The sequence below is a fragment of the Lactuca saligna genome, chromosome 8, assembly GCF_052625555.1.
Source record: "Lactuca saligna cultivar CGN05327 chromosome 8, ASM5262555v1, whole genome shotgun sequence".
Taxonomy (NCBI): domain Eukaryota; kingdom Viridiplantae; phylum Streptophyta; class Magnoliopsida; order Asterales; family Asteraceae; genus Lactuca; species Lactuca saligna.
In genome coordinates, this window is record NC_136424.1 from 105283024 (window position 1) to 105355112 (window position 72089).

The 72089-nt window shown below is 40.5% G+C and overlaps 3 protein-coding genes, 1 long non-coding RNA gene and 1 pseudogene across 4 annotated transcripts; 3 read left to right on the forward strand and 2 right to left on the reverse strand.

The window, feature by feature from the left end:
* Nucleotides 1–807: 807 nt before the first annotated feature.
* On the forward strand, nucleotides 808–1570 carry LOC145008532 (uncharacterized). Its single transcript, XR_013663521.1, has 3 exons — nucleotides 808–893; nucleotides 1069–1215; nucleotides 1327–1570. It is a non-coding gene; the product is annotated as an uncharacterized LOC145008532 (long non-coding RNA).
* A 3419-nt stretch (nucleotides 1571–4989) lies between these two features.
* LOC145009977 (secreted RxLR effector protein 161 pseudogene) lies at nucleotides 4990–5580 on the forward strand (annotated as a pseudogene).
* Nucleotides 5581–46410: 40830 nt separating this feature from the next.
* LOC145009978 (RING-H2 finger protein ATL56-like) lies at nucleotides 46411–46851 on the reverse strand. Its single transcript, XM_078968583.1, has one exon. It carries the CDS (start codon nucleotides 46849–46851, stop codon nucleotides 46411–46413), a length of 441 nt encoding a protein of 146 aa, XP_078824709.1.
* A 3088-nt stretch (nucleotides 46852–49939) lies between these two features.
* LOC145012801 (uncharacterized) lies at nucleotides 49940–50547 on the forward strand. Its single transcript, XM_078971603.1, has 2 exons — nucleotides 49940–50115; nucleotides 50201–50547. The coding sequence occupies exons 1-2, from the start codon at nucleotides 49960–49962 to the stop codon at nucleotides 50435–50437; spliced, it is 393 nt and encodes a 130-aa protein (XP_078827729.1). The 5' UTR covers nucleotides 49940–49959; the 3' UTR covers nucleotides 50438–50547.
* Nucleotides 50548–50884: 337 nt separating this feature from the next.
* LOC145009979 (uncharacterized) lies at nucleotides 50885–52298 on the reverse strand. The gene is made up of 3 exons (XM_078968584.1): nucleotides 51994–52298; nucleotides 51439–51914; nucleotides 50885–51373 (listed from the first exon to the last, which is right to left on the reverse strand). The coding sequence occupies exons 1-3, from the start codon at nucleotides 52296–52298 to the stop codon at nucleotides 51120–51122; spliced, it is 1035 nt and encodes a 344-aa protein (XP_078824710.1). The 3' UTR covers nucleotides 50885–51119.
* Between the last annotated feature and the right edge of the window lie 19791 nt (nucleotides 52299–72089).

Below are 72089 nucleotides of genomic sequence, written 5' to 3' on the forward strand. Positions count from 1 at the left end.
TTGCTTATTTTTCAAACTTAATGAGTTAATTTATTTTTCAAGCTTTTTTAAATTGTTATGTTTAGCATGTCAAAGATAGATTGTAAGCTAGGTTTTTAAAAAGTTGCTTGGCCTAGTTTTTCAGAAGCTCTTATTTTTTCCGAATATACCCTTAACTAATTATGAAAAACATATTTTTAAAAATGTCATTTTATGTTATTTTTTATCTTCCAGTTAGGTTTTACCAAATATCATTTTTTATCAGCTAACAACTATTTTTTCAGTTATCGGCTAGCAACTAGCTTTTCATTTAATACACCAAACATAGCCAAAGTAGTTGAACTCCAATCGATCGGTATCATAAATCTTTCATAATTACAAACTTTATAAGACGACGGTTTGTCCAAAGAAATGATTCTCTTTTCTCTACCACATGTATGAGCTTATCCTAGCCATTGTAACTTGTGAATAATGGATAAGGTTCTCGAATGCTAATGAAGCCTAAATTCTTCAATGTTCACAAACTTTACAAGACAATGCTTGGTTTCTCTATGAAGAGCCTTCCTTTTTTCAGCTTGTAGGACCATATCGAGATTGAAAAGGATGGAGAGTATAAATCTTTCACGCACGAGATTCACAAGAGCATCATCTCATGCCTTAGTGTCCTTCCATCCCTCAAGTTTCTTGATCTTACAAGTTCTTTTTTATGGAGAAGCTCGTTTCATATCCAAGGCATGTTTATCTTAAAAAAATCACCAATAAAGAAATTAAATACAAATATTATTTATTAATTTCTATTTTTGCTAATCAGTTTTATGAAAATGATTTATTTAATTCAGTATTCTTTAATTTGTCTAGTTTGGAAGTCCCCCTATTGAGCAATACTGGTTTCAGTGGAACACTACCAATGGAAGGTAACCTTCTTTCGTCATTACTTAATATTATAAGAACGTGTTATTATTCTCTAAATTAAGAACTCATCGACACCCTATCTAGCTTCAACCATCAATAAATAAATACATGACTTGTAACAAATTCTTTTTTCAGGGTTTTTGTTTAGTAAACCTCTTTTAATTTGTTGTCATCCAGCTTTTGCCTCTTTTCACAATCTGGATGTCTTAGATTTGAGCAACAACCATTTTACTGGGAGTGTCCCTTTAGCAATACATGCATTATCTTCCCGAAAATCTCTCTCATTCGCGAACAATGAGCTCAATGGCTCAATACTTGATCACGGTATTGTTGTGATTATTTTCTAACATTACCTTTCCTTGATGAGTTTTTGGGTAATCTTTTTGAAGCCAAATGCAAGTCATATTAATCTTTTGTAACTTACCTTTCTGATAGGGTTGCGTGAGTTGAAGAACCTCCATGAGTTGGATCTTAGTAACAACATGCTCCATGGAAGTCTGCCTCAGTGTTTGAAAAATCTATCATCTCTTTAGTTGTTAGATATTTCTTCAAATCGATTCACAAGGATAATTGTGTTGAAGACTAATTTAAAGTCAATGAAATGAAGTGAAATAAGTGCTCTCGTGTCTATCTTCATAACAATTAAAGTCTTTCATATTTCCTACTTTTACTTAAGTCTTTTCATGTTTCCAGCATTTACTTTTTCAGTTGTAAGTTCTACTATATATTGCAGCCTTCTGTTCTTTGTTTAACATAGAAAAATACATGAGAGCTTTTCTGCATTTTGCATTGTTCATTTGTTTTGAACCAACATTGTGGTATCATATCTTAGGTTGCATTCCTAAGTCTCTTTGGTTTGTTTTGATGGCATAAATCCTCAACAATATTAGCATGTCTCACCCTCAAATTCCAATCTTTAAGGGAGACTCCTACGATTTTTCGAGTACCAAAATGAAGACTTTGTTCAAGTCACAAGATTTGTGGGATCTTGTTGAAAATGGGTATGCGGAAGCAAGCACGGATGAGACACATCAAAGAGAAAATCAAAAGAAAGATGCAAAAGCCTTGTTTTTCATCCAACAAGCTATTGATGAAACAATCTTTCCCAGAATCGCTACAGCAGTCACATCACGAGATGCCTAGAACATTCTCAAAACTAAATATCAAGGATCAGCAAATGTGATCACAGTTAAACTCCAGTCCCTAAGAAGAAAGTTTGAGACCTTAATATGAAACCAAGTGAAACTGTTCAAGAGTACCTAGCAAAAGCATCTTCGATTGTGATTCAGATGCATGCTTATGGAGATAATAAAATCTCTGATAAAGTTGTTGTTGCAAAATTACTGAGGAGGCTACCTTCTAAATTCGACCATGTTGTGGTGGCTATTGAGTCAAAGGATCTTGCAACATTTTCCTTTGATGAACTAATGGGCTCATTACAAGAACATGAAGCTATAATCAAAAGATCTCAGACTCAAGATGAAGAACATGAATTTCAAATCCAATGAGAACAAGGTAGATATTCCTTTGGTCGAGGAAGAGGCAGAGCATCATCTTGTGGTCGTGGTCAAGGGAGATCACAAGGGTCACTAGTTCAATGTGATCATTGTAAGAAGTTTGGTCATAAAGAAGAAGATTGTTGGACAAATCAAAACCAAGCAAAGTACACTGAAGAGGAATTTGAAGAGAATGAAGATTACTTATTCATGACCCACATTCATTTGGTTGATGTCACAAAGGAGATATGGTATATAGATAGTTCATGCTCTAATCATATAACCAGTGTACGTGACAAGTTCAAATCCTAAACAAGATAGGAAAATCATGTGTTCGTCTCAACAATGATTAACCAATTGCGATAAAAGGAATAGGAGTTGTGACGGTTTGCATCGAAGGAAAGGATAAACTCATCAATGATGTTCATTTTACACCAGGTCTGCCCACAATCTGATAAGTGTAGGCCAGTTAATTGAAAATGGATTGAAGGTAGAATTTGAAAATGATGGTTTTGTAGTAAAGAAACAAAATGGTGAATTTCTATTATACTCAAAAATGATGGAAATAGGATGTTTCCAGTAGATTTTTCACGAAGAGAAGGATATATGAAGATGTGTATCAAGGATGATGAGTCAAGATTATGGCACTATCGATATGGTCATTTGTATGTAAAAGGTCTACAACTATTAACAAGAAAATAGATGGTAAACGCGCTGCCAACCATAAGAGATTCCACGCATGTGTGTGAAGGGTGTGTCTTAGGTAAGCAAACACGAAGATCCTTTCCGAAGCGGTAAGCAAGACGAGCAACACTAGAGCTAGTATGTGCAGATATTTGTGGTCCAATAAGGACATAATCACACTTAGGGAGTAAGTACTTCTTGCTTTTTATTGATGATTTCACTCGTATGTGCTGGGTCTACTTCACCAAAGCGAAATTTGAAGCCTTCGAGCACTTCAAAAAATTCAAATACCTTGTCAAAAACAAGGAAATGTTGTAATCAAGATTTTAAGAAATGACAGAGGCGGTGAATTCATCTCAAAGGAAGTCACCACATTATGTGAAGAAGAAGGAATAAGAAGAGAATTGACAGCTCCTTACACACCTAAGCAAAACGGAATCACAGAGAGTAAAAATAGGACTATTGTGGAGATGGCTCGATCAATGCTAAAAAAAATTAAGTTGTCTGACTCCTTTTGGGCAGAAGATGTAGCCACAGTTGTGTATCTCCTTAATCTATCTCCCAACAAAGCAGTATGGAATAAAACACCTTTCGAGTTCAAGCACACTGTTGATCATTTGTGCATTTTTGGTTGTTTATGCTATGCATTGGTCACCACAAATTGGCACAAGCTAGAAGAGAAGTACAAGAAATACATCTTTGTGGGGTATTGTACAATGTCAAAGGCCTACAGGTTATTTGATCTATAAATAAGTATATTATTATCAATCATGATGTGATTTTTGAAGAATATTCAAGTTATGTGGATACATCTGCTCACACAAACTTAATGCCATAGCCAAATTCATTTGAAAATGTAAAAGATGAAGTGCATGATCATCTGATCAATACACCCATGTCTCCTCTATCAAGTCTGACACCAAGCTCTACTCATGATGAATCATCTTCTGCTACGCCCTCGAGGACCACATTTGGCTCTTCTGATGTGTTGTCTCTAGAAACTCCACCACTCATATATAGGAACTTGAATGGAATTTATGATAGCACTATTGCCCTATTCATTGGTGATCCAGTCTCAACAGATGTGGCACTTCAAGATGATAACTAGAAGAAAGAAATTGAGGAAGAAATTATGGAGATCGAAAAGAATGAGACATGGGATCTGGTGAAACCTGAAACTGGAAAGCATTCAATTCCTTTAAAATGGGTTTTTAAAACAAAGTTCAATGCCGATGGTAGTCTCCAAAAGCATAAAGAAAGATTAGTTGCTCGTTGTTTTAGACATGAACAAGGTGTAGATTTCAATGAAACATTCTCATCGGTGGCAAGAATTGAGACAATAAGGTTAATTTTTGCATTAGCTGCACAACAACAATGGGAAGTTTACCAGTTTGATGTTAAGTTAGCATTCTTAAATGGGGACCTCAAAGATGAAGTTTTTGTTCAACAACCCGAAGGATTTATTGTTCCCGGGCAAGAAGGGAAGACATATAGGTTGAAGAAGGCATTATATGGTCTTAAACAAGCTCCGCGTGCATGGTACAACAAGATTGACAACTTATTTCGCTTCAACGGTTTTCAGAAATGTCCAAGTGAACCTACCATGTATTATAAGAAGCAAGGTGATGCAGGGATCATGTTAGTCAGTCTCTATGTTGATGACATGATCTATATAGGGTCGTCTAAAGAGCTTATTTATCAATTTAAAATGGAGATGATGAAGACGTTTGAAATGACAGACCTTAGAAACCTACATTATTTTCTTGGGATTGAAATAAAGCAAACAAACACTGGTATTTTTATTGCTTAAGAACAATATGTATCAGACATGCTAAAGGGTCTCAACATGGAGAATATTGAATAAGTCACAACTCCTATGAAAACTAATGAAAAGCTAACATGTGAAGATAGCACAGTAATGACAGATCCTCAAAATTACAGGAGCATAGTTAGGAGGTTAATCTACCTCACTTGCAGAAGACTAGACATAAGTTTTTCATTGGGAGTAGTTTCAAGATTCATGCACAAACCCACAAAACAACACTATGGAGCTGTCAAAAGAATTATTCATTACTTAGCTGGTACCAAGCATTATGGTATCTGGTATGTGAACTTTAAAAGGTTTGTGCTAAAAGGATACAGTGACAATGATTGGGGAGGATCACAAGAAGACAGGAAAAGTAAAATAGAGAATTGCTTCAGTACTGGGTCTGGAATAATTTCATGGCAGCCAAAGAAGCAAGCAATGGTACCTTTATCATCAACTAAGGCGGAATATGTGTCAGTCATAATTACCGCGTGTCAAGCTGTGTGGTTACGAACACTTATGGGTGATCTTATGCAGGAACAAAGGGAACCAACTGTGATTTATTGTGACAGTCAATCAATAGTTGGCATGACAAGAAACCCAGTTGTGCATGGGCATACCAAGCATATCGAAATTAAGCATCACTACATTCGCGACTTGGTGGCAGCAAGTGTAAGATCGGTGGAGTTTTGTCCTACTTGAGAACAGTTGGCCGATATGTTCACTAAGGCTCTTCCCCCTACACTTTTTCAGCGTCTTCGAGCTTGTATTGGCATTGGAAGCTTTGAATCAAAGGGGGTGTTGAAGATTGGTTCAAAGTCAATGAAATAAAGTAAAATAAGTGCACTCGTGTCTGTCTTCATAACAGTTGAACTCTTTCATATTTCCTGCTTTTACTTAAGTCTTTTCATGTTTCCAGCATTTACTTTTTTAGTTGTAAGTTCTACTATATATTGCCGCCTTCTGTTCTTTGTTTAACATAGAATATTACACGAGAGCTTTTTTGCATTTTGCATTGTTCATTTGTTTTGAACCAACAAATTGTGCAATCAATCATTGCTAATCTTACATCTCTAGAGTACATCGATTTTAGTAATAACATGTTTGAAGGTTCATTACCTTTCAGCTCGTTCTCCAGTCATATAAAGCTTGAGGTGGTTCGATTCAGAAGCGACAATGATATATTTAAGGTAGAAATAGAAGAACCTTTAGGCTGGATTCCAAAGTTCTAGTTGGAAAGTCTTGAGCTATCTAACTGTAATGTGAAAATACCTAAAGGATGTGTTATTAATATTCTCAGGTTTTTAATTCACCAACACAACTTACGGGATATAGACTTGTCTCACAATTCCTTGGAAATTCTTTTAAAAAAATAACTTCAGTAGCTCTATTCCTAAGCAGTTGTGTCAATTAGGTAATGTGGTTTAATAGACTTATCAGGTAACTCGTTTTTCTAGTTCATTACCTAGATGCCTTCAAAATATTAGTGGCCCAACTGACCTTGCTTTCGAAAAAAGTATCATACTTTGGTCCCCATATACCCTTCGTCCAGCTTTGCATTATGGGAGGATTCTATGGGTGGAGCAATATATCCACTCCGCCATTGATGTATTCGAAACACAAGACCAAGTTCAGTTTACAACAAAAAGGATCGCTTTCATCTACAAGGGTGGTATCGTTGATTACATGACGGGATTGGATTTTTCCTGTAACAAGCTAACAGGTGAAATTCCATAAGAACTGGGATTCTTAACCCAACTTAGTGCTTTAAACCTATCTCATAATCACCTCACTGGACCCATTCTAGTGAGCTTCTCAAATCTTGCAAATATAAAGAACATGGACCTTTCTTCAAATGGTTTGACTGGCAAAGTTCCATCTGAATTGACTGAGCTTACCTCTCTATCTACTTTCAATGTTTCTCATAACAATCTATCAGGCAGACTCCAAGAAATGAATGCATAGTTTGGCACCTTCACAGAGGAGAGCTATGAAGGGAATCCACTTCTTTGTAGACCACCACTAGAGAAGAAATGCATGAATAATTCACATCTGACCAATTCATCGGTTGAAGAAGACAATGATCAGAAATGGTATGATATTGATATGACATGATTTTATGGAAGTTCTTATTCGACATGTGTTGTGTTCTTATTGGGATTTGTTGCAATTCTTTGCACCAATCCTCGGTGGCGTACTTTGGCTAGACTCGATTGAATTTTATATGTTTACGTTTTATTATTTCCTTGATGATTCTTTAAGGAATCTTTCCATGATCATCCATAAATAGAACCTCCTCCGCTTCACTTTCAGTACATGTTTTTCGTGTTATGTTTATGCTTTATTCTTGGTTATGTGTCGGGTTGTGCATATGGATTTTGTGTTATGTTTCTGCTTCATTTTCCGTCTCATATAATCTGCCAAATTGCAGTAACTTACATAACATATTTTCCAACATTTTGCCTGATACACCCTCCCTTAAGATATAATTGCATGAGCACCAGGTTTCTCTTATTTTTTATTGAATTTACCATCTTTGAATGAATTGGTTAATGTCACTACTTGTCTATTATTCTAAAATAGGCTAATAACATTAGTTATATTTTATTTCAATAAGTCGAACAATTCAAGAGGAGCAGTTGTAGAGATGGTAGAATCACGAAATGGAAGTTTGTGACTTTTATTAATGTTGCATGGATTATAGGAAAATTTATAAATACTTGGAATTTGTCATGGAAAACTACAATATAATGTTTTCAGTATAGAGATAGATGGATGTCCCAAGCGATGGTTCCATTCATGTGTCGAGGCTTTGATCGCAGCGTAAATAGAAGCTTTAATGATCGAGTGAAAAGTAGGAGAAGATGGTTGCCATTCATAGACGCCATGTTTAGTTGGACCTCAGAGTAGACATTTTCCCTGTGAAAGGCTCTTTTACATGAAAAAATAGGCCAAATTTTAATTAGTACTTTAATGTTTCTCATAAAAATCTGTCATGCAAACTCCCAGAAATGAAAGCATAGTTTGGCACATTCGCAGAGGCAAACTATGACGGGAATCCACATCTTTGTAGATCACCACTCGAGAAGAAATGCACAAATAACTCACATATTTCCATTCATCAATTGAAGAATACAATGATCATAAATGGTATGATATGGATATGACATGCTTCTATGGAAGTTCTTATTCGACAATCCATGTGTTGTGTTCTTATTCGGATTTGTTGAAATTCTTTGCACCAATCCTCGGTGGTGTACAAGGTGGCTAGAATTGGTTGAAGATTGTATGTTTACATGTTATTACTTCCTTTCAAGCAACTCTTCCCACCATCTTAGTATGCATCTCATGGACTCTTGTAAGACCCTAAGTTCCAAGTTTTATGGTTTGTTGTGTATAAATCTAGGTTTCTATGCCTTAATCATCATGTCCTTAATTATTGGTGGTGAGATCTCATAAAGTTTGCAACTTTATGAATCTCTAGGTCATTTTGGGCCTTTGATGCTTTGGATCTGGAGTAATATTCAGTTTTAGCATCATGCATGGAACATTTGGTCAAAAAAACTCATTTTGACCTAATAGATTCCAAGACATGCATTGGTCATGATGTGACAATCGTCAATCTTGAGTCAAGTCAAGTCATCAGGTCAAGCCGGTCAACTCGATTAAACCTTATGTATTAGGGTTTGTGTTATGTTCTTACTGTATAACTTGCTATATTAATGGGAAAACATCACTTGAGAAAAGTCTCGTGTTAAAAATTTCCTAAGCCCTAGTGCTAATCAATGAACTAAACTGATAAAAACCATGTTGCATACTCATTGGGAGTGTGTGGGATCCTTAACCATGACTTAACGGGGCTCAAGAGACTTGCATTGCGGAGCCAAACACTCACAAATGCCACACTTGAAATCTCTCTCAAATATCTCTCTGTATGAGAAATCTCTCCAAGAATGTCAAATCTCTCCCAAATCTCTCCAAGTATGCGAAATCTCTCTCAAATATCTCTTTGTATGAGAAATCTCTCCAAGAATGTCAAATCTCTCCCAAATCTCTCCAAGTATGAGAAATCTCTCCCAAATCTCCCTCAAATAGTTCCCGTAACTTTTTAGAATCATTCGGGTCATTCCGGCCCTTAACCGGGTCAAAAACGGCTTAAAACGGGGCGAAAACGAGAAAAATAGGCTTTAGGAACCGAAACCAAGAAGAGAGGCTTCTTAGGCAAGGACCGAGCCTCTGTTGGCTGTGGCATGCGAGGACCGAGCCTCTGTTGGCTAAAGAATGCGAGGACCGAGCCTCTGTTGGCTGTGGCATGCGAGGACCGAGCCTCTGTTGGCTAAAGAATGCGAGGACCGAGCCTCTGTTGGCTAAATGCACGCGAGGACCGAGCCTCGGTTCTCTGTCGCCTCATCTGCTCCCTTCTTCTCGCTCTGTCTCTACCCGCCTCTCTGTCTCTTCCCTACTCTCGATCTCTACTCCGCCCCTCTGTCTCTTCGCACCCTCTGTTCTCTCCTCCCCCCTCTCGGTTCCTTCCCTCTCTCTTCTCCCCTCTCGGTTCCTTCCCTCTCTCTTCTCCCCTCTCGGTTTCTACCCTCCCTCCTCTCGGTTTCAGCATCAGAAGGCCGAACCTCGGCCAGACTTCGGGAATTTGTCACTTTTAGCCCATTTTTGATATTTTTAACATTTTAAGCCCGTTTTTCGTGATTTTAAAGCGGGATTTTCTCCAGAAATTATATTTTAACATAATAAACCCTAAATATTCATAATTTAAACATATTTTTATGAAAATCATTATCTAAATAATAAAGATCTAATGGGGGATTTATTTAAGGTGGAGTGTTGACTTTGCCTTAACTTATGACACAAGCAACCACCCCACACCCACTCTATGACCAGCCATACCTCCCCACCTTACCTATGTCACTTCAATGTCCCCTTACACTCAAATTTCACTCACTCCCACGTTTTTTTTGAGCTGGAACAAACAACCACACTCCTCATTTTCTCTCATTTCTCTCATTCCACTAAGTAACAAACACCACTTTTCTCTCAAACTTTTTCTACACAAATTTTCGAGATTCAAGGCTGATTTCAAGTGTTCTTCCACTCTTAGTAAGTAAAAATTCATCCTCCCTATTATTATTTCACTTCCTTCTACTCAAATCTTTGATTGCTTACACAAACTCCATAACCATAATGTTAGATTCTCGAAAACCTTCAAGGCATCTCCAAGTGTTCTTGAATTAAACACTTCCATTCTTCAACAATCATCTACTGAAATCACTTAAGGTGAGTTCATACCCCTACATTTTCATGTTTTCTCAAGTTTTTAGGGGGGAATACAAGTTAAAACACCAAGAACATAACTAAAATTTTCTAACAGCCTTCATCAGAAAAGTTCAACTCCATTCACGGACTGTTTTGGGCATCTTGAACATTTTTGTTTTCAAAACTGTACAAGGTTCAAATAGTTCATGTTTTTAGCTTTAAAATGACTACTTGCACATATCCATACGATTTTTCTACAATTTATGGTGATTTTTACAAAACTGCCTATCATTTCAAACAACAATCCGGACCAGTCTGTGATTATGGACTTTTTCACACAAGTTGAAGGTCATTAAAAATCGTGATAAAAATTATGAGTAAACTAGACACATTTTGTGAACTCTCAGAGTTTACGGATCTAGTTTTCGACTTCGTATGATTTTTCTATGATTTTTCCAAAACAGGGCAGAATGGCTAAAGTTAGCCAACAACATGTAAATATCATAACACTTTGTATTATGTTGAGCAAAGTGTATAATCATAAGCTCTAATATTTGAATGTGTTTCCTTGTTAGTTTATCATTATGAACTGAAACTAAGTCATTCATACTAAATATTATTCATTCATTTTGGAACACGTATTATTTAACTATAAAAAGTATAGTTTGATAAATTCACAACACTAATACATTTCCATAAAAGAATTCATACATATTACACACATTTTAGATAAACTATAATAGGTATAGTTTATGATACATCACTCAACACACTCGTACAAAAAGGGTACATTCATACAAGAAAGATTTATATTCACACACATTTCACGTAAACTTGTTAACCTATGTTGTGAGACTCTCTCTCTCCCCGTACGTCCGAGTGTGGGATATAATTCCTGGTAGTTATAATCAGAATCTCCTTGAGGGAGAACGTGATACTTGTATATAGATCTATATTGGGTTTGACACCCCACACCTTGCTGCTAGCTATAGTGGGACCTGCAGGTCTACGGGTGACAAATGTCATTTCATTTTCGCGACGCCTGAGAAACGTTGTGGCAGGTTCACATAGTCACAGTATGATTATAGCGACTCACCTAGGGAGTTAACAATTCATAAAGTTTACGGGATTTCATAAAACCGAAGTTGGTTTTAGGTTGATTAAAAATTTACTTTCCATATCATTTTAAACTCACGACATTTCTACTAAGTAATGATGATTTCTTATACATTTTGGTCTTTGGTTATAAGGCAACATTTTACGGATTTCAAGGAAAATATCGGATTTTTCTGAAACAAACGCGACATTTACATGTGAAAGACTTCTACTAAGATTATTAATAAAAGCTTATGAACTCACCAACCTTTGTGTTGACACTTTTCAAACAACTTGTATTCTCAGGAAAACACTAAACAGGTAATCAAGTGCTTTTGAGGATGGGACGTTAAGGCGTCAAACTTTTCATATTTTGACAACATATTGTAATTGATTTTGAAACATGTAATTCATACAAGTGATGTAACTTTTTCAATTATATATATGTTGGTTGTGTTTGCTTAAATTACTATTGAAATTGTGGTTATGATACTATACATGAAGTCCTCCACCCCCAGACGTTTACGCCATCCTTGGTTTGGGGGTGTGATAGATTGGTATCAGAGCACGGTTTATAGTGAATTAAGTATGTCAATCCACATAAGATATACAAACTATAAACACATTTGGGACTAAAAGTCTCTGATTCTTAAAATGCTTTAACGAGTTGTACTTTTAGAAAACAAATAATTTCTTGTTTTAAAGTATACTTACATGCATTCTATACCAGCATGGTGTCATAACTTAGGAGAACATAAATTGAAAGAGGAGGAGTCGAACATTATTAATACGCCTTAGCATGTGTAATCAGTTCTGGGAGGGATATAGCCTGATCAACTATATCCGTCCAAGAAGTAAATTACGCACACTAAGGAATAGTCGTAATGAGCGACAAATCTGATAACCTAATTACACTCCATAAAGAACACGCTAAGAACCAAATATAAACATTTAAAAATACTATAGGATTATTTGTACGTTTCTATAGCGCCAGATTATTATTTTCCGATATGTGCTTCTTAACCCCGTTTCTCGTGCAGACGACATGGCAGGATTTCATATACCCGGGGACCCCTATTTTCCCAATCAGGGAAACGCGGGAGGGATCCCGAAGAGGATCCCGAGGAGGATCCCAAAGAGGATCCCGAGGAGGAAGACGAACAAGAAGAAGAAGAGGAAGACGACCAAGAAGAAGAGGAAGACGAAGAGGAAGAAGAGGAAGGTGATGAGATAGTCATGTTTGGGAACGAAGCGGAGGAACCACCAGAAGTATTCAACCCCCCCTACATCGCGAGGGTACCCGCGCACCGTTTTGGATACAACGGACCTGAACCCCCTTAGGTAACAACGATCGAAAGATGGAGCCGACAACAACGCCAGCGGTCACCATATGGCTACCAACGAGGTTACTATGATCTCACTCATGGTGGACTGGCTGATAGAGCTCTCCCCGTCATGATACAAAGAATAGCAAGTATGGATGATCGTGGTAGGACGACGACCGATTAAGTCTGGGAGTTAAGTGCCATCGTACAGTCTACTACTGATCACACCAGAGACCTGGAACGAGACTCCCACCACAGAGACCAACTCATTCAAGACCTTCTCGCAGCCCAAGCAGAAACAAGAGAGTATCGGGAAAGATACATGGCACTCGAAGAGAGAATGGTTGCAGCCGAACGCAGATTGGCGGAACTACAGGGCGCATCGACATCATCGCAGCCTCCGTCAAATAAGGGTCGCAGTGATTAGAACTCGTTACTATTCCCACGTCTTAGCAGTAAAATTTTATGAGTACGCGTTGGTGCTACTCTTTGTATGTAGGTTGACCCTGCGACTATGTGATTACACTATTCAAAGGGCTTTTGTAATACCAAAACTACCTTTTGTAACGATGTAATGTAGACCCTTATGAAGTCAAACTTTTCCCTCTAAACGTTATGTACTAAAAGTTATCAATGAAATTTGGCATGTGTTTTATTTATTGAATGTTTGGCACTATACATCATAACCTGATCACACAAACAGTTTACGAATAATAAAGTTATGATAAAATACAAGAGGGATGAAACCAGTAACACTCGACTCATTATCACTATTGAAGTCTTACCGACTAGTCATTTTTTTTATGATAGAACCATGCCACCAAGGAAAAGACCAAGGCCTTACAACAACACAGTGCCACCTCCACCACCACCTCCGCAGTTTGATCCTGCAATGTTCCAGGCTGCAGTAACGGCAGCCGTGGCGGCAGCAATGTCGCAAATGGGAACCAATGGTTCTGGCGGTTCTGGATCCGGAGCTACCAATTCCATTCATGGGGACAGCACGGGGCGTACGAGGGAGTGCTCTTACAAAGACTTCACGAATGGCAAACCCGACCCTTTCAATGGAAGCGGGGGCGTTATCACACTGGTGCAATGGTTCGAAAGGACCGAGGCAGTTTTTGAAATCTGCGCTTGTCCTGAAGCGAGCAAGGTCAAGTATGCGGCATTCACTTTCACTGGAAAAGCACTTACTTGGTGGAATGGCCGAGTTAAATCACTTACTCCTGTAGTAGCTAACGCAATCAGCTGGGAGGATTTGAAAGCCCTAATGTTAAAGGAATACTGCCCGAGGGGCGAAATACAAAAACTTGAAGAACTTTGGAACCTCAGAATGACAGGCACTGATCTTGAAACTTATACTGCCCGTTTCAACGACCTAGCACTCCTCTGTCCAACAATGGTCACTCCAGAAGAGAAGAAGGTGGAACGATATCTCTGGGGGCTGTCATCCCAGATTCAAGATAGTGTATTGGCCTCGAAACCCACTACCTTTGAGAGTGCCAAGGAATTGGCACAACAACTCATAGATCACAGGGCTAGCCGTGGTACCATGATAACCACCACCGACCGAACAAAAGGAGGGAACAACAAGAGGAAGTTCTGGGGCAATAGAAAGAAACAACCAATTCAGGACCCCGCCAAAAAGCAACAGATTGTTGCTGTTCGTGCCGCCACTACTGTTGCCGCTCCAGCGCCACCGAAACAGTATACAGGAACTCTTCCAAAGTGCAACAAGTGTAACTACCACCATAACGGTGCTTGTCGAGAGTTACACTGCAATAACTGTAACAAAAAAGGGCACACTGCACGATTCTGTAGAGCGACTACCCAACCCGCCGCACAAGTCGCTACGACCGCCAACACCGGAGCAAGCCAAACCTGCTATGGATGTGGTGAAACGGGACACTTCAGGAGGAACTGCCCCAAGGCACGAACCCCTAATGTTGGGGGTGTAGGGAGAGTCCTAACTTTAGGGCAGGGAGAAGCAGTCAAGGATCCCTCTGTGGTTACTGGTACGTTCCTCCTCAATAACTCTTATGCATGCGTACTTTTCGATAGTGGGGCAGAAAGAAGTTTCATAAGTCACCAATTCAAACATATACTTAAGCAAAATTCTCAACCACTAGAAGATTCTTACATCGTAGAAATGGCAAATGGAAAGGTTGAGCGCGCTAATGATATTTACATAGGGTGTACTCTCACTCTAGACAACCATTTGTTCAAAATTGACCTTATGCCGGTCACCATAAAAAGCTTCGATATAATCATTGGTATGGATTGGTTAAGCCTTCATCGTGCCGACATTCTATGTTACGAAAGGGCCGTCTGCCTCAATCTGCCGAATGGCAACGTTCTCACCGTTTATGGCAATAAACCTAGTGCGAACCTACAAATCATCTCTTGTGTTAAAACCCAAAAGTACCTCCGAAAGCAATACCATGCTTTCTTAGCCCACATCGTAGACAAGAAACAGGAGGTGAAGGACATCAAAGAAATTCCAGAAGTATGCAACTTCCCTGATGTTTTCCCAGACGATCTGCCAGGTGTACCACTCGCACGACAAGTCGAATTTCGGATCGACTTAATCCCAGGAGCTACCCCCGTCGCCAAGGCTCCATATCGCTTAGCACCGGTAGAAATGCAAGAACTATCCAGCCAGTTGAATGAACTATTGAGCAAATGGTTCATCAGGCCAAGCTTCTCGCCCTGGGGAGCACCAGTCTTATTTGTAAAGAAGAAGGATGGGTCTTTTCGCATGTGCATAGATTATCGAGAACTAAACAAACTCACTATCAAGAACCGTTATCCCCTACCCCGAATCGATGACCTCTTCGACCAGCTCCAAGGAGCCAGCTACTTTTCAAAAATTGACCTGAGGTCAGGCTATCATCAACTACGAGTTCAGGAAGAGTATATCCCCAAGACGGCATTCAGAACTCGTTATGGGCACTATGAGTTTGTAGTGATGCCATTCAGGTTAACTAACGCGCCTGCGGTGTTCATGGATTTGATGAATCGAGTGTGTCGACCCTTCTTGGATAAATTCGTCATCGTATTCATCGACGATATCTTGGTCTATTCGAGGAGCGAAGAAGAGCACAGACAACACCTACGACTAGTTCTGGAGATTTTAAGAACCGAGAAGCTTTACGCCAAATTCTCAATGTGTGAATTTTGGCTCCGTGAAGTAGGATTCCTTGGCCACGTAGTAAGCAAGGAAGGAATACATGTAGACCCCTCAAAGATCAAAGCAATCAAAGATTGGTCAACACCTACAACGCCAACAGAAATCCGATAGTTTTTGGGACTCGCAGGCTACTATCGAAGATTCATACAAAACTTCTCCAAGATCGCTAAGCCTCTTACCACCTTGACTCAGAAAGGTGTAGTGTTCGAATGGGAAGATAAACAAGAAGCCGCCTTCCAGACACTAAAGCAAGCCCTATGCAGCGCACCTGTCTTGTCTCTTCCAGAAGGAACCGATGATTTTGTGGTGTATTGCGATGCTTCGAATCAAGGCCTCGGCTGTGTGCTCATGCAAAGGGGAAAAGTCATCGCTTATGCATCAAGGCAACTGAAGACACATGAAGTTAACTATACAACCTACGACCTTGAACTGGGAGCGGTGGTGTTCGCCCTGAATATCTGGAGGCACTACCTCTACGGCACCAAGTGCACCATCTTCACTGATCACAAAAGTCTTCAGCACATTCTCAATCAGAAAGAACTTAACATGCGCCAAAGAAGATGGGTGGAATTACTGAATGACTACGAATGTGAAATTCGCTACCACCCGGGCAAGGCCAATATAGTAGCCGATGCCTTAAGAAGGAAAGAATACACGGGTCGCCGAGTAAAATCCCTAGCCATGACCATCCACTCCCAACTGGCCACCCAGATCAAGGATGCCCAATTTGAAGCCTTGAAACCAGAAAACGTGGCAAGCGAAGCACTAAGGGGGATGGATAAGAACTTGGAAGTCAAAGGGGATGGAACTCGTTATCTCATGAATCGAATCTGGACACCGAAGTTCGGTGGGTACCGAGACGTTGTAATGAACGAGGCCCACAAGACTCGATACTCCATTCACCCTGGGTCAGATAAGATGTATCTCGACCTCAAAAGGTTATACTGGTGGCCAAACATGAAGGCTGAAATTGCTACTTATGTGAGCAAGTGCCTCACTTGCGCCAAGGTCAAGGTGGAATATCAGAAGCCATCAGGACTACTTCAACAACCGGATATACCCGAGTGGAAGTGGGAGCAAATAACCATGGACTTCATAACCAAACTGCCTAAGACATCAGGTGGGATGGATACCATATGGGTGGTTGTGGACAGATTGACCAAGTCCGCGCACTTCCTGCCAATAAAGGAAACAGACAAGATGAAGAAGTTAACCAGGTCGTACATTAAAGAGATCTTGCAACTACATGGTGTACCAACATCCATTATCTCTGATCGAGATAGTAGATTCATCTCGCGTTTCTGGCAGTCCCTACAGAAGTCTCTGGGAACCAGGCTAGACATGAGTACGGCCTACCATCCACAAACTGACGGACAAAGCGAGAGAACCATCCAGACATTGGAAGACATGCTGAGAGCCTGTGTGATAGATTTTGGTAAGGCATGGGATACCCATCTACCGCTTATCGAATTCTCTTATAATAACAGCTATCACACTAGCATTGGAGTCGCTCCATTCGAAGCTCTCTACGGTCGCAAGTGTAGATCACCACTGTGTTGGACCGAAGTAGGAGATACTCAGCTAGCCAGAGGGCACGTCCCTGATAGCACCCTTACTGGGCCTGAAATCATAAGGGAAACCACAGAAAAGATCATTCAAATTCGGGAAAGACTAAAAGCGTCTCGTGATCGACAAAAGATTTACGCGGATAAGCGACGCAAACCTTTAGAATTCCAGGTCGGAGACCGGGTACTACTAAAAGTTTCCCCCTGGAAGGGGATGATACGTTTCGGTAAACGGGGGAAACTAAACCCAAGGTACATCGGTCCGTTCGAAATCCTTGCTAGGATTGGTCCTGTGGCGTACAAACTCCGACTACCACAAGAACTTAGTAATGTACACCCTACCTTCCACGTATCCAACTTAAAGAAGTGTCTGTCTGATGAGACACTCGTAATACCACTCGAAGAAATCGAAGTTAATGAAAATCTCCACTTTGTGGAGGGACCCGTCGAAATCATGGATCGAGAGATCAAGAGAACAAAACAAAGTCGCATTCCCATAGTGAAGGTTCGTTGGAACGCGAAACGAGGGCCTGAGTTTACCTGGGAACGTGAAGATCAAATGAAGCAAAAGTATCCACCTCTTTTCCCAAACCTTTGAAGTTCCCAGCCGAATTTAAATTTCGGGACAAAATTCCCTCTAACGGGGGGATGATGTGACAATCGTCAATCTTGAGTCAAGTCAAGTCATCAGGTCAAGCCGGTCAACTCGATTAAATCTTGTGTATTAGGGTTTGTGTTATGTTCGTACTGTATAACTTGCTATATTAATGGGAAAACATCACTTGAGAAAAGTCTCGTGTTAAAAATTTCCTAAGCCCTAGTGCTAATCAATGAACTAAACTGATAAAAACCATGTTGCATACTCATTGGGAGTGTGTGGGATCCTTAACCATGACTTAACGGGGCTCAAGAGACTTGCATTGCGGAGCCAAACACTCACAAATGCCACACTTGAAATCTCTCTCAAATATCTCTCTGTATGAGAAATCTCTCCAAGAATGTCAAATCTCTCCCAAATCTCTCCAAGTATGTGAAATCTCTCTCAAATATCTCTTTGTACGAGAAATCTCTCAAAGAATGTCAAATCTCTCCCAAATCTCTCCAAGTATGCGAAATCTCTCTCAAATATCTCTTTGTATGAGAAATCTCTCCAAGAATGTCAAATCTCTCCCAAATCTCTCCAAGTATGAGAAATCTCTCCCAAATCTCCCTCAAATAGTTACCGTAACTTTTTAGAATCATTCGGGTCATTCCGGCCCTTAACCGGGTCAAAAACGGCTTAAAACGGGGCGAAAACGAGAAAAATAGGCTTTAGGAACCGAAACCAAGAAGAGAGGCTTCTTAGGCGAGGACCGAGCCTCTGTTGGCTGTGGCATGCGAGGACCGAGCCTCTGTTGGCTAAAGAATGCGAGGACCGAGCCTCTGTTGGCTGTGGCATGCGAGGACCGAGCCTCTGTTGGCTAAAGAATGCGAGGACCGAGCCTCTGTTGGCTAAATGCACGCGAGGACCGAGCCTCGGTTCTCTGTCGCCTCATCTGCTCCCTTCTTCTCGCTCTGTCTCTACCCGCCTCTCTGTCTCTTCCCTACTCTCGATCTCTACTCCGCCCCTCTGTCTATTCGCACCCTCTGTTCTCTCCTCCCCCCTCTCGGTTCCTTCCCTCTCTCTTCTCCCCTCTCGGTTCCTTCCCTCTCTCTTCTCCCCTCTCGGTTTATACCCTCCCTCCTCTCGGTTTCAGCATCAGAAGGCCGAACCTCGGCCAGACTTCGGGAATTTGTCACTTTTAGCCCATTTTTGATATTTTTAACATTTTAAGCCCGTTTTTCGTGATTTTAAAGCGGGATTTTCTCCAGAAATTATATTTTAACATAATAAACCCTAAATATTCATAATTTAAACATATTTTTATGAAAATCATTATCTAAATAATAAAGATCTAATGGGGGATTTATTTAAGGTGGAGTGTTGACTTTGCCTTAACTTATGACACAAGCAACCACCCCACACCCACTCTATGACCAGCCATACCTCCCCACCTTACCTATGTCACTTCAATGTCCCCTTACACTCAAATTTCACTCACTCCCACGTTTTTTTTGAGCTGGAACAAACAACCACACTCCTCATTTTCTCTCATTTCTCTCATTCCACTAAGTAACAAACACCACTTTTCTCTCAAACTTTTTCTACACAAATTTTCGAGATTCAAGGCTGATTTCAAGTGTTCTTCCACTCTTAGTAAGTAAAAATTCATCCTCCCTATTATTATTTCACTTCCTTCTACTCAAATCTTTGATTGCTTACACAAACTCCATAACCATAATGTTAGATTCTCGAAAACCTTCAAGGCATCTCCAAGTGTTCTTGAATTAAAAACTTCCATTCTTCAACAATCATCTACTGAAATCACTTAAGGTGAGTTCATACCCCTACATTTTCATGTTTTCTCAAGTTTTCAGGGGGGAATACAAGTTAAAACACCAAGAACATAACTAAATTTTTCTAACAGCCTTCATCAGAAAAGTTCAACTCCATTCACGGACTGTTTTGGGCATCTTGAACATTTTTGTTTTCAAAACTGTACAAGGTTCAAATAGTTCATGTTTTTATCTTTAAAATGACTACTTGCACATATCCATACGATTTTTCTACAATTTATGGTGATTTTTACAAAACTGCCTATCATTTCAAACAACAATCCGGACCAGTCTGTGATTATGGACTTTTTCACACAAGTTGAAGGTCATTAAAAATCGTGATAAAAATTATGAGTAAACTAGACACATTTTGTGAACTCTCAGAGTTTACGGATCTAGTTTTCGACTTCGTATGATTTTTCTATGATTTTTCCAAAACAGGGCAGAATGGCTAAAGTTAGCCAACAGCATGTAAATATCATAACACTTTGTATTATGTTGAGCAAAGTGTATAATCATAAGCTCTAATATTTGAATGTGTTTCCTTGTTAGTTTATCATTATGAACTGAAACTAAGTCATTCATACTAAATATTATTCATTCATTTTGGAACACGTATTATTTAACTATAAAAAGTATAGTTTGATAAATTCACAACACTAATACATTTCCATAAAAGAATTCATACATATTACACACATTTTAGATAAACTATAATAGGTATAGTTTATGATACATCACTCAACACACTCGTACAAAAAGGGTACATTCATACAAGAAAGATTTATATTCACACACATTTCACGTAAACTTGTTAACCTATGTTGTGAGACTCTCTCTCTCCCCGTACGTCCGAGTGTGGGATATAATTCCTGGTAGTTATAATCAGAATCTCCTTGAGGGAGAACGTGATACTTGTATATAGATCTATATTGGGTTTGACACCCCACACCTTGCTGCTAGCTATAGTGGGACCTGCAGGTCTACGGGTGACAAATGTCATTTCATTTTCGCGACGCCTGAGAAACGTTGTGGCAGGTTCACATAGTCACAGTATGATTATAGCGACTCACCTAGGGAGTTAACAATTCATAAAGTTTACGGGATTTCATAAAACCGAAGTTGGTTTTAGGTTGATTAAAAATTTACTTTCCATATCATTTTAAACTCACGACATTTCTACTAAGTAATGATGATTTCTTATACATTTTGGTCTTTGGTTATAAGGCAACATTTTACGGATTTCAAGGAAAATATCGGATTTTTCTGAAACAAACGCGACATTTACATGTGAAAGACTTCTACTAAGATTATTAATAAAAGCTTATGAACTCACCAACCTTTGTGTTGACACTTTTCAAACAACTTGTATTCTCAGGAAAACACTAAACAGGTAATCAAGTGCTTTTGAGGATGGGACGTTAAGGCGTCAAACTTTTCATATTTTGACAACATATTGTAATTGATTTTGAAACATGTAATTCATACAAGTGATGTAACTTTTTCAATTATATATATGTTGGTTGTGTTTGCTTAAATTACTATTGAAATTGTGGTTATGATACTATACATGAAGTCCTCCACCCCCAGACGTTTCCGCCATCCTTGGTTTGGGGGTGTGACACATGCATGTCTTGAAAGTAATGATTGATGTTGTTATTTGATGCTAGAAACATTCTGGATATAAGGATCTAGTAATCTTCAAGAGAAAGTGCTTAATGGGCTAAGCCAAGTTATGTTTTTGCCCTATTTAGATTTAGAAATGGGATCTTTATCCCTTAGAGTGTCTAAAGGGATAAATTTGGAAACTTTATCCACTTGGATCTTAGAATGGACCAGATATGGGCTTTGGACCTGTAAGATCAAGGAAATTGACTTAATCCACTAAGTTGTTGGGAGCCTAATGCCCACGGCATGGCCTAGGTCTCTATGGTGTGGCGGTTAGGCTGAGACTCGCCTTTTTTGTCATTTAGTGGCCATGGCGTCGCCAAGGATGGCCACGATATGGTAACCTACTGTAGTTCACTTTAACCTTGATCATTAACTTTGATAAAGTTTGACCCAAGGGTATTTTGGGTATTTTGAGTTGTAGTTGAGATTGGTTACTATTTGATGAATAAGTGATAGGTAGAGATGAAATCCGAAGCAAAGACCTATTTAACTATTTTTTTAGAATGAGATGTGAGTTTTTCTCACTATAATTGTGGGTCGAAGGCACCAATGTCGGCCAACTAGGCTATGTATCCTAGTATATAGGATGATGTTATGCTATTTATATGATAGATTAGTAAATCTGTATGATTACCTATATTTTTTGGATATGTGTTTATGTTTATCTGTTATATATATGTCGACGTATTATGAATGGGTAGAGGCGGTCCCACTTTGTGTTGAATGCCAAGATACCCTGGGCGGTACAGATAGGTTGTAGCCCTACGAGGTGGTCTAGTCAAGTCGAAGGCCCGAAGAGCAGTCCAGATAGGATGTAGGCCTTGTGAGACGGTCCGATCAGGCTGAAGGCTCATATTTGCATGTTATTGTTTGTTGTGTTGTGTTATGGTACTTTGGTGGAACTCACTAAGCTTTGGCTTACAGTTTCGGTTTATTGTTTCAGGTACTTACGAGGATCATGGGAAAGTGAAGGCATGATCATGCACATCTTCCTGTTTTTATGATATTGGATCTTGGTTCGTTAATGGGTTGTTTTTGAAACATTTAAATTTCTATAATTTTTCAGATGTTACAATTAGTGATTTGGAAGATATGATTGTACCTCTTATTAGTTAGGTTTGAAACCCATATATATATATATATATATATATATATATATATATATATATATATATATATATATATATATATATATATATATATATATATATATATATATATATATATATATATATATATATATTGTATAAATACTTTGAGGGTCTTACAACTAACAAGATATTTCTAAATTATTCACCCGTTCAAAATAAATCATAAAAAAGATCTTCCATAAAGAGGAGCTTACATCATTTATTCAAGCGTCTGAAAAAATCATTCCTCACCATAAAAGATATGTTTTCGCGATACATAATGAGAGCAAGATACACATGTACATGTGTTGCAAAATTGTGTATTAAGTTTGTCTGATCTTTATGTTGTAAAGAAGGGGGAGGGGGATATGGTTATTTTGATGGATATGTAGGAATGCATTGCTTTCAAAAGTTAAAAACTTGTTAAATTCGATTGTAGGATGTGATTTGCATCTCATAATTAAAGGAAAATTGACTGATCAATGTAATTACCTTTTCGTTTCTTCACATCTAGCTAACTTTTTTTTGTACACGTCTATGTAACAAACGTCTGAAGTGTTCACATATGACCATTATGATCGGATGTAGCAAGTTACAGCTGGTCATAATGGTCATATATGAACACTTTCAACAAGTTCATTACCCATATGTGTTTAAAAAAAATTACCGGATGTGATCAAAACATAAAAGTAATTACATTGATAAGGCATTTTCTCTTCTTATTAACACAGTCGATCAATATATTTGCAATATTAATATATTCAATTAAATTTCCTTAAAATGATATTAATGTTATTGGTCTTCATCTGTAGTATTTTTAGTCTATAGTAAATTTTAAATTTTATATTTAATATCTTAAACAATAAAATTCTATAAAATGGTGATGTATTTTTTCGCTGTCAAATCTGGAGTTTTTTTTTTTTTTTACGATAGTAGTATATTTTAAAAAGATATTTACCAAAATGGCGTAATTTTAAACATATTTACTATTTAAGTTAAATGTTTTACCAAATCAATTAAATGGTAAAATAAAAAAGAAGGGGAATTGAATTATCATGATAATTACATTTTCATTTTGTTTACATTTGGGTAGCTTTATCATGTTTAAGTAATGAACTTGTTGGAAATGTTTATATATGACCATTGTAACCGGCTATAACTTGTTACAGTTGATCATAATGGTCATATGTGAACACTTCCAACATGTTCGTTACCTAGATACGTACAAAAAATACCCAGATGTGAAAAAATTAACGAAAATAAGTCAATTTTTTTACTATTATTAAATTCATTTTACTTTGTGATATCGATTCCCTAACATATGAGAAAGGGATAAATACAAATTTTCCCTTAATTACCTAAGAGAGGTATATACAAATCTTTATTTCATAATACCTACGATTACACCTGGATATTCCATCGCCTAGTACACCTCTTCCCCTTCGGGGTTGTTATTCCATCGGCGCTTCTCGTCATTCGATTCTTCTTCAGCTAACACCATTGGTACAAAAAGAGTAGCCATAAGTTGACGATGTCTATGGCTTGCAGCAGATTCTTTCAACGAGTTTGACACCCTCATTGATTGGAATCTTTAAGGCTGTTGGATGTGGTATGATCCTTTAGATCAGTTGTTGTATATAGATTGCTATGTGATTATTTGTTATATATATGTGCGCATATTTGTTTGGCGGTTGAGGCTTATCTGCTTTGTGCGAAAACCAATAGACCTAGGCATTCCATCCCGTTGGTTGTGGGTCGTGAGTATTCCATCCCGAGGATGATTGGACTCATAGTATGTGGGCATTCCAACCTGTTGGTTGCGGGCCTGTGGTATTCCATCCCGAGGATGATTGGACCCATAAGTATGTTGGCATTCCAACCTGTTGGTTATGGGCCTGGGGTATTCCAACCTGATGGTTGACTGGACATGTAATATATTTTTTATCATTATATGTGTAATGTTGTGGGTATGGGTATTTTGGGGGAACTCACTAAGCTTTTGGGCTTACAGTTTCAGTTTATTGTTTGAGGTACACCAGGGGATCGCGGCAAGGCAAAGGCGTGATTGTACAGCTCCTCACATTTTTTTATGGATCCTGGAAAAACTCTGATATAAACTATTTTGGAAACAAAGTTGTAATAACTATTATTTAAAGTGTTTTTGAAAAGTTTAAATTTGGCTTGAATTTTATGGGTGTTACAATTTGGTATCAGAGCCTTGATTTAAGTGAATTTTGAGGAACACTCATGTGAATCCAGTCTCAAATCAAGGAGGGATTTTCAAACTAATTTCTAAATGGTTTTCAAAATAAGTAAAGGAGGATGCAGAGTGTACAATCAGCTGGAGCCAATAAGTAAGCCCGAAAATACCATACAGTTAATTGATTATATAATATGTTAAGACAGCATGCTAGTACTAGGCAAGGGATCTTCAAGAATTGCATGATAGAATTGTCTGATTACATGATGCCTGCTAACCTAGGGTTTTCCTTATATGACATTGACAGCATTACTATAGTTACTTGTCTATGCACACAGTTGTAAGGTCCAGCATGATGTATGGCCATCATATATTAATGCTACAGGGTTGGTGGAAATTTCATGGATGGGCGGGTTGTGTGGGGCTAGTAGGTCAGTTATGAGATGTTTAACCTCCCTCTAGGAGTGAAGATCGGGCACTAGCTATGTTTATGTATATTGTAGGGTGTTTTTGTGATACTTGAGACAAATATGGGTAGGTGTGGAAGGTAGTATGAGCCCATATTACTGAAAGCACAGGACTCATACGCGTAGCAAGGAAGTCATGACCCCTAGGGTTTAGGTCGGGAGTTAGTTCCCATTTATTTGTGTGGATTATCTGATATCTTTCGGTTACATTTTCAGTATGGTGGTTACGAGGCGTGTTGTGTCGAGATCCAGATCGGGATCAGGAGGCTCCTGTAGCCCCTGGGGTTATCAGCCAGGATGAGACAGTATTGGCAGAGGATGCGTTAGGGAGACCATCCGCGATGAGGTGGTTGAGATTGTTCGGAGTCAGATTCTGGAGTTGTTTGGGACTATTAAGTCCGCCATGATGGAGTACTTTGATGACAGATACGCAACCCTTGCGGAGACGGCGGCCGCTGCGGCTACATCAGCTGTAACAGTGGTAGGAGGTGGAGTGGGAGCCGATCGGGGCTTCCAGTACAGGGACTTCGACAACACGAAGCCACCTACTTTTGATGGGACCCAGGACCCCATCAAGGCTATGCGGTGGGTTTCCGATGTGGAGGGATGCTTCTTTACATGTTTATATCCTTCTGACCAGAAGATCAGATGTACCCTGAACCTGCTCAGGCTCGGGGCCAAGGACTGGTGGAGGCTGACGACTGGGTCGTACTCTAATGAGCAGAGAGTTGTTGTTACTTGGGAGCAGTTTCGGGATATGTTTTGCGCCCGATACATTCCGCGGGTTGAGCGGGAATGATTGGCTCAGGATTTTTTGAGTTTGAGACAGGATGGGAGTCGGTGACGGAGATCACCCATATGTTCACTGAGAGAGAGATGTTTTGCCTAGAGTTTGCTTCTGAGCAGGCTCAGATAACTCGTTATCTGAGCATGCTCAAGACTGATATCCGACAGTTTGTGTCTACCCAGTGATGTGATACTCTTTTGGAGTTACAGGAGGCCGCAAGGCGGCGTGAGTTGGAGATTGAGCTGCAGTTGAGGGAGCAGCGGCAGGCCCCGACACAGTCGCAGTCGATGCAGAAGCGGTCCAAGACCACCGATACCAGGGTTGGGGGACAGCCAGGATGGACTTGTGGAAAGTACGGAAAGGCTCATTCAGGGACGTGCCAATCAGGGAATGGGTGCCACCGGTGTGGCAAGAAGGGCCATTTGGCCAGGGATTACAGGCAGCAGACTCCGACTTTCGGAGTCAGACTTTGTTATCACTATGAGCAGGTGGGCCATATGAAGGCCCAATGTCCTCTTCTAGCCACTAAGTCGGCGCAGGCTTCAGCGCCAGCTACTCTGAGGATTACAGATGGAAAGCCAATTAAGGAATAGCCTCGGAAGGCTTAGTGTCGTGCCTTCCATCTTACGGTCGAGGAGGCCAGGGCAGCACCGGATGTGGTTGTTGGTATGTTTCTATCCTTTACCTCATTTATTATATATGTATTATGCTTATCCGTTGTACTTATGTTTATGTGCGTTTTTAGTAAACTCATTTCCCGCTTTGGTCCTATTTGACTCGGGGGCGAGTCAGTCCTTCGTATCTCAGGCATTTGGTACGGAGTTCAGTGCGCCAGTAGGTGAGCTAGAGTTTCTGTTGCGAGTCTCTATCGCCAACGAACATGGAGTTTCTGCTTCTTAGGATTACCGAGGATGTGAGTTGGAAATCTTCGGTGTGTCCTTTTCGATTGACTTGATTCCGATTCCCATGGGGGAAGTATGCGTGATTGTGGGGATGGACTGGCTTAGTCGATTTAGTGCCATGATAGATTGCGAGAGCCGGCGAGTGGTAATTCGAACCCCAAGTGGGGGAGAACTGATTGTTTATGGCGAAGACACCAGAATGGGATCAGGGTTCTGTTCAGCGGCCATGGCTCGGCAGTATATTCAGCACGGGTGTGCAGGTTTTATGGCGTATGTAGTGGATACGCGAGCCAGGGGTTAGATTTCAATTTCCAAGGTTCCTGTGGTCAGTGAGTTTGCAGACGTGTTTCCGGAGGAGTTTCCAAGGATACCTCCGGAGAGGTAGGTCGAGTTTCAGATCGACCTGGTGGCTAGTGCGGTCCCTATCACCAAGGTGAGGTACCGATTGGCATTGCCAGAGATGCAGGAGTTGTCATTACAGCTACAGGGACTATTGGATCGCAGTTCATTCGACCTAGCAGTTCTCCATGGGGAGCACCGATCTTCTTCGTCAGGAAGAAGGACGGATCGCACCGTATGTGCATTGACTATAGGGAGTTGAACAAGTTTACAGTGAAGAACCGTTATCCACTCCTGATGATAGATGATCTCTTTGATCGGTTACAGTGTGCGTCTTGGTTCTCCAAGATTGATTTGAGGTCGGGGTATCATCAGGTCTGGGTTAAAGAGGAGGACGTGGAGAAGACTGTGTTTCAGACCCATTATGCACACTATGAGTTCGTGGTGATGCTGTTCGGGCTCACCAACGTGCTGACAGTATTCATGGACCTGATGAATCGGGTCTGCAGACTGATGCTTGATCGCTCGGTCACTGTGTTCATAGATGATATCTTGGTGTATTCCATGACTCGAGAGCAGCACGAGGAACACCTCAAGGAATTGTTAGGAGTTCTGAGATGAGAATGGTTGTATGTCAAGTTCTTGAAGTGCGAGTTTTGGTTACGAGAGGTCCAGTTCCTCGTATATATTGTTAACTAGGAGGGGATTTTGGTCGACCCGGCCAAGATCAAGGTAGTCATGCAGTGGGAGGTGCTAAGATCTTCCTCAGACATCATGAGTTTTCTGGGATTGGTAGGGTACTATCGGAGATTCATTCAAGATATCTCCAAAATTGCAGTACCCCTCACTCGTCTGACGAGGAAGGGGGTGGACTTCCGATGGGGCCCTGAGCAACAAAGGGCGTTCGAGACCCTCCGTTAGCGGTTGTGTGAGGCCCCAGTTTTGACACTCCCAGAGGGATTGGAGGATTTTTTTGTGTTTTGTGATGCATCCATCATGGGTTTGGGGCAGTCCTCATGCAGAGGGGATGGGTGATAGCCTACGTGTAGCGGCAATTAAAGCCGCATGAGATGAGATATCCAACTCGTGATTTAGAGCTAGGAGCGGTGGTGTTCTCTCTCAAGATATGGAGACATTACCTGTATAGGGTCCGTTGTACCATTTATATGGACCACAAGAGCTTGAGGCATATCATGGATCAGCCAAACCTGAATATGAGGCAGCGCAGGTAGCTGGATGTAGTCAAGGACTACGATTGCGGATGCCTTGAGCCGGAAGTCAGCTAGGTCTTCCACCCCCAGCAACATGTATGAGGATAACGGTGGATTCTCCGCTTGTGAGTTTGATCAAAGATGTCCAGGTTGAGGGCATGCGACCGGAGATCTAGAAGATGGAGAGGATCAAGGGCGAGAACTCCCGATTTGTGCAGGATAGTCAGGGATTATTGACCTAATGTGGTCGTGTTTAGGTTCCGATGTCTGGTGGGGTCAGACAGGCAGTCATGGAGGAGGCTCATAAGTCTCAATTATTTATTCACCTTGGGGCCACCAAGATGTACATGGATTTGAGTTTCAGTTACTGGTGGCTGACCTGTAGGATGGTCAAGGCCGAGCGTCAGAGGCTGCATGGTATGTTATAGCCCCTGGAGATTCCCATGTGGAAATGGGAGTAGATCACAATGGATTTCATTACCAAACTATTAAGGACGACGAAGGGGCTTGATGTCATATGGTTCATCGTTGATCGATTGACCAAGGGTGCTTATTTCTTGGCTATACGGGAGAGCTCTTCGGCCGAGAAGCTGGCCGACATGTACGTTCGCGAGGTCGTTGCTCGCCATGGGGTTCCAGTATCCATTGTATCTAATCGAGATGCTAGATTTACCTCCCATTTCTGGCAAAAGTTCCACGAGGAACTGGGCACATGGTTACATTTCAGTATAGCATTTCATCCGCAGACTGATGGTTAGAGTGGGCGAACCATCCAGACCCTCGAGGATATGTTGAAGGTGTGCGTCATTGACTTCGGTCAGAGTTGGGATTCCGACCTACCTTTTGCGGAGTTCGCCTACAACAACAGTTATCATTCTAGCATTGGCGCCCCGCCTTTCGAGTTGTTGTATGGGCGGAGATATCGCACCCCATTTTTTTGGGGTGAGGTCGGAGACAGGGTGATGGGACAAACAGAGGTAGTTCTGCAGACTACCGAGAAGATTCAGCAAATTAGGCAGCTATTGCAGACAGCTCAGAGTCGGCAGAAGAGTTACGCCGACAGACGCCGATCTGATTTAGAATTTTAGGTGGGTGATATGGTACTCCTGAAGGTCTCACCCTATAAGGGTGTGATCCACTTCAGGAAGATAGTGAAATTGGGTCCTCGTTTCATCGGTACATTCAGGATCATTTCCAGAGTCGGCAAGGTGGCATATAGGCTAGAGCTACCGGAGGAGCTTAGCCGAATTCACAACACTTTCCATGTTTCGTAGTTGCGAAGGTGCATTATGGATCGGGAGGCGGTAGTGTCATTGGATGATATTCAAGTCGATGAGTGCCAGAATTACGTGGAGAGGCCTGTGGCCATTCTAGAAAGGAAGATGAAAATTTTGCAGAACAAGGAAATACCTTTGGTAAAGGTGCAGTGGGAGCATCGGAGGGGATCCGAGTGGACATGGGAGCCGGAGGCAGAGATACGAGAGTACTACCTGACGTTCTTCACCTAAGTGGACTTCGAGAACAAAGTCTAGTTCAAGTGGGGGAGAATTGTAACGCCCCGATTCATAGGTATTAATAATATAAGAATTCCTCTTGATTTCAAGGCCTACTCGACGAGTTGGTTTCCCTAACTCGTCGAGTAGTAGCGGGTTGGTCCGCGTGTTTAAGTAACCTACTCGTCGAGTCCAAGAAAGGACTCGAAGAGTAGGAGCTGGAGGATGAAACCCTAATTTTCGGGATTTTGCACCCTATTTAAGGACCAATTATCCCCCTTAGCCTCTCTTACTGCCTCCCTTGAGTTCAGAAACCCTAATTAGTGTTTGCTCTCTATACTTGTGTGCTTCTTAGCTTGGAAAAGGGATTTTTGGAGTAAAAAGCTTGAAGTTCAAGAAGTTTGGAACATGGGCTATTGTAGATCCGGATTCTCCTCTATCTTGGCATCATTTTGGAGGTAACAAGTTGTTACCTTGGCTCTCTTTTAGTTAGATCTCTTCATTTATAGGTTTGGGGCCCTTTTTAGGGTCTTGTGTGGTGGTTCTCTGTCACAACTGGAAATTTTGTGTTATGTAATCTATACACTCAAGTTAATGTGAATCCAAAAATTAAGAACATGATTGACACCTACTATTATGACATCAAAAACTCCAATCAAAGGCATCATACAAGTACTACAAATAGTCATCAAACAATTGGAGACCCTAGAAGTCCTTGTTTAAGTCCATTTTGGACTAGGACTTCCTTATTGAATCCAAATGGACCAATAAGCTTCCAATTAGACTATCATGGGTTAGAACCCTAATTGGGCTCTAATTGGACCCACACTAATTTATTTCAACATTTTGGGCCATGTTGGGCCTAGAATGAAATGAATTAAAAGCCTTGATACATGAATAACCTAAACTAGTCCAATAAAAATATAAAAATCCTACCACATTCTTTTAGACTTAAAACATACCCAAATTAACTCTAACATTGGGCTTAGAAGTAAGGGCCCAAAATTTTCCTTTTCCCTTCTAAATTCTCGGCCCAAGGCCCAAGCCCAAGAAGAAATGAAGAGAGTTGACTTGTAATTGACACCTCATTATTGTCTTTTGGATCTCCATGCAACCCATTCCATGTATCCATGCATATCACTTCATGTCTATTTCTCCCTCACTCTTCTTGTTTCAGCCGTGAGCAACACACACACACACAAATCACTCACAAACTCTCTCTAGATCACTCAAGACTTCTCTCTTCCTCTCCATCTAAAATCTTGAAATTGGCTTGTGTTTCAAGAGGATTCTTCAAGATTATCATCATCCTTTGGTAAGTTTTTCCATGTCTAAGCTTCAAAACTTCCCCCTCACATGAGATCTCTTATTCTAAACAAGTTTCTTTGGTGATCATACTCCTAGAAAACTCCATAAACCCGAGATCTTCATCAAGGGGTGCTAGGGCCGAAAAATCACTTCATTTCTTCCATCCTTTCTTCAAAAACCGAATCAACACCCAAGGTGAGCTTCATACCCCCTATTTTCTGTTTTTATGAGTTTTTTTTTTTTTTTTGGGGTGGGGGGGGGGGGGGGGGGGGAGGGAATACAAGTGAAAGTGTAGATCTATATGTGTTTTGTATGCTTTGTATGATTTCCATGTTTATATGTGTGCTTTTGTGAGTTATAATGTTGGATTTAGCCATAAAACCCCTCAAAACCGAGATATACCTTATGTTAAATGATTTTAGCCTCTACTATATTTCTACATACTAAGTGTTTCTAGAAAAATAGCTAAGTGGTTTAGTAATAATTTCTTTGGGCTAAAAACACAATTTTTGGACCTAAAATGTGAAAAATACAAAATTAAGGGACCAAATTGACATATCACGAATTCTGATGGATAAGGTGTGTCAAAACAGTTTCAATAAAACCATTTCTGGAAATATACTCATTTAGAGAATTAAAAACATAAATTTCAAGCTTAATGGGCTAAAAATGACATTTTCGGCCCAATGAGGCCCATTATGCGAAATTTTCTGTTTTGGAGGGCCAAAACTGTGTTTTTCTGTAAAAAAGTGGACTATAAGTGTTCCAAGTCCTTTTCAAAGGTTTAAAATGCTTTTTAAATTTAAAAAGGACCAAAGTTGCAAAATTTTACAATTTGGGCCAAAATTGTCAAAATTGCGAAAAAGAAGGGTTATAACCGAGAAAACTGAAATTTCAGGGACTTAAGCTGTTTTCTATGAAAAATATGCTGAAAAATATTAATTTCAATAATTTTTGGTGTTAAAATGTCAAGAAAATTGATTTAAGGACCAAACCGGAAAGTATTTAAATAAAGGGTTGAAAAAGTAAATTTTACAAACAATGAGGGGCTGAAAACAGAAAACTTTCAAGGCTAATTCAATACATGCAATTTGACCAAATGATGGCACCGCGACTATCGATGAAATACAATACATTACAACACCAAAAGTCGTTGTTAAACGAATTGGTTCGGTCTCGAACCAATAAAAATCCGAAACTACTAACACGACGACACTATGACACTACGACACTACGATTCATACTAATAACGTTTGGGAATTCAATATACATGCGAGTGTGCACAGACGTCTACGCACCATCTTTGGGCCCCAAAAGTGTAAAATCTTGTTTGTTGAGCCTAGCTAGCCCAATGACCTGATCTTAAGGCCCGAAGACCTCTATCTTACGAAGTGTTGGGTTTTACCGATCCGACACAACGTAAAAGGACTTTCAATGGCTTGTATACTACTGGTCCCCAAGGGTCCTTTGGTATTGCTAGTAGAGTCTACCTTGTTATGCGAGGCGGGTCTAGGACCCCTCGTACCTTTTTATCCCCAACCGGCTAATGGAGTCATCGAGGCCTTCGTGTCCTCTTTCTCTTCGGATGTGGGACTACACGTAGTCAGAGCGGTTGGATAACGTGATTAGTACGGATGACGCCTACGGGATCGTTAGTATTGCTATAGACTAGTCGTTTGTGTAACGCGTGTTTGTAGCAAATAATCATGCTCAAAAATAATCCAACGTCGCCTGGTATTGATAACTTCACGCGTTGCAATGGTTTCAATATAAATTCATGTAATTCAAAGAATTAGGAAAACATCGAGTTTTCCTAGGGTTTTTCAATACATACGGATTCGGAATGCATACAATTTTAATGAACAATTTTTACAAGTATAGAAACAAACAAGCATACCTATGGATCTTCACACCTTTTTTACTATACTATTTTCAGAAAATATCGGATTTTCTGGTGGTTTTCAAACAATACAAAACATTGTATTTCAAACACTACTTATGAACTCACCAACATTTCATATGTTGACGTTTTTCAAAATACTTGTATTCTCAGGGAACCAGTGAATCAAAGGAAATCATATTCAATGATGGCTTGCAGTTTATTTATGTACGAAACGAACAATTTATTTTTGGGAATGTAATGTTTAAACAATGTACTTCATGTAAACTTTACTGGTTGTACTATATTAATGCATGGTGACGAATGTTGTTATGTTTCATGTATATTCATTGTGATGGTATTCAATTGAGTCACAACAGCCCCCGGACGTTTCCGCCGTCTGGTTCAGGGGTGTGACAGGTTGGTATCAGAGCTTTGTTTATAGTGAACTAGCATATCTAGCCACACATTGATATGCAACTATAAACCAAAAAGAGGGACTAACATAACTCTGAACAAAACACGTAAATAAAACACCCTTGCTTGCATTAGGAATAGGAACATAACGTCGAACCAAACAAAAATAATACTAGTGTCTCGGTTAAATTCAGGGTTGTTCTTAGTGGTACCAAGGAGTGGATGTAGCCTGATCAACTACACTCTCTCCAAAGTATAACTAACACACGTCCTGATGAGATCAGGATAGCTAGGGAACCTAAAACTATACCCCTACTACCGAAAAGAGAACGTCTGTTTAGCTTGTGCCATAGCGGTAGAGTCATAGGAAAGTGATAGCTTATTCGTATACTTTCTCCCAGTCTTCATGGAGGGAGAACATCAGGGCGTTCAGTTTCACCAAGCCCTAGGGGCACACGAGGTACTCGAAGACGAACCAGAGGGGAATCAAGAGGGAGTCCACGACGTTGAACCTGACGAATACATGGACACCGACTACGAGTTCGAGGAGACCGACGATGACATGGAGGAGGATCAGGCCCCGGACATGGGTCACGTCGCATCTCCTGTTGGCGAAGTGCAACAGGATCCCCACGTCCCACCAGTGAATCCCGCGAGGGAGAATCGCTCCCCAGAAGCCGAGATTGCCGACTTGCGGCAACAACTGTTCGCCATGGAAGCACGTGTCGTGCAATCAGAGCATGAGAGGGATGAGGTCATTGTAGACATGACTGAGATGGCTCAGCTGTTGGCTCAGCACTTCGGCATATGATTTCACCGTTATAGTAGGTCGCAGCTCATCGCGGTTAGGGATAGACTTATCTTATTAGGTCGTTAGGAAATATGCTATGTACTCCGACTCTATGTTTAAGTGACTACGCTACTCATAGAGTCGTTATGCTGTCGAACTAGTATCACTCATGTATGCCCTTACGAGCAAAATTTTCATGTATCAAATGCGGATAATATTAATAAATTTTTACGTGTTTTGTTGCGATATTACAAATTGCGAGGTGTTGAGAAATTATGATTGATTGGTCAATGGTAGTAGTGTTTAAGTTCGTACCATGCACCTAGTCAGTAGGATCACGACCTCACAGAAACAACATACCCTCAACATCTTTCCGTTTTGTGACAGAAAGATGCCTCCCCGACCTACTCGCGGAAACCCAGGACCAACCCCACCTGAAGTTGACTCAGCCGCATTCCAGGCAGCTGTATCCACAGCAGTCACTGCAGCGATTGCGCAAATTCATCAAGGGAACAATGGAGGAGTCAACGGGCAAGGAGCCGGAAGTTCGAACAACGGAATGAATCAAGGACCCACCAAGACATGTACCTACAAGGACTTCACAAACGCCAAACCACGAACTTTTAATGGCACTGGAGGGGTGAACACTCTGAAGCGATGGATCGAAAAGGTGGAGTCGGTATTCGAGATATGCGACTGCCCTGAGCACATGAAGGTGAAGTTCGCGGCCTGCACTTTTGTGGATCAAGCGCTCACCTGGTGGAACGGACATGTAGAATCCATGACGCTCCCTGTAGCCAACTCTATGCCGTGGACAGAGATGAAAGAAATATTAATGGCTGAGTACTGCCCACGAGGCAAAATACAGAAGATGGAGCAAGAGCTATGGAACCTCACTGTGCAGAACGCGAATATCGATGCCTACATATCGAGATTTAGCGAACTATCTCTGCTGTGCCCAGGTATGATCACCTCGGAAGGAAAGAAGATTGAGCGATTCATCTGGGGACTCACATCACCAATTCAAGGGAATGTGATAGCTGCAAACCCCGAAACATTTGACAGTGCGAAAAGATTAGCAAAAAGGTTGTATGACCATAACAACAAGAAGGGAGAGAAGCCAGTGGAGGCTGAGAAGAAAAAGGAGGGTGATGGCAGGAGAGGGAAGAACCACAAGAGGAAGGGGCATCAGGGCCCCGAGACCTCTAAAAAGCAGCAAACAGTGGCAGTTAACGCTATCACTGCATCGGTTCCAGCCACACCACATGCTCCAGCCTCAGCTGCTTCAAATGTTTCAAGACCCTACTCCGGTAATCTTCCCAAATGCAATAAGTGCGGCCTCCACCATCACGGCGAATACAGGGAACTCCATTGCACCAGTTGCAACCGAAGGGGACACACTGCAAGGTTCTGCAGGACATACCCTCCTTAGAACCAGAGTCAGGGAAACAACCAGAACAATAACAACAATAACAACAACAACTACCGCAATAACAACAACACCAATGCCGGCGGCAATAATGCAGGGCCTAGCCACACCTGCTTCGGGTGTGGAAGGACGGGGCATTTCCGCCGAGATTGCCCTAACAACAACTCAGGAAACAGAGGAGCAGGAAGAATGCTGACTATGGGTCAGAGTGATGCAGTTCAGGACCCCACAGTTGTGACCGGTACGTTCCTCTTAAACCACACTTATGCATGCATCTTATTTGACACCGGAGCGGAGCGAAGTTTCGTAAGCAATAAGTTTAAGCCTTTATTAAAACAACTGCCCTAAAAGCTAAATGAAACCTATACGGTGGAAATGGCCAATGGGAAAACTGAATCCACTGGGGAAATCTACACCGGATGTACCCTAACTCTTAATCAACACGTCTTTCGAATAGATATAATGCTAGTGTCAATTAGGAGTTTCGATGTGATCATCGGCATGGACTGGTTAAGCCCCCACCATGCCGAAATTATGTGCCATGAGAAGGCCGTTCGTCTTCGTCTTCCAAATCACGAAACCCTAGTAATTTACGGAGACAAATCTAGCATGAACCTTCACCTCGTTTCGTGCATCAAGGCACAAAAATATCTACGAAGGAACAATCTGGCGTTCCTGGCTCACGTGGTGGATAAAACCAAGGAGGAGATTAACGTTCGAGACATTCCCGTAGCGTGTGAATTTCCGGACGTGTTTCCTGAAGATCTTCCGGGAGTACCCCCAGAGAGACAGGTTGAGTTTCGAATCGACCTCATTCCAGGAGCAACTCCTCTCGCTAAATCACCCTACCGGCTAGCTCCTGCCGAGATGCAGGAATTATCCAGCCAACTCAGCGAACTTTTGGACAAGGGATTTATTCGACCTAGTTACTCGCCATGGGGAGCTCCGGTGCTCTTTGTCAAAAAGAAGGACGGATCTTTTAGAATGTGCATCGATTACAGAGAGTTAAATAAACTCACAATCAAGAACCGCTACCCACTCCCACGAATCGATGACCTATTTGACCAGCTCCAAGGAGCTAGTTATTTTTCTAAAATAGATCTACGGTCCGGATACCACCAACTCAAAGTCCGGGAAGAGGATATTCCAAAAACCTCTTTCCGAACTCGTTACGGACATTATGAATTTGTCGTAATGCCCTTCGGTCTAACGAATGCCCCTGCCTCATTTATGGACCTAATGAATCGAATCTGCCGACCGCTCCTTGACAACTTTGTCATTGTTTTTATCGATGACATCCTCGTCTATTCTCGAAGCAAGGAAGAGCATGGCCAACATCTTCGACAAGTCTTAGAAACTCTGCAATCAGAAAAACTTTATGCCAAACTCTCTAAGTGTGAGTTCTGGCTGCGAAGTGTGAACTTCCTAGGTCATGTAGTCAGCCAAGATGGAATCCATGTGGATCCCTCTAAGGTCAAAGCTGTGGAAGGATGGGCAACTCCGACTACGCCCACAGAAATTTGTCAGTTCTTAGGCCTAGCAGGCTACTATAGGAGATTCATCCAAAACTTCTCTAAGATCGCCAAGCCGCTTACCTTGCTTACGCAAAAGGGCGTGCCATTCAAGTGGACAGACCTACAAGAGATCGCGTTTCGAACCTTGAAGCAAGCTCTCTGTAGCGCTCCTGTACTATCTCTACCTGAAGGAACGGAAGATTTTATAGTCTACTGTGACGCGTCGAATCAGGGCTTAGGTTGCGTTCTCATGCAACGTGGAAGAGTGATAGCATATGCGTCCCGCCAACTAAAGACGCACGAAGTAAATTACACGACCCATGACCTAGAACTGGGAGCCGTGGTCTTTGCTCTACAAATTTGGAGGCACTACCTGTACGGTACAAAGTGCACCATCTTCACGGACCACAAGAGCCTCCAGCACATCTTGAATCAGAAGGAGCTGAACATGAGACAACGAAGATGGGTGGAATTGCTAAACAACTACGAATGCGAGATCAAGTACCATCCAGGTAAGGCCAACGTGGTAGCTGATGCATTAAGTCGGAAGGAGTACACTAATCGCCATACGAAAACGCACTCGATAACCATTCAATCTCATCTGGCCACTCAAATCGCATCAGTCCAGTCGGAGGCTATGAAAACGGAAAATAGAATTAGCGAGGCATTGCGCGGGATGGAAAAGAACCTAGAAGCAAGAGAGAATGGGGTATACTACTTCATGAACCGTATTTGGGTCCCAAAAATCGGAGGATTTAGGGAGACCGTTATGAAGGAAGCCCACAAGACACGATACTCCATTCATCCCGGTTCGGACAAGATGTATTTGGACATTAAACAACACTATTGGTGGCCTAACATGAAGGCGGAAATCGCGACCTATGTGGGTAAGTGCCTTACGTGCGCCAAAGTAAAGGTGGAGTACCAGAAACCTTCAGGATTGTTACAGCAACCGACAATCCCTGAGTGGAAATGGGAGGGGATTTCTATGGATTTCGTGACCAAGCTGCCCAAGACGTCGGACGGACTGGACACCATATGGGTAATAATCGACCGACTGACGAAATCTGCCCATTTCCTACCAATCAAAGAATCCTACAAGATGGAGAGACTGACGCGTTTGTACCTACGAGAAATTGTAAGACTCCATGGAGTGCCAAAATCTATCATCTCGGATAGGGACAGTAGGTTCACATCGCGCTTTTGGCAATCACTCCACAAGGCAATGGGAACTCATCTCGATATGAGCACCGCATATCACCCACAAACAGACGGTCAAAGTGAACGAACCATTCAAACGCTTGAAGACATGCTTCGTGCATGTGTGATAGACTTTGGAAAGTCTTGGGATACCCACCTACCGTTGATCGAGTTTTCATATAACAATAGTTACCATTCGAGCATCAAGGTGGCTCCTTTCAAAGCACTGTACGGGCGTAAATGTAGATCACCGTTATGTTGGGCTGAAGTAGGTGACACCCAGCTAGCAAAAACGCATACGTCGGACAGGGCACTAACAGGACCGGAGATCATTCGTGAAACCACAGAAAAGATCGTTCAGATCAGAGCTCGATTACAAGCATCGCGTGACCGACAAAAGAGCTACGCCGATAGACGGCGAAAGCCCTTAGAATTCCAGGTCGGTGATCGAGTATTGTTGAAAGTCTCACCCTGGAAAGGGGTTATACGTTTCGGAAAACAGGGAAAGCTGAACCCGCGATATATTGGACCTTTCGAAATCGTCGCCCAAATAGGTCCGGTAGCCTACAGACTACAACTACCCGCAGAGTTAAACGGTGTACACCCCGTGTTTCATGTCTCTAACCTAAAGAAGTGCTTATCAGAAGAAACCCTTGTCATTCCTCTTGACGAAATCGAAATCAATGAGAATCTCCTCTTCGTTGAGGAACCAATTGAAATCATGGACAGGGAGGTGAAGCGTACTAAGCAAAGTCGCATCCCGATCGTGAAAGTACGGTGGAACGCAAAGCGTGGGCCAGAATTCACGTGGGAACGCGAAGACCAAATGAAGCAAAAGTACCCTCACCTATTCTAGCATTCTCAAATCTAGCTTTCAAACAGAATTTCGGGACGAAATTCCCTCTAACGGGGGGATGATGTCACAACTAGAAATTTTGTGTTATGTAATCTATACACTCAAGTTAATGTGAATCCAAAACTTAAGAACATGATTGACACCTACTATTATGACATCAAAAACTCCAATCAAAGGCATCATACAAGTACTACAAATAGTCATCAAACAATTGGAGACCCTAGAAGTCCTTGTTTAAGTCCATTTTGGACTAGGACTTCCTTATTGAATCCAAATGGACCAATAAGCTTCCAATTAGACTATCATGGGCTTAGAACCCTAATTGGGCTCTAATTGGACCCACACTAATTTATTTCAACATTTTGGGCCATGTTGGGCCTAGAATGAAATGAATTAAAAGCCTTGATACATGAATAACCTAAACTAGTCCAATAAAAATATAAAAATCCTACCACATTCTTTTAGACTTAAAACATACCCAAATTAACTCTAACATTGGGCTTAGAAGCAAGGGCCCAAAATTTTCCTTTTCCCTTCCAAATTCTCGGCCCAAGGCCCAAGCCCAAGAAGAAATGAAGAGAGTTGACTTGTAATTGACACCTCATTATTGTCTTTTGGATCTCCATGCAACCCATTCCATGTATCCATGCATATCACTTCATGTCTATTTCTCCCTCTCTCTTCTTGTTTCGGCCGTGAGCAACACACACACACACACAAATCTCTCACAAACTCTCTCTAGATCACTCAAGACTTCTCTCTTCCTCTCCATCTAAAATCTCGAAATTGGCTTGTGTTTCAAGAGGATTCTTCAAGATTATCATCATCCTTTGGTAAGTTTTTCCATGTCTAAGCTTCAAAACTTCCCCCTCACATGAGATCTCTTATTCTAAACAAGTTTCTTTGGTGATCATACTCCTAGAAAACTCCATAAACCCGAGATCTTCATCAAGGGGTGCTAGGGCCGAAAAATCACTTCATTTCTTCCATCCTTTCTTCAAAAACCGAATCAACACCCAAGGTGAGCTTCATACCCCCTATTTTCTGTTTTTATGAGTTTTTTTTTGGGGGGGGGGGGGGGGAATACAAGTGAAAGTGTAGATCTATATGTGTTTTGTATGCTTTGTATGATTTCCATGCTTATATGTGTGCTTTTGTGAGTTATAATGTTGGATTTAGCCATGAAACCCCTCAAAACCGAGGTATACCTTATGTTAAATGATTTTAGCCTCTACTATATTTCTACATACTAAGTGTTTCTAGAAAAATAGCTAAGTGGTTTAGTAATAATTTCTTTGGGCTAAAAACACAATTTTTGGACCTAAAATGTGAAAAATACAAAATTAAGGGCCCAAATTGACATATCACGAATTCTGATGGATAAGGTGTGTCAAAACAGTTTCAATAAAACCATTTCTGGAAATATACTCATTTAGAGAATTAAAAACATAAATTTCAAGCTTAATGGGCTAAAAATGACATTTTCGGCCCAATGAGGCCCATTATGCGAAATTTTCTGTTTTGGAGGGCCAAAACTGTGTTTTTCTGTAAAAAAGTGGACTATAAGTGTTCCAAGTCCTTTTCAAAGGTTTAAAATGCTTTTTAAATTTAAAAAGGACCAAAGTTGCAAAATTTTACAATTTGGGCCAAAATTGTCAAAATTGCGAAAAAGAAGGGTTATAACCGAGAAAACTGAAATTTTAGGGACTTAAGCTGTTTTCTATGAAAAATATGCTGAAAAATATTAATTTCAATAATTTTTGGTGTTAAAATGTCAAGAAAATTGATTTAAGGACCAAACCGGAAAGTATTTAAATAAAGGGTTGAAAAAGTAAATTTTACAAACAATGAGGGGCTGAAAACAGAAAACTTTCAAGGCTAATTCAATACATGCAATTTGACCAAATGATGGCACCGCGACTATCGATGAAATACAATACATTACAACACCAAAAGTCGTTGTTAAACGAATTGGTTCGGTCTCGAACCAATAAAAATCCGAAACTACTAACACGACGACACTATGACACTACGACACTACGATTCATACTAATAACGTTTGGGAATTCAATATACATGCGAGTGTGCACAGACGTCTACGCACCATCTTTGGGCCCCAAAAGTGTAAAATCTTGTTTGTTGAGCCTAGCTAGCCCAATGACCTGATCTTAAGGCCCGAAGACCTCTATCTTACGAAGTGTTGGGTTTTACCGATCCGACACAACGTAAAAGGACTTTCAATGGCTTGTATACTACTGGTTCCCAAGGGTCCTTTGGTATTGCTAGTAGAGTCTACCTTTTTATGCGAGGCGGGTCTAGGACCCCTCGTACCTTTTTATCCCCAACCGGCTAATGGAGTCATCGAGGCCTTCGTGTCCTCTTTCTCTTCGGATGTGGGACTACACGTAGTCAGGGCGGTTGGATAACGTGATTAGTATGGACGACACCTACAGGATCGTTAGTATTGCTATAGACTAGTCGTTTGTGTAACGCGCGTTTGTATCAAATAATCATGCTCAAAAATAATCCAACGTCGCCTGGTATTGATAACTTCACGCGTTGCAATGGTTTCAATGTAAATTCATGTAATTCAAAGAATTAGGAAAACATCGGGTTTTCCTAGGGTTTTTCAATACATACGGATTCGGAATGCATACAATTTTAATGAACAATTTTTACAAGTATAGAAACAAACAAGCATACCTATGGATCTTCACACCTTTTTGACTATACTATTTTCAGAAAATATCGGATTTTCTGGTGGTTTTCAAACAATACAAAACATTGGATTTCAAACACTACTTATGAACTCACCAACATTTCATATGTTGACGTTTTTCAAAATACTTGTATTCTCAGGGAACCAGTGAATCAAAGGAAATCATATTCAGTGATGGCTTGCAGTTTATTTATGTACGAAACGAACAATTTATTTTTGGGAATGTAATGTTTAAACAATGTACTTCATGTAAACTTTACTGGTTGTACTATATTAATGCATGGTGACGAATGTTGTTATGTTTCATGTATATTCATTGTGATGGTATTCAATTGAGTCACAACAGCCCCCGGACGTTTCCGCCGTCTGGTTTGGGGGTGTGACATTCTCTGATTTGGGTCAAGATCTGAGGTTGCAACCTCAGATCTGGACTCCTTTAGCCCCTCTTTGTCATAAAGTTTCAGTCTTTGTCAAGCTATGATCTTTCCCTTACCTTGAGCCACTTCTTTAGCTTGTTTTTGGCCATTATCATCTTGTATGCACTTAAAGTTTGCGACTTTATGTGATAAACATGCCCTAGGAGCTTATATCTGCAGTATTGAGCCTTTGCATGGCTTAAAAAGCATCTGTAGGCATGAAGGATTGAAGGGAGTCGACGAGTCGCATGGTCGACTCGGCTAGTCATATGAAGATGGTCCTAAACTCGACGAATTGGATGAATAAGTTGGGGAGTCCGATGAAGATTGTCGTAGACTCGGCGAGTCAGTAGAGTGACTCGGCAAGTCAGTTAGGGTTTTTCCAAACCGTTGGATGCGTGTAAACTTGTCGGGTTGCAAGTGGAAAAACTCGATGAGAGTGGCCAAAGAGCTTCGACCGCGAGCTTTAGGAACTCGACGAATCACTCTGGTGACTCGGCAAGTGGGCGAGTTATGCAAGGAACTCGGCGATTGGCTGGTCTCACTCGACGAGTTCAGGTCAACATGGACTGTTACCCTGACAGTTGACTTTGATTTTGACCTAGGGTTGACCTGTGGACTTCTTGGGGTATCTGGGATTTATGGACCTTGTGATACGTTGGATATAGGTGGTGGAGTTCGTGGCGGTGATTCGAGAGTTGAGCCTTCTATTTCCTGTCAGCAGTTGCAAGGTGAGTTATCCTCACTATACTTAAGGGTCTAAGGTACCAAGGTCGGCCTTTGGATTGTTACCTGGTTATGTTATGCTTGTATGATTTGTTAGATCGGTATCCTAGAGGGTTGGATAATATTAAGTAGTATGTGGTATAATGTGTTAGTTCGGTATCCTGTTAGATAGGATGGTATTATGTGTTATGTGGTATGATCCGTTAGATCAGTTGTTGTCTATAGACTGTTATGTGATTATCTGTTTTATATATATATATATATATATATATATATATATATATATATATATATATATATATATGTGTGTGTGTGTGTGTGCATATATTTGTTTGGCGGTTAAGGCTTATCTGCTTTGTGCGAAAGCTAATAGACCTAGGCATTCCAACCGGTTGGTTGTGGGCCATGAGTATTCCATCCCGAGGATGATTGAACTCATAGTATGTAGGCATTCCAACCTGCTGGTTGTGGGCTTGGGGTATTCCATTCCGATGATGATTGGACCCATAGTATGTTGGTATTCCAACCTGTTGGTTGTGGGCCTGGGGTATTCCAACCCGGTGGTTGACTGGACCCATAATATGTTGTTTGTGTATTTTGGGGGAACTCACTAAGCTTTCAGGCTTATAGTTTCAATTTATTGTTTCAGGTACATCGGGGGATCACGACAAGGCAAATGCGTGATCGTACAGCTCCTCACATTTTTGTTATGGTTTTTGGGAAAACTCTGATATATATACTATTTTGGAAACAAAGTTATAATAACTATTCATTTAGTGTTTATTTAAATTTTAAATTTGGCTTGAATTTTATGGGTGTTACAAAACATATCATTAAAAAAATTACAACAAATGTCAAAAACATTTAAAAACCTAAAAAACAATAAAAGATGAGAAAAAATACAATTTTTTCCTAAATTATTCATCTTCAGTACCATCATAGATATGATATGTCAAGTCTTCTCAAAGTTGCTTGTGTTTTCGTTGGTCTTGAATATCAACGACTTTACGTAAGTATTCCGTTGTCCCTAGTTAAAATTGAATGTGTTTAGGTTCCGTAGGCGAATACTCCGCAATATTTCGTCATTTATTTTCAATCACCATGTTATGCATTATGATACATGCATACATAATATCTCGTAAAGTGTCCAAGTGATATGGTCGCGTTGCATGTTCAACTATGTGTCATTTTGATTTCAGAACTTTGAAAGCATGTTCCACGTCCTTACGTGCTCCTTCTTGTCGTCTGTTGAAAATTTTATCTTTTGGTTTTAAAGGGTGTCGAAACACATTCACAAACGTGGAATATGGTGGATATATTCCATCGGTGAGGTAATACCCAAACTTATATTCATTTCCATTCACTATGAAATGGGTATCTGATGCCTTTCCTTTCAAAAGATCCTCAAATATTGGTGACTGATCAAGAACGTTCACATCATTGTTGGAACCCGCAACTCCAGAAAAAACATGTTAAATCCATAAGTCTTGTGAAGCAATAGCCTCTAATACCAACGTATGTGATCCAAGATGACCACTTGTGTATTGTCCTTTCCACACTGCAGGTTAATTTCTCCATATCCACTTTGTGCGATCAATGCTTCCAAGCGTACCCAGAAAACCATATCGTTGTTCATACGTCGTATATAGTTGTTGCATATCATTCAATGAATGTTTGCTCCAGTATTTGTTATCGAAGGTTTCAACACCACCTCTCGCCAATCTATATAAACTTTCTCGTGCAGTTCGCTCCAACATTCTCATATAGTCGTCAATAGAATCGGACGACTCCCCCATAACTATAAACTTGATTGCAGCAATAAACTTCTGCAACCCTATGAAACCTCGCTTACCTCTCAAATCATATATCATTTGGAAAATTCATACCTAAATATTTATTTAATTGATAAAAAAATGATTATCTAAAAACTGTATAAAAACGCATATATTTAAGTGTATTTATTCTATCTAAAAACGATTATCTAAAAACTCTATTTACGATACCTGTTTTCCATTGCATTGACTATCCATTGAACGTATATTTTCGCATACGAAGTCTTCTTTTAAAATCGCAAGGTTGGTAGACACAGTTATCGGCAAAATAATCATTGACTAGATGTCTATGTCATTCTTTACGATCTCTGTTTAACGCAACACGTCTCATGAGTAGTAGAGTTGGTTTTGGTTGTAGCAGTACGTCCATAGAATATTGGTACATCGTACTCACAAATATACGTTATCGTTGAATTGACGGAACGGATCAAAATAATCCGTTTTTTGTTTTGAGAGAGAAATATATGTATATATAGTATATAAAAATGGGAAATTCTTTTTTTTTTTTGGTTTGTGACCATTTAAGAACAGTCGAAAATATAATTGTTTTCATCGAAAAAACCAACCCAAACCCCGTTGCTTCCCAATGCCACACTAACACGTTTTAACATGACACCTAATAAAGCTTGACTAGGGCGGTGTTCAAGGCGTTATGGCACCGTTATTAGCGTGCCAACTCTAATTAACATGCATGTATTAACATTGCCCATACCGGATGGTCTAATTAACAGAGCCATGGTGCATGGGTGGTGGTGGATCTTTGTTTTTCAGCAGTGAAGACACAATCTCACAAGAACCACGATTGGTTGCTTGGCTATTAGTCCATGATGTGAATACAAAGATGTTTCCAAAGATAATTATGATCATTGCATATGGAGCGTTGTAAGGACCTGGTGTGCAATTTTTTGAAACGAAAATGTGGTTGCTACCTTTTAGGTAGGGGCATATTTGTCAATCTATATGTTTAAGTAGGGGCATATTTGTCAATCTATACTTTGAATCTCTCATTATCGCAAATTTGGTCGTAGCCAATTTGCTCAATAAATGAGAACAGATGAATTAACAAGTCAAATTTATGAACTCCGATGTTCCTCAGGTGAAACCCATCTGGCAATTGATTTGAAGAATATAAATCTTAAATTAAACTAGATTCATTGAATATATCAAAAACTATCTATCTATTGAATCTGTAACAGATTTTATCACACCTAATTACATGAAAATTACAACACAATTATTAAAACAACTAGATTTAATTTCATTGAGATGCACCAAGAAACTTGAATCCTTGAGATCTAACAACACAGAGTTAAAATGGAGGAAACCCCAAAAAACAAGTGCACAACGATTTGATTTGACCTTACCAATTCGAACTACTGCCTCCATTTCTACCTAGCTACGCCGATTGCCCATAAAAATTTAGTTTCATCTTCACTGATCATGGAATCGGAGGGCCCAACGCCGTCTAATCGGACCCGGGTCCTGCAAATCGGGCAATTGGGTACTTTCGTTAACCATTTATCGACACATCTCGCATGGAAGACATGATCACACACCGGAAGTACACGGCAGATCTCTCCTTCGTTGAAATACTCCAAGCAAATCGAGCAATCGTCGGAGGCCGCGGTTGTGGATTTGTCCGCGGAAGGGTATTGGAAGGGTGGGAGGTGGTTCTGTATGTCGTGGAGAGAGAAGGAGGAGGAGGTGCGAGGTGGGGGTGAGCGGAGGCGGAGGCGTTGGCGACGGCGGTGGAGAAATGAGCCGGCAAGGAGGAGAAGGATGGCGGCAAGACCAAGGAAGAGGAGGAATAGGGATAGAATAAGGAACATGACAATGACTTTAAGGAATATAGAAAGGAGTTTAGGGCTGGGTTTGGGTGGTGATGGTGATGGGGTGTTGCTGTTGGCATGGTCATGGCGGTGGTGGGTTTCAAGATTGTGGTGGCGATTGGGGTTTGGCATGTCAATTGTGGATTACAGGAGGCGGAGATCGATCTAGGGGTGGAGTTTTTTAGAGGAAAAGAAAAGGATAAGGGTGGGTTGTTTGTATATTTAGAGAGAGAAAGTGGTGATGGTTTGAGGAGAGAGAGCGGCGGAGTAGGGGGCGGAGGTGGGGCATTATTGAGGAGGGCTTGAATTCCGGGGGCATATTCGTGTTGGTTTTTATGTGTGTAATTTGTGAAGGGGAATAATGCTCCGTAAAACAATTTTTTTTTGCCTTTGCAATAAAATTACTATACTAATGAATGTAATAATTAATAAATTGAGAGATTTGCAAATTTAACTAAAAATATTAGATATTTTGTGTAAAATAACAAAAAAAAAAAAATCAAAATTGTATTTTTAGCTATCAATTTCGAAGATAGATTGTCTATGTCTGCAAATAGACTATTACATTTGTAAACGTACAAGCCGCTAAAGCATAGCCTGTACTTTAGCGATTTGTATGTTTGTAGATGGACTAGTCTATCTGCAAACATATCAGTCCATCTGTAAAAATAAACCTAACCTACTATAAAAACTTAATTATTTTTGGTTCATTTTTCACTTTTTTTTGTTGGAAAACTCTTTCTAGGAAGCGATTTTCTTACCCCATTTACGATTATGCATGATTTCATGAACAACCCTAATAATATGGTAACAACTAAATTGATAGTTTTTTGGAGGGCTTTTAAACAAATTTTCCAAAGAAATAACAAATAAATTGATAACTTTTTGCAAAAATTTATATATAATAAGGTTGTTTCGTAGTCAAACCCTATCAATTTCGTAGTAAAAAAAAATTAAAAAAAAAATTAAAAAAAAATAATAAAAAACACACACACACAAAATCGCAGTTGAAAAGGAGAGGAAATCGCAGATGACCTTAGTTCATCTGCAATTTTAAGGGGGAAATGAAGTTTTTATACAGCGTGAAAAAAAAACATCTGCAAACGTACAAGTGGTTAAAACACGTCTGCGTTTTAGCTACTTGTATGTTCGCAGATGACTTGCCAAAATTGCAGATGAACTTAATCCATCTACGATTTTGGTGGCTAAAAATGCAATTTTTGTTTTTTTTTTGCTATTTTTTGCAAAGTAATTAATATTTTTGGCTAAATTTACAATTTTCTATTAATAAAAGAGGGGATAATCAAAATAAATATTAGTGTAAACTGAACACAGGGTTTGTAAAAAATTGTGAATTCAGTCTAACATAATTTCAGTTTGTATTGCTAGTACAAGTCAATATATATTATGTTAAATAAACGAGGAATTAGGGTTTATGTTGGAGATTTGGATACCCGTTGGATCGTGTGAACACTTTCCGAACTTATATTTCTACCATATGCCTTGTTTGCAAGAAATTCAGTTTAGGATAATCCAAAATGACACTTACAAATCTAGGCACAGAAATCATAAGACAATTTGCTAGAAGGATTCTATGTTCATCTGAAGAAAAGAGAGTTAATGATTGCTTATATCTTCTCAAATAGAAGAGTCTTTCATATATTAAACGACATTTAGGTTTTACCGTCATGGGTAGCTTTGCCCCATGAACCCCGCTAGGGGGGGGGGGGGGTTGCCCTAGACTCCGCTAAAGGGGAGTTGCCCCTTTGGAAACCCCGGACCTAAGGGCGCTTCCCCCGGACCCCCGACTTATTGTCGAACCGACTTCTAATTCGATCTTATACATGCGTGCACTCTGCACATACCGTATATATATTAGAGTATAAATTATGAAGCCCTTAGCTCACATGTTAGTTCTAATTACATAAAATGACATAGTGACTCTAAAATCACCAACAATCATCTCTCCTATTTTAGTGTAACCTTTGAACAAACATAACCTTATCAAAACAAAACCAAACTAGTACATAATGAAAATATCGAAACAATTAAATTTCCACTTAGTATCATGCACTTGCAAATACTCGAGAATCAAGGTGTCTAACGCCCGTGTTTCTAGGCTACAAGCATTAATAATGTTGTAATAGTCTAGGGGGCTGTTTGATGAACCTTCTGACTGGGTTCAATTCTTGGACTCGGTCAGAAATCTTCAGTCCGTGCGTTTGTTTTTCTACTGCAGTCTTGGACTCGGTCCAAAATGCTAATTCGGTCCTTGTTTTTTTGCTGATTCAGTCCAAATGAAAAACATGGCTGACTGGGGCATATTGATGAAAAAGACGCACTTTACCCTCTACCGGTGTTGCTCTTTCAACCCCCACCTTGTTCCTTCCAGTTTCCCACATCGCTCCTCCTCCAGAAGTGGTATGATTTTTCCCGTTTTGACCTAATCGTCAGGTTAGCAATTCTTGTCTCTTTGTAAAATTGATTATTTGAAATCAATTTTTTTCATATGCTTGAAATCGATACATCAATTCTCTGAAATCGATTTTCCAATGTACTGAAACTAGAAACTAAAGGCCCAACTTTTGTTTTTCTTTATGAATCAAGATTTGATGATGTGAATTGGCGATGAACAAAAACAAAAAGAAAAATAGAGATGCAGTTCTTTAAGTAATTTGAAGCACAACATCAATGGTGATTTCGAGTAGAATCAATGATTTGGGGATAAGGAAACAATAAGGATAAAGGTAGATATTTGGGTTTTTGGTCTCCTAAATCAAAGAGATGGTTTTGCTGTGTGTGTCAAGTCTTTGAGCTGTTGCTTTTTTAGCACTTTAATTATTATATAGGGATAATGACTTCAGAGGGTAACATACTTTTGATTTTGATCACATTTGGTCACTGAACTTTTTTTCGTGCTCTATTAACCCTTTAACTTGTTGCTTTGTGCAAATTTTCCCCTTCCGACTGGTTTTTGCCGGTTTCAATGAATTTATTGATCCTACGTGTCAGTTTTGATCCTAACTGGCATCTAGGGTTCTTGTTATTAAAGGAGGGGCATTTGTTGTTCATTTATTGTGCTCTAATACCCCGTTGCCCTAATACCCGATGGCTTCCTCCTACAGCATCTCATCCTCCCTCAATCGATCAAGCAAGAAATCCACAGTGAATGATCCAAAAACTTGTGATTGTGGGTTCCCTGCACGTATTCTAACATCAACAACACCAAAGAATCCAGGGAGGCATTTCATGGTGTGCAATGAGGTAAGCAATTTCACTTAAATTTCCCCTCTTTTCTGATTCATTTATTCCAGATTTGAAATCTCACTTTGAAATTTTATTGTGGAAGGGTAAATGCAAATATTGGAAATGGTTGGATGTAGAACTTGTACAGATGCCTCTGATGGAAGTGGTGGAGGGAATGAAAGCTGAATTAGTAGCATTGAAGACCGAAGTAGAGAAGGTGAAGGAAGACATGGAACAGATGAAGAAGGAAAAGTACTCTGATGCCATTGCAATGAAGGAGAAAATATATAAGTTTACCATTGGATTTCTTTTTCTGATCATCGTGTATATGATGAAATGAAGTCACATGATGTATTGAAAGATGTTGTTTGAATAGAATAGAGTTGTTATCTTAACTTCTTGTTGGAATGGAATGAAGTAACATTGATTGTAATGGAAAATTTAATTATAAAGAAGCATACATATTAACTGCATACATATTAACTTTGATTGGAATGGAATCACAAAGAATGGAATGAAGTAACTTTGACTGGAATGGAATCACCAAGAAATTTTTTTGACTGGAATGGAATCATAAGGAAGCATACATATAACAATGAATACATATTTGATTTTGACTGGAATAGAATCACAAAGTAGCATGCATATAAAGAATTAGTTTTGACTGGAATGGAATCACAAAGTAGCATGCATATGAAGAATTAGTTTTGACTGGAATGGAATCACAAAGTAGCATACATATAACAAATACATATAATAAAAAAAGTAAGTGAATGTGGTGGTTGGATTCATTGTAATACGCCATTAATATTCTACAGTTATATAAGTTTTTGTCTGCATACACAAAAGTAGTTTCTAGGTAACACAAAAGATTCCTGCATAGACAAAAGAAGGGCCACCATGTGCCCATACACCTACTTGATAGTACCATAGAAAAGCATAATAAAAAGACTACTACTTTGTCTTTACATCACAACTGCCTTACAAAAGATATTCCTACCCACCCACTATTATCCCCTAAATTAATCAATAACTGAAGGGTTATCTGCATTGCTCCCAACCCCAGGTATCTGCCTCCTTAATGCTTGTTTGATAATCCGTTCAGAATATTTCCTCCTTCCACTTCTACTAACTGGGACCCTTCTTCTTGGCATGGGGGCTGCAGGTGGTGGTGGAGGAGGTTGTTGGGCTGCAGGTGGTGGTGGAGGAGGTGGTGGTCCTTCATTGCCCCTAGATAAACTTGGGTCTGCTCCACTGCCCCTGGATGAACTTGGTACTGCAAACAAAAATTAAAATGTCAATTCTTTGTTCAAATGATGTAATTTTTTAAAAAATATTCACCTGATGTATTGCTTTGTTGGTTAGATGGACACTTTTTCTTGTTGTGACCTGGTTCCTTACAAATACCACACTTTATTATGCTACCCCTTCTTGAGACAGTTTGTCTACTTGATCCACTCAACTCTCGTTCAATTGCATCCCTCTTCCTTTTCACAGATGGCCTACCAGGTAATCTTCTTCTTTTGGGAGGCAAAGGCTTATGGTATGGAACATCTGGCCACATTTCACTACTATTGAGAGGATTAATGCTATATTTGTAGCATTTTAGGTAAGCCTCAGTAGTGTATGATTGGGACACATATGCCTCAGCATCATGATTTAAGTAAGATATTGCTGCCACTCCATGTAAGCATGGTATCCCTGTAAGTTGCCATATTCTACAGGCACACTTCTTTGCAATTAGATCCACTCCATATGCAACATCAGTGAATCTAACCTCATACTTTTGATAACCACAAGGAGTAACTCCCCACAATCTGTTTAAGCATATTAACATCAGTGAATCAATAACACATCCTCATAATTAACATAAGCATATTAAAGTAAAATAATTACCTCTGTTTAACCTTTAGATGTTCTATACGCTTCCTAATAGTTGGACATATAAGCAAATCCCATTCCATTCCTTCAACTCTTTGAGTGTATATCCTTTCCATCACAAATAACCTAATCTCCTCCAGCATAGTGATTATAGGTCTCCTTCTAGCATGCCTAATAGCAGAATTGAAACTCTCACTGACCCCATTCTCCACTGCATCACAGTCTCTTCCTTCTTGAAAGAATGCCTTAGACCAGGTAGTAGGATCTCTGTCTATAAGGTAATCATAAGCATGAGTATCAATAGATTTGATGTTCTCCATTACACCTCTGAAATTCTCCACAGTACTAGCCCTTACAGCCCTCCAAAATAACTTTATGTATTGTTGACCAGTCAACCTTTTATTAAAATTGGCCAGAATGTGTCTAGCACATTGTCTATGTTCAGCTTCTGGACATCATTCCTTAACTGCTTGTAATAACCCCTACAAATCACAACATCATTATGAGTGAAAAAGCATAAAAATGAAGCATAAAAATGACCTAGTACTAACCTTGTGTCCATCAGAAAGAAGGGTAATGCCTGCACCAAGACCACCATTAATGTCATCCATAAGCAAATCTATGAACCACTTCCATGTTTCTTTATTCTCAACACATACCACAGCCCATGCTAAAGGGTAGATGTGGTTGTTTGCATCTCTCCCAACAGCTGAAATAACTTCTCCTCTAACTATACCCTTTAAAAAGCAACCATCAAGCCCAATTACTGGCCTGCACCCTTCTAACCAACCATCCCTTACAGCTTTGAAACACACATAAAACTTAGAAAACAAAGTTGTGGAATCTGGCATGATGTCTACATCCAATCTCACAGTAGACCCAAGATTTGACCTGATAATTTCCTCACCATATGACCACAATCTCCCATAATGTTCAATTAAACTTCCTTCAATCTCTTGTAATGCAAATTTCTTTGCATTTCTGCATTGCCCCACACTCACATTTATGTTGAATGTTGTTGACACTTTAGCTTTCATCTTCCTTGCACTCATTTTGGGGTTCTCTATAATTTGACTCATAAAATGTTTCCCTATCCATCTATAAGTTACAATTGACCCAAACTTAAACACCCTACAACAATTATGTTCATTCACTAGAGATTTGATCTGAAAAGTCTTTTCTTTACCCATCCAGGAGGCCCATAGTCTGAAAGGGCAAGATGGTGACTTATTCTTTTTGCAACATTTCACTAACAATCTATCAGAGTCATTTTTTTCAAACCATAGATCATACCCATTAGCAACTGCATAATTGCTTAACATATGTTTAAGCTCAGTAGGGTTAGAAAATCGCATACCTATAATTGGTTTCATCTGATCCCATGGCTGTCTCTCATCATACACAGGGTACTGGGGTGGCACGTATTCATCATCTTGATCTTCACTCTCTATAGGTTCACAAAGGATGTTTAAAAATCTATCACGTGCAGTTTTGTTTGCTGGAAATGGATAGGTAGCATCATCTTCTTCATGATCAACAGAATATGAATCTTGAATAACTGAATCCCCATCTTCATCTAAGTCTTCGTTTTCACTTTCACTTTCCTCAGCCTCAATCCAGTCGAAGATAGGTTCATTATGGTGATCCACATATACATTCATTCTCTTGTCATTAGCATACGCCAAATCCAAAAATTCCTTGTAATCACCGTTGTTCACCAGTGTATGAATTCCAAGACCTAAAGACTCTTGTGGAAGGCAGAAATAGATGTCTTTGCTTCTCGAGTTGGTGAGCTTGTGAAGGAATTCCATGAATTGCTCATACCCAAACCCATTAAAGTCAACATCTCGCACTGATGCTCTGTTGGGATCAAAGTAAACTAAGGGATTGGGTGCAAACTGACCATTGTAGTGGAAATCCACTACAATGAAGTTCTGATCAGTAGGATTTGGAGATGATGCCATAGAACGGTTGAAGGAGATGAATGATCGATGGAGAATTTCGTGACCTAGTCGAGTTTAAGGACCAAATGAGACTTCGGGGTGTGGTTTAATGAGACGGAGATGAAAAATCGGGCCCTACATGCCACCTCTTTCGCCACGTAAGATAAAAAAATACACGTAGGATCAATAAACCGTTTGAAACCGGCTAAACCCGGTCGGAAGGGGAAAATTTGCACAAATCAACAAGTTAAAGGGTTAATAGAGCACGAAAAAAAGTTCAGTGACCAAATGTGATCAAAATCAAAAGTATGTTACCCTCTGAAGTCATTATCCCTTATTATATACCTTTTAGATTTTAGACTATTAATATGGAATTTACGTTAGGTTTAATTGGTTGCTGTCAAATTATTTAATAGTTATATTTCTTAATAACACGTCATCTAATAAAATGATATTTGTAATTTATTTTAATATATTTGATCTTTTACTAACAAATGGATTACTATAAAAAATATTGTTTGGAGGTAATATAGTCATTTTACATAGTCAGTTGGATTAAAAATCAAACAACAAGTTTCAGTCAGAAGATAACGAGTTAGAGCTTCTAACCCAGTCAACTTTTAACTCAGTCAGCTCTAACCGAGTTAGCGACTATCAAACGATCCCTAGGTCAACCTTTGTAACTCATTTTGAAATAATAAAGAAGAATTATGTGAATATCATATGAATTATATGCTTATTTACTTAATTATTATGATTTAATTAATTAATAATGAAAATAAGCATTGAAAATAAATATTTGAAAAAGCCGATATCTTTTAAGAAAGTTGTAGTGGTCAAAACAAGGATTCCGGAGATATAAAGAACTCTGAAATCCGAGTTATAACGAAGAAGTTATGACATGTCGAAGTTTCGCGATGGAACCGACACGGCACCGGGAAACGTAAAAAGTGAATTTACGATAAATTGCTTTTTAGCCTTAACAATCTAAACAAAAGTCATAGTATTCGTTAAGCCGGGAATTTTGATAAAAAAAAACGTCCAAATCTGACTTCGTATGAGGAAGTTATGATTTTTCTAAGTTTTAGCAGAGCAGTAAACAGCTAAATACTCGAATTTAAGATCGAGCGATATTTAGCCGACACAACCTAAACGAGAATCGAAGGTCTCGTCAACAGTAGTACAACAGTAAAAAGACTGACGAAAACGGACGTCGGATGAAGAAGTTATGAATTTTTAACGGATTTTCTTGTCTCGACCTGTTAAAAATAATAATTTTAAAATTAAAGCCAAAATTAGCCGACGAAGTCTAAACGAAAGTTGTAGAATATATTCCCGCCTACACGTGCATATAAATAACGTCAAAAACGGAGCCCGTATGCGAAAGTTATAAATTTTAAAAGTTTTGGGTGCAATTTTCGAAAAATTCGCATGGATGAAAAGCAGCCACGTCACCCTCGCCTCACGTACCGGAGCTGCTGCGTTACCGAGTCGTGGCCAAATCCGAGACCGACACATGCCTTCTTCGTGTCAGCTTCTGATAGGCCCGAAGCTGAGGTCCAATAGAAGAGTGACGCACCTCGCATCGGTGGTCCTTCCCAGCCTCGCTGGCCTTCGCTGCATCTGACGCGTGTTCGCTTCTCAACCTCTCACGTAGCTCGCCTCCGTGTCTCGCCCTCGCTGCTGCCACACGCTTCGCCCCTTCGCAGCCACGTCTTCCCTTCGTGTCCAAGCCTCACAGCCACTACGTGGAGCCTTCTCAGCCGATCAGCCCTCGGTCTCGCATGCCATAAATAAGGGGGTTGCGAGATCTCCCAGGTACTTTTGGAAAATTGACATTTTTCACCCCTAAACTTATATTTTGACTATTTTGACTTCCCCCGTAGCCCCGGTATCATTTTTAAAGCCCGGAATATGTCCCGAAGTGCCCGAAGACCCGGAAAATTTTATCTTTTCAATTTTGAAACTCCAACCCTCGCAGAGCCCGGTTTCTCAATAAAACTCCCGGTTTTATCATAGACGATCATTTTAAGGAACGAATTGCTGTCCGATTATCATGAAATCAAGTGAGTGTATAGTCACTTTCATCTTACACATAGATATGAAGTATTTTCTATAAAATACGTGTTATGTGTAATTATATTGATTGTTTATTTGAGATGACTGTTGAATAAATGTTTTATACAAGTTATAAACTGTATATGTATTTTTATCTACAAATATGTTGGGTAAAACATGGGTAGACGAAATAGTTGATGTGTGTTAAAATGATGAGAGGCCTCGATGTTGTTATTGTTCCAGTCATCTAGCAGAGTATGGATGACGACCACGGACTCTTCTAGACAGTCTAGTGGAACGCTAGCAGGCTCGCAACCTGTAGGTGTTTGTGGGCTTGATGTTCACCGGTGTACTCCATCCCCCTCATGGTTGCCTTACGGACACATATGGTTGAGGAATCCCCTTAGCAGTAAAGTCCATCCCAATGATAAAATCCTTAGACTAGGTCCCTTGTATAGGTGTTTAGGGACATAAAGTGAGGATAACGAGAATGGGTAATCAGGGTTATTGTTGGTTTGATAAAATTAATAAATTTATTGTTGATCGATGAAATTAATAAATTTATTATTATTTGTGGGTTGAAAACCCTATATATTCACCAGGCTCCCAAGCCTGACCCACTCAGCTTTCTGTTTTACAAGTAGTGGACCCAGAGCATAATTTGGATGATGATGAGGGATTTTTGGATTATAGGCCAGTAGTTGTAAATAACTATTGTAAGGCTTATAATGTACTATTTATGTTTTTGATCTGTATCAAATATGACATCCCGAGTCTTTTTAATGAAATACATTTCTACGGAAATGCTTTGATAAATCTTTATCATATTTTGATTTTGGGAACAAATTCCGCAACACTTTTATGTAAAATATTACTCTGATTTTCAAACAAGCATAAACAAAATCGGTCTTTTCTGGCCGTGAAATTGGGGATGTCACAAGGTGTTCTAAGAATTAAACCAATTAACCCATTTGAATACCATAAAGTAAAATACATAGCATATGCTTGGTGTACATGCCTGATCCACAAACCCTAATTTTTAGGGTTTACACCCTATATAAACATCATTAACTCTCTAATGCTCACTCCCTCACCAGCCTCCAACCCTTATTTCGTCCCATTGCAACCCTTATCTCTTGTGTGTGTTCCTTTGAGCTTGAAAGTGTGTGTTTGTGGTGCCTTTGAAGTAAGGAGAAGATAGAAGCACCAACTTAAAAGATCAAGACCTCATAGATCCAGGAACACCTCACCTCCAAGCTTCATTTTGAGGTATAAAGTTTTGAACTTGATGATCATATCACTAGATCTTGTTTATGTAGAAGTTTAAGCGTACTATCCCCATATTCTTGGTTCTTTTAGGTATGAGCTACCCTGGACCCAATGATTTGTCCTCCTGGAAGTTTTAGGGTAGTTTGACTGATAAAAATATGATCATGGCTCTTAGTTCTTCCCCATGTGTGAGTTTGGTTGTCTTAATTGCTTAAGATATTTGGTGGTTTTTAGTATTAAGCACTTAATGGCCATGTAAGGCCATAAAGTTGGAAACTTTATGGTCAAGGACAACATTTAGGACTTGGATCCGTAATTTGGACGTAAGGGTTAATGAGTTGGGAAAGCATCCAACTGCGTACGTTGGGTGTACCAAGTGGTACGTCGCGCGTACACGCTCAAATCTTAGATTTTGGTCGATGATTGAGTATGATCCACGTACGAGGCTAGGTTGACTTGGCTGGTTTGTTGAGTTTGAATAATTTTAACCAAAGGTTATTTTGGATAATTTGATATTAATTTTAAGTTGGGCAATAATTTGAATAATAGGTGTCCAATAGAGTCGGTTTTCGGAGTAGAGATTTATTTATATTTTGTTCGGACTGAGAGGTGAGTTTTCCTCACTATACCCATGGGTGATAGGCACCAATGTCGACCCATTATATTATGTATTTTTGTTATAGGATAGTATTATACTAATACATGACAGATTAGATCTGTATGATTCTTTATATTTACTGGTTCTATGTTTATGTTCAGCTGTTATATATTTCAACATATTATGGTTGAGTTGAGGCGGTCCTGCTTTGTGTTGAATGCCAAGACACCTAGGGATGTTCGAATAGGATGTAAGCCCTACGAGGCGGGCCAGTCAGGTAGAAGGCCCGTAGAGCAGTCCAGATATGTTGTAGGCCCTGCAAGGCTGTCTAGTCAGGTTGAAGGCTCATATTTGCATGCTTTGATTGTTATGTTATGTGATGATACATTAGGGAAACTCACTAAGCTCACTAAGTTTTGGCTTACAGTTTTAGTTTATTGTTTCAGGTACTTTAGAGGAACGTGGGAAAGCAAATGCTTGATCGTACACATCCTCCTATTTTCATGATATTCACTTTTAGGACACTTTGACATGATTTTACTTTTGAAATAATGATTCTTTTGTAAACAATGATGGTTAATGGTTGCTTTTGAAAAGTTTTAAATTTTTATGATTTTAGGATATTACATATCTAAATTTTAGAAAACCAAATTACCATTTATGAAGTGGTCTTTTTTATAAGGATGGTCATAAAACATGGGTCATAGTCTTCAAATTTTGACTTAAATTTTTTATTTTTGTCAACATCTTGACCCAAATCCATCCAACTTTCTTTTTACAATTTTGACTTAAATTTTAATTTTTTTTTACGAATTTAGTCTAGTTAAATTATTTAATAAGTTTTTCCTATTTATTTTCACGATTTTTTTTATATGTTTTAACTAGATGTTTTTTTGTACAAATCTACTTTTTATATTTTTTACAAATTTTTGACAATTACAATAAAATTCCCTTTCCAACAACTTTTTCTACTATGTTTTTAGAAAAATTTCTCTTTTTCACAAATCCACTTTTTTACGGTAATTTTATGATTTTAACAATAAAACCCCTTTCTAAAAATGCAATAAATTTTGAAAAACTATTTTTATATTTGGAAATTTGATTTATTAAGGTAACTAAGTATTTCGTTTGTTCACATATGGATAATATTGTTTTTTTACTCATTACCCAACTAATTTGTTACAGCCATTCACAAATAACCAAACTGTCTATTACCTGTATTAGGTGATGTGGCATCTACATCGCTTTTACATTGTAATACTCCTCGCCTACGTGACATTGAGAAGTGTTTACATTATGAGAATGGTGAGATACGATTGCTTATTAATTAAAATCCAAGATCGATCGATGGCATTTTCTTCCTCATATTTTTCTTCCAAACGACAAGACGAATTGCAACCGAATCACCCATGTGATTGTGACTTGCCATCTCGTGTGAAGACATCAAGAACCTCAGACAATCGTGGAAGGAAATTCAGAGTTTGTCAAAACTCACTAGTAAATCATTTTTTTTTACTTCTTCTTCTTCATCCTTCAATTTAACATGTTTTTTATAAAAAAAATTTAAGAATGGAAAAGGGCCAAGCTGTAAATTTTGAAAATGGTTGGATGTGGATGAAGAGAGGAAAGGTGGAAGAAGGCATTACAAGGTGAAACCAAAAGAAAGTTGCAATCTTACCTTGAAATTTTGTACCTTGGAGAATGAAATCAACATTTGCAGGATGAAGATTGAACAAGAGAAGAACAACCATAAACAAGAAGTGGACAAAGTTAATTGGAAATTGTTTACTCATAGACTTGCATTGATTGTGTGTTTCTCTTGTATGTCAAAATGTTGTTTTAAATTATGTAGTTTATTATGATGTAGTATGACTAAGTTATGTATGCTGTTGTGATGTTTTGAATGAAAAAGGTTACATTGGATCATCGGAATGGAATTGTACATTATAATGGAATTGTTATTACACTTGGTATTATAGAAGATGGTAATAAACATTGTAATATTGGAATGGAATTGTACATTGTAATGGAATTGTTATTACACTTGGTATTATAGAAGATGGTAATAATCATTGTAATGGAATTGAATCATTGGAATGGAAATGTACAAACATTGTAATGGAATTGTGACTTATTGGAATGGAATTGTACAAACAATGTAATGGAATTGTGAATCGTTGTAATGGAATTGTGAAACATTGTAATAGAATTGTGATTACACTTGGTATTCTAAAAGATGGTAATAAATTATAAACAATACAAAGTATAAACATTCTATGGAATTAGAAAGATGTGCAAAAGATAATAATAAATTATAAACATTCCAGGGAACAATGATTTCAAAAGATGTGTCAAAAGTTTTACATAATATTGTTAAACATTCATTACACCCAAAAGATGTGCAATAAGTTAAACACTACACACTTAAACATACATTTAAGCTATTCCAACTAGATTTCAAAAGATGTGCCAAAAGATTCCAAAGTTAAAAGATGTCAGTCAAAGATGCCAAAACATTAATAACAGTCCAAGAAGCTAAAAGTTATTCCAACTCATACAGATTGTCATCACCGCTTCCCTGTTTTCCCTCCCACTTCTTTCTTATCTTAAGTTTTGTAATTCTTTCTGAAGTTTTCCTTGTCCTCAGAAGGTTTTCATGCACACAAGGGTAACATGTTAATTGCCAAGTTCTGCAGGAACATGTCCTGCTACCAATATCCACAAAATATGCATCACACCCAAGTCTGACTTCATACTGTTGATAACCAGATGGTATAACTTTCCAAAACCTATCCACATACACATAATGAAGGACAAATATATATATATATATATATATATATATATATATATATATATATATATATATATATATATGAGTAAATTACTAAAATCATCCCTATGGTTTGGTAAAAATTGCATGCATGGTCCCTAACATTATTTTTGCACTCGGATCGTCTTTGTGGTTTGATTTTATTGTGTTTTTCGTCCCTTACATACATAAAGGTAGGGACCAAAAGTGCAATTTTGATCAAACCATGGGGATGAAAAACGCAACAAAATCGAACCACATGGACGATCCGAGTGCAAAAAAAAGATTAGGGACCAAACGTGTAATTTTGATCAAACCATAGGGACGGTTTCAGTAATTTACTCTATATATATATATATATATATATATATATATATATATATATATATATATATATATATATATATATAAGGACAAACATGTTAAAATATAAACATATATAAGGATAAACATTTTTAAGCACTTAACTTTGAAGATCCTTAAGCTTGGATAACTTTAGTCTAATGGAAGGACATATACTTAAATCCCAACATTGCCCCTTAATATTTTGTCTATAAAGCCTCTCCATCACATAAATTCGAATTTCTTCTAACATGGTGATTAGCGGTCTCTTCCTGGCAACTTCAATCACTGAGTTAAAACTTTCAGATATACCATTTTCATATGCATCACAAGCCTCTCAGTCTGAAAAATGCTTTACTCCAAGTTTTAGCATCCCTTTCCATCAAATGACCATAAGCTAGTGGTTCTAATTTCTTGATTTCATTTATATGTTGCTCAAATTTTGCAGGGGTAGTAGATGCAACAGCATACTAGAAAAGCTTTTTAAACAGTTGGCCCATAAACCTTTTCATGAAGTTAGCACATATGTGCCTAGCACATTGCCTATGCTCTGCTGTTGGAACCCTTTCCTTCACAGCCTCAAGTAATCACTGTTAGCAATAGACACAAAACGTAAACAACAAAAACAAAATATAAGCTCAAATAAAGATGGAAAAAATAGAAATTGATTACTTTGTGTTGGTTTGATATTAAGGTTAGTCCATACCTAACTCCCATTCCAAGGTCTTCAATTAGAAGGTCAATAAACCACTTCCATGTTTCTTTACTTTTCACTGATACAACAGCCCAATCAATAGGATATATATGGTTGTTTGCATCTCTACCTATAGCAGAAAGCAACTGACCTCTGCATATGCTCTTTAGGAAGCAACCATCTAGTCCAATTACCCTCCTACAACCTTCAATCGATCCATCCTTCAATCCCTTGAAACATACATAAAACTTTGAGAAATAAGTGGTTCCATTAGGCATGACATATACATCCATCTTCACTGTTGATCCAGGGTTAGTCCTTTTTATCTCTTCTCCATAGCCCTATGATTTTGCATAATGTTCTTTTAAAGAAGCCTCTATCTCCTAAAATGCATACTTCCTTGCATTTCTACATTATCCAACACTTGAAATCAAATTAAATTTCTTACTGACTTTAGCTTTCAACTTCCTTATACTCATCTTTGGTTTCTAACGTATCTGATTTAGGAAATGATTTGCTATCCATTAATAGGTAATAATGGACCCAATTTTGAAGACTCTTGCATAAATATGTCTATCATTCAAAGATTTAATCTGGAATGATTTTTCATTGGTCATCCAGGTTGCCCACAACCTAAAGGGACAACCATTATCCTTCTTATTTGTCTTACCTTTACAACATTTTACCAATAACCTTTGATAATCACTTTTTTCATACCATAAATCATATCCATTTTTTACTTCATAGTTGGTAATACACAACTATGTATTCCAATATGTTAGAAAACTTCATGCCCAAAACCGGCACCATTTGCTCCCATTCTTGATTCTCATTATGGACAGGGAACACAACATCCTTATATTTTCCATTGTTTGCTTCCTCTTCATCATCATCACTTATATGCCCTGAAAGTTTGTGCAAGAATAGGTCTCCAACAGTTTTATCAAAAGTATGGACCTCTTCATCACATTCATGTTCATATCTCATTATCTCTGAAAGTTCAAAATCCTTGTCATCCTCTTCATCCAACTCGTCCGACTCATACCCTTTACCATCTGCTAACATCTTGTTATTAGCCCAATCAGGAGTTGGTTCATTTCGATGGTCAATGTACACATCTAACTCACTCTCAAGACTATAAACAGTTTCCACAAACTCCTAATAATCAGCATCACTTTCGATTCTTCTAATACCCTCACACAAGCTTACCTTTCTAATACAGTAGTAGACATTATCACAGGATCCTTTAGTTAATTTCAAAAGCCACAAAAGAAACTCTTAATTACGTAAATCCCCTAATCCACATCACGTACACTTGTTTTTACGTGGTCTAAGTACACCAATGGGTATGGCAAAAAGAATCCATTGTAATGAAAATCTACATATATATACATACCTGTAGATGAGGATGCCATGCTAGCAGTCAACTTTAACTCGTACCTTCAATTCCAAACCATAATCGTCGATTTGCTATATCGATTGATTTCTCACAAAAGAAGGTAATCAGGGTGTGTTTTTGGAGCTTGTGCCAAGCTGACGATGAAGAACCCTAATTAGATGAGAAAGGAGTGTAATGGTCATGTAAGATTCAACGTAATGTTTTTAACGGGGCTAAATCAATTTTACCGGCTAAAACAAGTAATAGCCGGTAATATTGGTTATTTGTGAACAACTGGAAAAAGTTAGTTGGGTAAATGAGTAAAAAAAAAACAATATTACCCATATGTAAACATAAGAAATACTTAGTTACCTTAATAAGTCAAATTCCCTTGGTATTTCTATTAACAAATCATGAATGCATCCTTTTGTGTAATTAAAGTTAAGGAAAATGATAGAGTTCCCCTATGATATTTTGTATAATTTTCCATTTAGTCCCTTAAGTTATTTTCATACATTTTAAGGAAACAAAGTTATTAGTAACCTATCTTTTTAGATCATCTAACTTTAGTAGTCAGTTTCATGTTCTAGGTGGCTTTTTATTAATTAAAAATTTAAATTAAATCCACCTCATCATTATCTCTCTCTTCCTCTCTCTCTCTCTCTCTCTCTCTCTCTCTCTCTCTCTCTCATAAATCACTACCATTGTCCTTTTTCTTTGAAAACACCATGACTTCTTCCTCATATACCTTCACATGCAATTCCATCATAAAATTACTTTTGAAATCCATAGATTGTAAAGGAAGATAGTATTAATATAAGGTTTGCTAGAAAGACTTATTATTCGAACAACAATAGCTGTAGCACCCGGTTCCTGGTACGTAAATGTTATTGAGTATTTCCCTTCTTTTTGCCTTGGACTCGGCGAGTCATAGGTCCGACTCGCCGAGTGGATGCGGGACCCGGGACACGTTTAAGTTGGTGACTCGGCGAGTCCATATCCTGGACTCGGCGAGTCACAGCTGTTGGATGAAACCCTAAGTTTCAGGGGTTTGCACCCTATTTAAAGGACTTATCAGCCCCAAGCCGGCCCCCATTGACCCTTAAAGCCCTGTATCTCTCGTTCTAAGCTATTTCTTTGAGAGTTTGAGGTTAGTGGGTGTGTTTTTGAAGGCTTTGAAAGAGGAAGGAAGTAGATCCAGAAGAAGGGAAGCCATCCAAGCATTATTTGTGTCCTTCCAGCAGTTCCTTTGAGGTATAACCCGTTTTCCCCTTGATTCTATGCTTAAAACTTCATTTGGGTCCTTCTTGGTCAATTCCCCAAGTTTGTATGTGCATTATATGTCGTAATAAGGCGTTTGGCCTTTGGATCTATGCAAGATTGAGCTCCAGGAGCTCAGATCTGTTAGCTTTTTGGCCCCATGAGGCTTGTTAGCCCTAGATCTACCCTTTTGAGACATTTTGAGCCCTATAATCCATATTGGTGAATATCCACACGTAAAGTTGGAAACTTTGCGTGTGATTCGTGTCCTAGAAGTTCAGATCTATGAATGGCATGGACTGGAATCGAGCAAATTGGTATATTTAAGGAGTGCATGGCAACGACTCGGCGAGTCTGCTCGCGAGTCTTCGAGTTTGTCCCTTCTTCATGTGTCGAGTTGAGCCATGAGTCACAGGGGGGTGACTCGGTGAGTTGGGAGCTGAACTCACCCATGTTAGGACTCGGCGAGTCAATGCCCTGACTCGGCGAGTCCAAGGCAATCTTCATAGATCAAGAACAGACTCGGCGAGTTGTTCGTACAACTCGGCGAGTCTTAGCATAAAGTGTTCATCGGATGAAGATGAACTCGACGAGTTGTTCATGCAACTCGGCGAGTAGGATGAAGGAGTTGAACGACAGTTGGAAGGTGAACTCGTCGAGTCATAGCCCGACTCGACGAGTAGAACCAGGGACCCAGGGCAATGGTTTGCTAGGGACTCGGCGAGTGGTGATCCACTCGGCGAGTCGGGTCAACTGAAAGTTGACCCTAGCATTGGCTTAGAGCTAAACCAGGGGTAAAATGGTCATTTTACCTAAAGGATAGCTAGCAGTGTTTGATTGAGTATGTTGTGGGAATTGCAGCCGGAGGACTCCCGGAGCAGCAGCAGTCAGTTAGTTCCCGATCAGTTCAGCAGCTACTTTGAGGTGAGTTACCATCCAGTAGCAGTGGGTCTAAGGCCACAATGCCGACCCACCAGTAGGAGATGTACGATAGATGATTGTCTTTGTGATATCATCTAAGTTTGCTACTACCTGATATGTTATATGCTAGCTTGATATGTTGTATGTGATAGTAGTAGAGTTTGGTTGTTAGGACCAAAGGGTAGTCAGACACCCCAGATACGTCTGACAGTACGTGATGACATGTTTGCATGCTGGCTTGTTATGTTATATGTGATCGTAGTAGTAGGGGGGTGAAATAGTCCCCGAGGATCGGTTGTTAGGACCGATGGGTAGTCAGCACCCCAGAATGGCTTGACATGGGTAGTCAGCACCCCAGAATGGCTTGACACGGGTAAGATGGCACCCCAGAATGGCCGTATGGGTAGGTCGGCACCCCAGAATGGCCGTACCGGGTAGTCAGGCACCCCAGAATAGCCTGGCAGTACGTATGTTATGTGTTTGTATGGTATGTGGTACGTTGGGGGAACTCACTAAGCTTTGTGCTTACGTTTACAGTTTTGTTTTCAGGTACCTCTGCATCGAAGGGGAAGGAGTCGGCGCGGTAGCGGCACGTCATACACACACTCTTTGGTTTCCGCATTTATGAGATTTACTGGGATTGTACTCTGATATTTTGATGGGATGTATGGTTTGACTTTTTAGAACATGGTTGCAATGTGTTATGGTGTGAACAAACAATGTTTTTATTTATTAATGTTTTCTAAAGTAATACCTTAAAAATGAAATTTTCGGACGTAAAAATTGGGTCGTTACAAGTTGGTATCAGAGCCCTGGTTTGAGGGATTCGGACACACCTTCGGGGGTGTCTGAACTCAAATCGAGGGATTGAAAGATTTTCCAAAAGAAATTGTTCTTTAAAACCCGGAAAAGATTCATAAGAAAGAGCAAAGTGTGTGACGTGCGCGACCGGCCGAGCTCAAGTAAGTATTCCCCATAGTACCCATACAAGTTTATGTTATGTTTATCAGCTTTATGAATATTGCATGCTAGAATTGAGTAGACAGCAGTAGGATAGCCTGTTTAGGTTATGCCTGATAGTGTGAGCTTAGCATCCTATGTTACGTGTCGTTTCTTGTTCTAAGAACAGTTTTGGCTTGAGTCTGTTTTTCTTTATCCGAATGCTGCTTGCTTCGTGCTTGGTGGGATTCTGAGTAATGGGAGTGAGCCACTAGGTAAACACGTCACACCACATGTAATCAGGGTTGAATAATCCCAAAGTGTTGGAACTGGCCCTATTGCGCAGCTCTTGTTTGAGTCCAACCGTTGTAGGGACGGATCTCTTACTTGAAGGATTATCTAATCCTCATCACATGTGATGGTGTTTAGGTGGTGGCTAACTGGCATTATGAGGAGACCTACAGCAGCTGAGGACCAGTTGTGTTGAACTTGGGTTTTCCCTAGGGCAAGCCTAGGATGAGAATAACAGAGAGTAGCAGTAGTAAAGGGGAGCTGGTGGAGTCGAGGAATTCCTCGGAGAAGGTACGGATAGATGTGGAAGGTAGTATGGGCCCGTACTACTGAAAGCAGAGGATCCGTACCCGAGCCGAGGAAGGCCAAGACGAGACCAAGGAACCTGTAAGTAGTTGAGATCCCTCAGAAAGTAGCAGTACCACTAATGATTATTATGATGTTTTGCAGAATGGTGGTACTTCGACCGAGACCGACAGATGGCGGGTCAGGAGAGGGGTCAGGTTCGGGATCTGGCACCGAGCCGATTGAGGAGAGGCTACGTGAGTTCATCACGTCGGAGATCACTAGGGGCATCCTTGAGTCGACCCCCATCATCTTTGGGTCGATCAAGGAAGGGATCGTGGAGTTGATGGAGGATCGCCTACGGGCATTCAGGAGCGACTTGGCCTCTAGCCAGTCGGGATCTCGCACACTGTCCTTTAAGGACTTCAGAGGCAGTGGTGCGCCGGATTTCCATGGGGTGAAGGACCCCATTGTCGCCAGGAGGTGGATTGCGGATATCGAGTCCGCCCAGTTGACCAGCTTCTGCCCCGAGGGGTCGAAGGTGAGGTACGCAGCGGGGTGTTTACGGGACCGGGCCCGAGATTGGTGGGAGTCAGTGGGTGACTCGTTGGGAGCCTCGGCTATCGAGGCAATGACCTGGTCGGACTTTGTGGCTAGGTTCAGGGCGGAGTTTGCGCCAGCGGTCGAGCTTCAGCAGCTGGCCAGGGAGTTTTTAGACATGAGGCAGACGACAGAGACCGTGGCGGAAATCACCGCCAAGTTTCGGGAGAGGGCTTTATTGGTGCCCCAGTATGCAGGTGACGAGGATATGAGGAGGACTCGTTACCATGATATGCTACGAGCTGACATTCGGAAGCATGTTAGCTTTTCGGCTTGCCCTACCCTGGACTCCATGATTGCCAGGGCTAGAGAGAGAGAGATAGATTTGGAGCACATCCGGAAACGGAAACTTGAGGATGGTCAGGCATCAGGGGCTTCGGGGAAGAATCCCAAGGGATCAGATGGGAGGCCAAAAGGCCAGTCGGGACCGAGCCGCTGCAGGAGGTGCGGCAGGCCGCACGAGGGGGCGTGCTGGATGGGATCGTCAGGCTGCTACAAGTGCGGCAAGTTTGGGCATATCAGCAGGGATTACACTGCTCCTGCGACAGTTATTCAGACATCGGAGCTGTTGTGTTTCCACTGCAACCAGAGGGGCCACAAGAAGGCCAATTGCCCCATGTTGACAGTTTCAGTGCCAGTGAAGGCGCCAGCTCCAGCGACCCTGCGGATCACGGATGGCCGTCAGGGCAAGGCAGAGGCTCCAGTGGTGAGGAGTCGGGCATTTCAGTTGACTGCTGAGGAGGCACGCGCCACGCCCGATGTGGTGACGGGTATGATTCCTTCCTTCTATCTTTTATTTTACGTTGTTATGATATTGATATGTGCTCCGTGTGTATACATGTGTATTAGGATCGTTCCATGTGAACGGCATCCCGGTTCAGGTATTGTTCGACTCGGGTGCATCCCGATCGTTCGTTTCTCTTGCTCTTAGCAAGAGATTTCATGAGACTTCAGGCGAGTTAGATTGCCCGTTAGAGGTAGAGATTGCTGACGATCGATCGGTGCGAGCATCGATGGTGTTTTGTGATTGTGTTCTGCGACTGTTTGAGGAGCGTTACCTGGTAGACTTGGTCCCCATTCCATTGCGTGGGAACAAGGTGATTATTGGTATGGATTGGTTGAGCCCTAATGGGGCAGTGATAGATTGCGCACAGCAGCTAGTGCGAGTCAGGACCCCAAGCGGGGGAGAGTTAGTGATTCATGGAGAGCGGCCGCAGTGTGGACCCACTGTATGTTCAGCAGCGAGGGCTAGGCGCTACCTTCAGCAGGGATGCGCGGGTTATGTCGCGTATGTGACGAATACCCAAAAGGCGGGTAATGCATCGATGAGCGAGGTTCCGGTGGTTCGGGACTTTGTAGACGTCTTCCCAGAGGAGCTTCCTGGGATACCTCCGGAGCGACAGGTGGAGTTCAGGATCGACCTTGTTCCTGGTGCGGCTCCGATAGCCAAGGCGTCGTATCGGTTGGCTCCTCCCGAGATGCAGGAGTTGTCTACGCAGCTGCAGGAGCTGCTAGACAAGGGGTTCATTCGTCCGAGCAGTTAGCCCTGGGGAGCCCCGATTCTGTTTGTGAAGAAGAAGGATGGGTCGCATCGGATGTGTATAGATTATCGGGAGCTGAACAAGGTAACGGTGAAGAACCGTTACCCACTTCCGAGGATTGATGACCTTTTTGACCAGCTTCAGGGCGCATCTTGGTTCTCCAAGATTGATTTGCGTTCGGGTTATCATCAGATGAGGGTCAGGGAGGAGGAAATGCAGAAGACCGCGTTCCGGACGCGCTATGGCCATTACGAGTTCGTGGTGATGCCGTTTGGGCTCACCAATGCTCCTGCCGCGTTCATGGACCTCATGAACCGTGTATGCAGACCGATGCTGGACCGGTCTGTGATAGTCTTTATCGATGATATCTTGGTTTATTCCAAGACCCGGGAGGAACATGAGGCAGCGTCGGTGGTTGGATGTGGTGAAGGATTATGATTGCGAGATCCTTTACCATCCGGGGAAGGCCAATGTGGTGGCCGATGCGCTTAGCCGCAAGGCGGCGCCGATCAGGGACGTTTGCATGCGGATGACCGTGGTGACTCCCCTGTTGGAGCAGATTTGGGAGGCTCAACAGGAGGCTATCAAGGAGGAGCATCGGAAGAGCGAGCGTGTAGTAGGTCAGGTTTCCTCCTTCGATTATGATAGCCGAGGGTTATTGACACTACACCATAGGGTGTGGGTGCCATATCACGGAGGCGTGCGCCAGATTTTGATGGAGGAGGCGCACAAGTCCCGATTCTCTATTCATCCCGGGGCGACGAAGATGTATAGGGATCTTCGTCTAGACTATTGGTGGCCCTACATGAAGCGGGATGTGGCATGGTATGTCAAGCGATGTTTGACCTGCAGGAAGGTCAAGGCCGAACATCAGAGACCGCATGGCAAGATGCAGCCGTTGGATATTCCACTGTGGAAATGGGAAGATATCACGATGGATTTTATCACGAAGCTTCCCAGGACCGCACGTGGAGTGGATTCGATTTGGGTCATCGTGGATAGATTGACCAAGAGTGCTCACTTTATTCCGATTCAGGAGAGCATATCGGCCGAGAAATTGGCCGACATCTATATCAGGGAGATTGTGGCACGGCATGGGGTGCCGGTATCGGTGATCTCGGACAGGGATGTGCGTTTTACTTCCAGGTTTTAGAAGAGATTCCATGACGAGTTAGGCACTCGTCTGCATTTCAGCACCGCCTTTCACCCGCAGACAGATGGTCAGAGTGAGCGGACCATCCAGACTTTGGAGGACATGTTGCGGGCGTGTGTTCTGGATTTCGGTGGTAGCTGGGATACCTATCTTCCTTTGGCTGAGTTCTCCTACAACAACAGCTATCACGCGAGTATCGACCGCCCTCCCTTCGAGATGTTGTACGGACGGAGGTGTAGGACCCCGATATGCTGGGGTGAGGTTGGCCAGAGAGTCATGGGAAGCACCGAAGTGGTGCTCAAGACGACTGAGAGGATCCAGCAGGTCCGGAGCAGGCTTCAGACTGCTCAGAGTCGGCAGAAAAGTTATGCCGACAAGCGTCGATCCGATTTAGAGTTCCAGGTCGGGGATATGGTCCTCCTGAAGGTGTCGCCGTGGAAAGGCGTCATCCGATTCAGGAAGCGGGGCAAGTTGGGCCCGCGATTCATCGGACCGTTCAGGGTCTTAGCCCGGGTGGGCAAGGTAGCATATAGGCTGGATCTGCCAGCCGAGCTTAGCCAGATCCACAGCACTTTCCATGTTTCGCAGTTGCGGAAGTGCCTAGTGGACGATTCTGCAGTAGTACCTTTGGAGGATATTCAGGTTGATGACAGCCTGAACTCGCCCAGTCGCAATCCTCGACAGGAAGTCGAAGGATTTAAGGAACAAGAGGGTGGAGCTAGTGAAGGTGCAATGGCAGCACCGCAAGGGTTCAGAGTGGACTTGGGAGCCGGTAGACGAGATAATGGAGCATTATCCCGAGCTGTTTCAGGATCGAGCAATAGACTTCGAGGACGAAGTCTAAAATAAGTGGGGGAGATTTGTAGCACCCGGTTCCTGGTACGTAAATGTTATTGAGTATTTCCCTTCTTTTTGCCTTGGACTCGGCGAGTCATAGGTCCGACTCGCCGAGTGGATGCGGGACCCGGGACACGTTTAAGTTGGTGACTCGGCGAGTCCATATCCTGGACTCGGCGAGTCACAGCTGTTGGATGAAACCCTAAGTTTCAGGGGTTTGCACCCTATTTAAAGGACTTATCAGCCCCAAGCCGGCCCCCATTGACCCTTAAAGCCCTGTATCTCTCGTTCTAAGCTATTTCTTTGAGAGTTTGAGGTTAGTGGGTGTGTTTTTGAAGGCTTTGAAAGAGGAAGGAAGTAGATCCAGAAGAAGGGAAGCCATCCAAGCATTATTTGTGTCCTTCCAGCAGTTCCTTTGAGGTATAACCCGTTTTCCCCTTGATTCTATGCTTAAAACTTCATTTGGGTCCTTCTTGGTCAATTCCCCAAGTTTGTATGTGCATTATATGTCGTAATAAGGCGTTTGGCCTTTGGATCTATGCAAGATTGAGCTCCAGGAGCTCAGATCTGCTAGCTTTTTGGCCCCATGAGGCTTGTTAGCCCTAGATCTACCCTTTTGAGACATTTTGAGCCCTATAATCCATATTGGTGAATATCCACACGTAAAGTTGGAAACTTTACGTGTGATTCGTGTCCTAGAAGTTCAGATCTATGAATGGCATGGACTGGAATCGAGCAAATTGGTATATTTAAGGATTGCATGGCAACGACTCGGCGAGTCGTTCATGTGACTCGGCGAGTCTGCTCGCGAGTCTTCGAGTTTGTCCCTTCTTCATGTGTCGAGTTGAGCCATGAGTCACAGGGGGGTGACTCGGTGAGTTGGGAGCTGAACTCACCCATGTTAGGACTCGGCGAGTCAATGCCCTGACTCGGCGAGTCCAAGGCAATCTTCATAGATCAAGAACAGACTCGGCGAGTTGTTCGTACAACTCGGCGAGTCTTAGCATAAAGTGTTCATCGGATGAAGATGAACTCGACGAGTTGTTCATGCAACTCGGCGAGTAGGATGAAGGAGTTGAACGACAGTTGGAAGGTGAACTCGTCGAGTCATAGCCCGACTCGACGAGTAGAACCAGGGACCCAGGGCAATGGTTTGCTAGGGACTCGGCGAGTGGTGATCCACTCGGCGA

Excerpts from the sequence above, each read along its gene's own strand:
- LOC145009979 (XM_078968584.1), bottom strand. The coding sequence starts at position 52,298 with ATGGAGAACATCAAATCTATTGATACTCATGCTTATGATTACCTTATA. Across the intron at positions 51,915-51,993 it reads CATCTAAAGGTTAAACAGAG|ATTGTGGGGAGTTACTCCTT; the intron begins GTAATTATTTTA and ends ATGCTTAAACAG. Across the intron at positions 51,374-51,438 it reads CCAACAAAGCAATACATCAG|TACCAAGTTCATCCAGGGGC; the intron begins GTGAATATTTTT and ends TTTTGTTTGCAG.
- LOC145012801 (XM_078971603.1), top strand. The coding sequence starts at position 49,960 with ATGGCTTCCTCCTACAGCATCTCATCCTCCCTCAATCGATCAAGCAAG. Across the intron at positions 50,116-50,200 it reads ATTTCATGGTGTGCAATGAG|GGTAAATGCAAATATTGGAA; the intron begins GTAAGCAATTTC and ends TTATTGTGGAAG.
- LOC145009978 (XM_078968583.1), bottom strand. The coding sequence starts at position 46,851 with ATGTTCCTTATTCTATCCCTATTCCTCCTCTTCCTTGGTCTTGCCGCC.